At 39.2% G+C, this 72,089-nt stretch overlaps 1 pseudogene; it reads right to left on the bottom strand.

Annotated features, from left to right (window-relative positions):
- Positions 1-35,027: 35,027 nt before the first annotated feature.
- Positions 35,028-35,931, bottom strand: LOC108393819 (cyclin-G1 pseudogene; annotated as a pseudogene).
- Positions 35,932-72,089: the final 36,158 nt, after the last annotated feature.

Here is a 72,089-nt window from a genome sequence, read left to right as displayed (position 1 = left end):
AGGTTCATAATCCACCTCTGTCTCTGCCTTGACCCAAAGCACTGGGCAGAGCTCCTTATATAGTGACTCAGTCAATAGTAGCTTATTGCCTATGAGTGTGGAAGAATTAGCCTAACAGTAGGGCAATTACATCATCAAGTAGTTTAGGGTCAGGTGAGGATCCTGGCCATAATAACTTCAATTTTTCACATACTCCATTCCTTCAGGATTCTTACCTCAAAATCTATACACTCTCAACCTACCATGATGGTCTTTGTGCAAGAAAGCTGGTGCATTGTAACCAGATTCCACAGCAGCAACAGAAAATGACAACATGCAGATAATACTAAAAATTATGATACAATAAAAATTATGATATAGGAAACAAATATAATAATCCTCAAGCCTGAGGAAATTGCTTGCCACCCAGTTGTATTCAAACAAGTCCCAGTTCACAATTCACACTTTCTATGGGAATCCAGTAGTGGTACTGATAGGGAATTCCATGCATTCCCAGCAAGTAACATTTTTGCTAGGGTGTGTTCTCAATCCACAAAGACTATAGAGGAGATCAACCTTAAAGGTGATAAGACACATGTTTTAATGACACCAACATAGGCAAATATTGTCCATCAGGTAGGACGTATGCAAGACAGTGGTCCTGTGATAGGACCATGACATGAAGGTGGTCCTTTCCAGGTCTAGTATACCATACTCCTCTCCCTGTGGGGGTTACTGAGGGGTCTATATATTGTGCTACTGGAGTTGCATGCACTGGCCATAATGATAAAACAATACTCCCTGGTAAGATTCTCCTAACTTCTTGCCATTTAGGACATACTACCATTATCTTTGAGGCCACACTGCTGTTACTCCATGAATGCAGAGGAGGCCAGCTTCCAGGCATTGTTCCCAAGGTACTACCATCACCACTCCATGTTTTGAAATGTCCAAGGCCATATCCACTGAATGGAGTCTCCAGGGTTTTTGCAATTGGTGCTGGTAGCAAGATATTGTTCTGGTGGCCAAACCTCAGCTTCAATGATTCCTCCTTGGTTTTTACTTGCAGTTGTATAGGGAAAGGAGCAATGTGTGTTAGCATGCCTATAAGCCTCAGTGTCCCCTTCCAGGGCTTCTCATTTAAATGCCATAGAACTGTCCATACACAAATTGACCATCCCTGTAGATGGTTGGTTCTGACTTAAGGCCAGATTTTAACAAACCTTTGTACCTCTCTATCATCCCTGCCACAGTAAGATTATATGGTACTTGAAACTTCCATTTGATCCCTAATTGTTGCACCCATCTTTGTGGTGCATCTCCAGTAAAGTGGGTGCCTTGATCACTCTCAATTATCTGCAGTCAGCCATAGGCGGCAAACAGACACTCTAGGCCTCTTTCATTGTCTGCTGGCCTGAAAATTGCTCAGTAAAAGAAGTCAGGCAGCTACGTCTACACAAGTCATGGCATACTGGTACCCTTCTGACATAGGCAGAGACCCAGTATAGTCTGTCTGCCTGATGAGGGATATTGGCTTCTTAGCTATTGTTCCATATTGCTGTGAGACTTGGTGTAAGTACCTTTTAGAAGATACAGTGCACTCCTGCTGGGCTCTGCTAACTTCTTCAAAGGTCAAAGGAAGGCCCCACTGGTGGGCTGAGTCACTATATAAAGAGCTTGGCCCAGTGCTCTGGGTAGAGGCATAGACAGAGGTGGATTATGGACCTGCAGACTGCTGGATGCAGATGTGATTCTAGTTCTTGACCTACCACCATGAGAATAAAGCCGAGTATAAACACTTTTACCCCAAGAAAGTTCCACTGTCAAGACCTGCAGACTGTTGGATGCAGACATAATTCTAGTGCTTGGAGAACAAGCCAGATAACAAACCCTTCACCACAATGTTCCATTGTCATTTCTGGGTCTCAATGAATCCATAGTGAACTTGTCTTGGGCTGAAACCCATTGGTAGGACAGAGGGACACTCAAATGTCTCACCATCCATAGGGGAAGCCTGCTGAAGCACCTTTCCCATGAGAGCAGCCTGTTCCAATCTTCGGTCTACAGTGAATCCTGCCAACTATGTCAATTGACTTTCCTGAGGGTTTTTGGCCATGGGCAAGTTCACTATGGATTCCATGAGACCAAGAAATGACAATGGAACATTCTTGGGGTAAAAGAGTTTATACCTGTCTTTATTCTCCTGGCTATATGTTGAGCACTAGAATCACATCTGCAAAGGCCATAATCCACCTCTGTCTCTGCCTCCACCCAGGGCACTGGGCAGAGCTCTTTATTATAGTGATTTAATCAATAATAGCTTTTACATCAATTACATCATCAAGTATTTTATGGTCTGTTGAGGATACTGGCCATAGAACTTCCATTTCCCACACACTTCCCTTCCTCAATATTTTATATATATGCCTTCTTTTACAACTTTTTATTTAGTGATTCTCTTAACTAATTCTAAGATGTAATTGATTATACTACATTTGTCTTTTCAATCTTCATACTAGCTTTTAAGTGATTGATCTGCTACTTCTGGTATATGTTTACATTTACAGTAAAATTTCCACTTTCACATTCATCTCCCTTCTAGATACAATCTTTTCCTGAGGAATACTCTAACATTTCTTGTAAGGCTGGTTTAGTGGTGGTAAGTTCTTGTAACTTATATTCATCTGTGAAGATCTTTATCTCCCCTTCCATTCTGAATGATAACCTTCCTAGGTTATCTTTGGTTATACTTGGTTGTAGTCTTTTCCTCTTTCATTGCTTTGAATATAGCATGCCAGTCCCCTCTGGCCTATAGTGTTTCTCCTGAAAATTCAGATGATAGCCTCATCAGGTCTCCCTTGTAGGTAACTCATCGCTTTTCTCTTTTTGAGAACTTTTGAGATTCTATTTTTGTCTTTTTTCTTTAGTATTTTAATTATGTGTCTTGGTGTGGATCTCCTTGAGTTGATCTTGATAGGAGCTCTGCTTCCTGAGCCTAGATGTCTGTTTCCTTCCCATGGTTAGGAAAGTTTTCTGCTATTATTTCTTCATATAAATTTTATACTCCTTTATCTCTCTCTTCTCCTTCTAAGACTCATATAATGCAAATGTTTGGATGTTTGCTGTTATCCCAGATCTTCCTTAACCTATCTTCATTGTTTTAATTCCTTTTTCTTTCTGCTGTTGAGTTTGACTGCTTTGCATTACTCTGTCTTTCAAATCACTGACCCATTTTCTTCATCCTCTAATTTGTTGTTGCTAACTTCTAGTGCACCTTTCATTTCATTTACTGTATTTTTCATCTCTGATCTGTTTTATATTTTCTATATCTTTGTAGAGATTCTGACTGAGTTCCTTCACTCTTCTGTCAAGTTGGTTGGGAATCTTTATAATCATTAATTTGAACTCTTTGTCCAGTAGATGTCTTAACTCTGTTTCATTTCATTCTTTTTCTTAAGTTTTGTCATTTTCGTTTCAAGCATATTCCTCTGTCCCCTCATATTGTTTGACTTTCTGTGCTTGATTCTGTGAATTAGTAGAAAGGGCTTCTGCTTCCAGTCTTGAAGAATTTGCCTGTGTAGGGAAGGTCCCCTGGCTAGACGGTGTGCCTGGTGATTTTGGCTGGCTGGCTGGAGGTCTAATGTGTGTGATGTAGGGGTGTCTTGGTGTCAGGGCTGTCAGGGCATGGCTGGAAGGGGTACAGTCAAATGGGCCCAATCAGAGGGATTCTTAAATGAATGTTGATGGGATCTATACTGATGGGGTGGAGGCAGGCCAAGGCACATTCTCCAGGGTTAGGCAATGACTGGATCTGCACCCATGGTGTAGCACATGCTCAGGTAGAGCCTCCAGAAAAGACCCTCTTCTTCAGCTACTGGCTACATACCTGCTGTGCCTCAGTGGCTCAGGCAACTGACTCAACACCTACAGTGAATACCCAGGCCTAAGAATATGTGGGCCAGGAACATCCATGACCATTGGTTCCACATCCATGGTACACCAACAGCCCAGGCATATTCTTGAGAGGTTGGGAGTGTCTGGCTCCACATCTGCAGTGCAGTCCCAGGACCAGGCATGGACCCCAGAAAAACCTAGCTCCCATGGACACTGGCTTAACATCAGAGTCTGTGGTGCAGCAGTGGCTTGGGCACATAACAATGACTGACTCCATGGATGTCCCACCTCCACAGCTACTAGGTGTGCATCCACAATGCAGCCTTGGACAGGGTGCACTTTCCAGAGCCTAGGGAAAACTGGCTCTCTGCCCTCTATGCTTGAATGCACTCTCTGGATAATGCATCTGGGTGTGGGAAGAGGCTGGGAAGCTGCTAGACCAAATATGACATTGGTGTAGTTCACCAACTCTGCTTCCCACATCACTACCAATGTGAGGAAAGAGTACAAACAGTGGCAGTCACCAGACTTCCAATCTGGAGAGAGTTTTAGCTAGTCCTATGACAAGCAGCAGGTTCTTTAGTTCCCTAAATTAGGCATTTTTTTTTCAATTCTAGCCTAGATATACTTCAAAGCATGACTTTTCTTCTATGTCCCAGGGCAGGGAATCTGTGTCCAGGATCCTAAATGGTATCCCCCTCATCAGAAACTAGTTCTGTGCCCTTGGCGCAGCTACAATCCAAATGTGTTTCCAGGGTGAGGTGTCTGGGTTTGGATTGGGGCTGGGAAGCCACCTAGACCAAATCTGAAATTGGTGTGTGCCCCAACACTACCCATGTCACTCTCAATGTGGGGGAGGAATTCAAAAAATGGTCCTTTCCAGATCTTTTATCTGGAGAGTTCCCATCATTCCCCTAACAAATAGTGAGTAGTTTAATTCTATAAATTAGGTTTTTTAACTTATAAACTAGATGCATTTTAAATATGGCTCTTTTTCTATGCCCCAGGGCAGAGAATCTGTGCCCAGGCCCTCAGTGATATCCCTCCCTTCTGTGAATCATTGCACTGGGGGTGGGGTTCCATCATTACTGTGTCTCCATCTCTCCTGCTGTTTTTTATGTGATCTTTCTATCCCTTGTTCAAAAGCTTCTCAGTCCACACTTCTTCCTCAAGATGAATTTCTCTGTGTTGTAGGTGTGGATTCAGTGTGAAAGTGGGAGGAGATGGGTTTAAACTCTATTTATGCTGCCATCTTCCCATAAGTTCTCTGGTTATTTATTATGCATGTATTATTTTTATGTTTTGCAATTTCATTATGATGTATCTATGTATAGATTACTAAAATTTATCTGCTCAGGATTTGTTAGGCTGAATCATATGATAACCACATGTTTACTTTTGTAATAAACTGCAAGACTTTCTTCCAAACTTTATTTATTGCCCATGAGAGAGAGATACCTTCTGTCAGCCCTCCTAGAAATTTGAAGGTATCTCAGACCTACTATGGGTACACTTGATCCATCATTCTTTCTCTCTCTTGTGGCAGAATTTTTAAGCTTGAACATCTTCTCTCAAGCCTGAAAAAAAAAAGGTCCAGTGCTGACAGCCTTTATTTTGTTTTTCCAAAGGTGATACTAAGACATGTTTGTGGCATCTACCTGGACCACAGATATGAGCCAGCTTACTGTGCAAGCTCACTAGCATCTGCCAACATTTTCTCTCATTACTTCTGTCAGAGCCTGCCAATCATAGCATATGTGTGTGTGGAATATGGAGTGCTAGGTAAATATGCAGTTGGGATATACTCATTATATTGTGGGTAGGCTTCTTGATGGAAACCACAATGTAGTTACTAGGATCTGCATCGCTTTAATGCTCTCTGAGAGCTCGTTCTGCTATTATCCAGTGTCTTCTCATCCTCCAGTCACGTGGCTCAAAGTTCAGTACTCTGGATAATGCAAGAGATAAGTTATCCCCTTTAGCTACATCAAGCTCAGCTGGGGAAGCTTATTGCTCACTCACATGCTCTCCTATTACACCATGGGAGAAATAACAGACTGAGAAAACTCCTTGGCATTAAAATATGCCATCATGAGTGAAGAGTGATGAAAGTAAAATCAAGCTCTTCCTTTTACCCACATTAGTGCATCCAAACTCTCTCTTTTTTTCACTACAGTAGTGTGCTGAAACAATTCCCTTTGAAACCTAGACTTCCACAAAGACTATCTCATTCATGTTTTCTATGAAGTATTTTCCAGTGACTCATAGACCATGGCCAGGAGCTGCTGAAGCTGTTTCACAGGCCATGGCAGGATACACAGCCAGGTCTGTTGTCTGTGTGCCTATTACCCAATACATGGCTGGGCAAGACTCCTGTGTTTGAGATCCAATAGTTCCCACTAAAGTACTTCTGTCAATGGATGGATCTCAAATTTTTGTTATGGGGGTGAAAAATCATGGATCATTTTATATCACTATGATGTTGACATCACTACACCAAGTGGAATTTGAAATTTTAAAAAAATGTTAGCTTCCCAAATTGAAATACTTAGATAAAAATCTACAAAACACTACCAGATCAACGTGAGGACCAGTACAAAACTCTAATAAATGAAAGCAAAAAATAATATATTGAGAGAAATTTATGTTCATGTGCAAGAACGCTCAATATTGATGTCAGTTCTTCCCACCTTGACCTATAGATTCAATAAAATCCTATTTAAACTCTCAGCAAATTATTTTGTGGATCTCAACAAACTCATTCTATAATTTATATGGTGAGGCAAAAGACCCAGAATAACCAAAAAATATTGAAGAAGAACAAAATTGGAGGACTGACACCTAGTGTCAAGACTTATTTTAAAGCTATAGTAATCAGGAAAGTGGGGTATTGTAAAAAAATTAATAGATCACTGGAATGGAATAGAGAGCCCTGAGGTAGACTTAGATAAATATAGTCAACTGATGTTTGACAATATAATAGAACAAACACAATATGATGCAGCAAAGATAATCTTTTCCACAAATGACCCTGAAGCTGGATGCCCACATGTAAAAAAATGAATATACACACAGACTTTAGACCCTTCACCAAAATGAACTTATAATGGATTATAGACTAAAATGTAAAATGCAAAACTATACAACTCCTAGAAGATAGCATATGTAAAAAACTAGATGGCTTTGGGTATGGTGCTGTCTTTAGATACAACACCAAACACACTGAAAGAAATAATCATCTGGACTTCATTAAAATTAAAATCCTCTCTCTGTGAAATATAATATCAAGTGATAAGAAGAGAAGCCACAGACTGGGAGAAAATATTTGCAAAAGATGTGTAATAATGAACTGTTATCTAAAACATAAAAAAAACTCATAAAACTTAACAATAATGAACCAAACTACTTGATTAAGAAAAGGGTGAAAGACCCTGACAAGTACCTCACTCAATAAGATATATACATGACAAATAAGCATATAAAAAGATGCTCCATGTATGTCATCAGAGAAATGCAAACTAAAACAACGAGATACCACTATGCGCCTACTAGAATGGCCAATATCCAGAACACTGACAAAATTCTGGTCAGGATGTGATGCAGCAGAAATTCTCACACATTTATGGTGGTCATACAAAATGGTAGAGACACTTTGGAGGAGGGCTGGTCAGTGTCTTACAAAACTAAATATACGATAAGATCCAACAATCACACTTCTTGGTATTTTCTCAAAGGAATTAAAAACACGTCCATACAAAACCTGCACACAGATGTGCATAGCAGATTTGTTCATGATTGCAAAAATTTGGATGCAACCAAGATATCCTTCAGTAGGTGAATGGATAAACTGTGGTGCATCCAAACAATGGAATTCAATGTTGCAAATAAATGCATTATCAAGCCGTTGAGACCCAGAGAAACATTTAATTCATGCTTCTAAGTGAAAGAGGCTAATCTGAAAAGTATATACTATATGACTCTAACTATAGGACATTCTGATAAAGGCAAAACTGGAGACAATAAAAAATATCAATGTTTGGCATGGGTGGGAGAGTATGGATAAATGAATAGGTAGAGCACAGAGAATTTTTAGAGTAGTGAAAATACTCTGTATGTTATAAAAATGATGAATATATGGCATTACACATTTGTGAAATCATAGAATGTACAATTCCAAGAGTGAACACTAACGTAAACTATGGATTTTGAGTCATTATATGTCAATATTGGTTCATCCTTGGTAAAATATATGTAATTCTGGTGAGTGATATTGATAATGGTGGAAGATATTTATGTGTGAGGGCTGGGTGTATATAAGAAATTTCTGTACCTTCCTCTCAATTTTGTTGTAAACCTAAATCTGATCTAATAACAAAGTCTTTAAGAATAGTTTAAGTTTGGTGATTGACGTTCGGAGGTTGCTTGTTACTGCATCACAGTTTCACATATGCTGGTGCTCCTGTGTTGGGTGCATATATATTTAGAATGGTTATATCCTCTTGTTGGACTGAGCCCTTTATCACTATGTAATGTCCTTCTTTATCTCTTGTTACTTTCTTTGTTTTGAAGTCTATATTGTCTGATATTAGTACTGCAACCCCTGTTATCTTCTCTCTGTTGTTTGCCTGAAATATGTTTTTCTATCCCTTGACTTTTAGTCTGTGCATATCTTTGGGTTTGAGGTGAGTTTCTTGTAAGCAGCATATAGATGGGTCTTGCTTTTTTATCCATTCTATTACTCTGGGTCTTTTGATTGGTACATTCAGTCCATTTACATTTAGGGTGACTATTGAAAGATATGTACTTATTGCGATTGCAGGCTTTAGATTCGTGGTTACCAAAGGTTCAAGGTTCGCCTCTTTAGTATCTTACTGCCTAACTTAGCTCGCTTATTGAACTGTTATATACACTGTCTGGAGATTCTTTTCTTCTCTCCCTTCTTATTCCTCCTTCTCCATTCTTTATATGTTGGTTGTTTTATTCTGTGCTCTTTCATGTTTCCTTTAACTACTTTTAGTGTGTAGTCGATTTTATTTTTTGCCTTTAGTTTGTATTTGGTTGGTCTGCTTTCTTTGCTGTGATTTTGTTTTCTCTGGTGACATCTGTTTAGTCTTAGGAGTGCTCTTGTCTACAACAGTCCCTCTAAAATACCCTGTAGAGGTGGTTTGTGGGAAGCAAATTCCCTCAACTTTTGCTTGTCTGGGAATTCTTTAATCCCTCCTTCATTTTTAAATGATAAAGTGCTGGGTACAGTATCCTTGGTTCAAGGCCCTTCTGTTTCATTGCATTAAATATATCATGCCATTCTCTTCTTGCCTGTAAGGTTTCTGTTGAGAAGTCTGATGATAGCCTGATGGGTTTTTCTTTATAGGTGACCTTTTTCTTTCTAGCTGCCTTTAAAACTCTTTCCTTGTCCTTGATCTTTGCCATTTTAATTATTATGTGTCTTGGTGTTGTCCTCCTTGGGTCCTTTCTGTTGGGAGTTCTGTGTATTTCCGTGGTCTGTTCGATTATATCCTCCCCCAGTTTGGGGAAGTTTTCAGCAATTATTTCTTCAAAGACACTTTCTATCCCTTTATCTCTCTCTTCTTCTTCTGGTACCCCTATAACACGGATATTGTTCCTTTTGGATTGGTCACACAGTTCTCTTAATATTGTTTCATTCCTGGAGATCCTTTTGTCTCTCTCTGTGTCAGCTTCTATGCGTTCCTGTTCTCTGGTTTCTATTCCATCAATGGCCTCTTGCATCTTATCCATTCTGCTTATAAATCCTTCCAAAGTTTGTTTCACTTCTGTAATCTCCTTCTGGACATCTGTAATCTCCCTCTGGCCATCTGTAATCTCCCTCCGGACTTCATCCCTTAGCTCTTGTATATTTCTCTGCATCTCCATCAGCATGTTTATGATTTTATTTTTGTTTTGAATTCTTTTCCAGGAAGACTGGTTCGGTCTGTCTCCTTCTCAGGTGTTGTCTCTGTTATCTTGGTCTGCCTGAAATTTTGCCTTTTCATGGTGATAGAGATAGTTTGCAGAGCTGGCACGAGTGACAGCTGGAAGAACTTTCCTTCGTGTTGGTTTGTGGCCTTCCTCTCCTGGGAGAACAGAGACCTCTAGTGGCTTGTGCTGGGCAGCTTCACACAGACAGGGCTTCTGATTCCTGCCTGGCTTCTATGGAGTTTATCTCTGCTGTTGCTGTGGGTGTGGCCTGCCTCGGGCTGCTGCTCTGATATGGTGGAGCTGCGTTGGAGGGAGAGTGGCTGGGAGGCTATTTATCTCTGTGAGGGGCCTCCATGCTCCCTGCTGCCCAGGGAGTTAGAGTGCCCAGAGTTCCCCAGATTCCCTGCTGCTGGACTAAGTGTCCCGGGATGCTTCCATCTGGCCGTGTGGTCCCTGTCCCTTTAAGACTTCCAAAAAGCACTCACTTTTCTTTGTCCTCAGGGCGCCAGCCACAGGGACCCACTCACAGGTCTTACTGTCCTGTTTCCCTAGTATCCAGGACCCCACACATGCACTGTGTCTGTGCTCTGGTCCAGATGGCTAGGGCTGGGTGTTTAGCAGTCCTGGACTCCCTCTCCCTCCCCACTCCGACTCCTCTCCTCCCGCCTGGTGCTGGGGTGTGGGGCACTCAGGTCCCGCCAGGCTGGGGCTTGTATCTTACCCCTTTTGCAGGTATCTACCCACATCTCGCAGGTGTGGATGTCATCTGGCTGTTGCCCTGTGTCTTCTGGTCTCTCTTTTAGGGAGAGTTGTCTTTGTTGTATTTTCATAAATATATGTGGTTTTGGGAGGTAATTTCCGCTGCTCTACTCACGCCGCCATCTTGGCTCCACCCTCTCTGTGCATTGATTTTGTATCCTGTGCTTTTACTGAATTTATTTATTAATTCCAATAGTTTTTGGTGGAGTTGTTAAGCTTTTCTGTGCATTGTATCATGTCATCTGCCATTAGAGAAAATTTTACTTATTTCTTACCACTTTGGATGGCTTTAATTTCTTTTTAATGCCTCATTGCTGTGCCTGGGACTTTCAGAACTATGGTTAATAAAAATGGTGAGGGTGGGCATCTTTCTCTTGGATCTGATCTCAAAGGAAAAGCTTTCAGCATTTCACCATTGAGTAGTATGTTAGCTGTGGACTTTAACATATGATCTTTATTATGTTGAACTATGTTCCCTCTGTACCCAATTTTTTTAGAATTTTTATCATGAATGGGTGTTGACCTTTGTCAAATACTTTATGGTATCTATTGATATTATCATATGGTTTTGATCCTTCATTTTGTTAATGTGGTATATCATATTGATTGATTTGCAGTTATTGAACCAACCTTACTTCCTGGAATAACTACTTGATCATGGTGAATGATCCTTTTCATGTATCTTTTAAATATGATTTGCTAATATTTTATTGAGTATTTTTGCATGTATGATCATTAGGGGTATCATTTGCATATTCATTTTTTGGGTTTTCTTTGTCTGGTTTTTGTACCAGGGTGATGCTGGCCTTGTAGATTGAATTTGGAATCTTTGTTTCCTTTTAAATTATTTTTGGAATGGTTTGAGCAGAATAGGTACTAACTTTTCTTTAAATGTTTGGTACAATTAACCTGTGAAGCCTCTGGTCCTGGGTTTTGTCTGGATAGGGGTTTGTGGATTTTGTTTATCTTCTTCATGAACCAGCTCTTGGTATCACTGGTATTTTTCTATTGCTATCTTATTCTCTATTTTATTTATTTAGGCTCTGATCTTTATTATGTCCCACCTTCTACTAACTTTTGGTTTCATTTGTTCTGCTTTTTCTAATTGCTTTAGTTGTGAGCTTAGATTATTTTTTATTGTTCTTGTTTCCTGAGGTGGGCCTGTATTGCTGTGTACTTCCCTGTTAGAATCAATTTTGCAGCATCCCACAGATTTTTAACTGTTGTGTTTCTGTTTTTATTTGCCTCCATGTATTGTTTAATTTCCTCTTTGATTTGTTCATTAATCCATTGATTATTTAGAGGCATGTTGTTAAATATTCATGTGTTTGTATATTTTTTGGTTTTCTTCATGTAAATGATTTCTAGTTTCATATGATACAAGATGAGTGATATCATTTCAGTCTTTTTAAATTTATTGAGGCTTTCTTTGTGTCCTAACACGTAATCTATTCTGAAGAACATCCCATGTGCACTTAAGAAAGATATGCATCCTGATGGCTTTGGGTGGAATAGTCTGTATGTATATGTTAAATTCATGCTATCCGATGTGTCATTCAATACCTATGTTTCCTTATTTATTTGATGTCTGGATTACATGTCTATTGATTTGAGTGGGATTGTTGAGTTATGATTATGTTGCTGTCTATTTCTCCTTTGAGATCTGTTACTATTTGTTTTATAAATTTAGGTGCTGCTATGTTGGTTCCATAATTTTCAGTTGTTATATTCTCCTGTTGGACTGACCCCTTTATCAATATGTAATGTCCTTCTTTGTCTGTTTTTACTTTCTTTGTGTTAAAGTATTTTTTTGTCTATGTACTGCTAATTCTGCTTTTTCCCCCTTTTATTTGAATGAAATAATCTTTTCCCATCCCTTCACATTCAACTATTTATGTCTTTAGGTCTGACATGAGTTTCTTGTAAGCAGCATATAAATGGATCTTGTTTCTTGATCAATTCAGCCATGCTGTACCTTTTGATTGGTGAATTTAGTACATTTACATTTAAGGTAATTATTGATAGGCATATATTTATTGCCATTTTATTAATTATTTTCTCATTGTTTTTGTAGTTCCTCTCTGTTCTTTTCTTCTTCTCTTATATTCTTATTAGTTGATGGTTTTCCTTAGTATCATGATTCGATTCCTTTAAAAAAATTTTATGTGTCTATTATAGACTTTAGGATTGTGGTTACCATAAGATTCTTATTTAATTTCCTAAATATTTAACAGTCTTTATTAAGTTGATGATCATTCAATTTTGAACACTATCTAAAAGTACTGCTCTTTTCTTCTTCCTCCTCCACAATATGTATATCATAATCTACATCTTTTGTGTATCCCTTGAGTTATATTTTTATCGTTGATTTTACTACTTTGTTCTTTTAACTTCATACTTGTTTAGTAAGTAATTGTTCTACTACACCTACTGTAAACTTATTTTCACTGATGAATAATATTTCAACTTAAGAACACTTCCATTTACATAAGGTCCTTTAACATATATTGTAAGGCTGTTTTAGCGATTATGAATTCTTTTAATTTTCATTTACCTGGAAAACAATCTCTCCTTCAATTCTGAATGATAAACTTTCTTGGAAGAGATTTCTTGGTTATAGGTTCTTCCCTTTCATAACATTAAATACTTCATGCCACTCCCTTCTAGACTATAATGTGTCTGCTCAGACATCTGCTGAAAACTTTATAGAGTTTCCCTTATAAGTAACTGTCTGCCTCTGTCATGCTTGCCTTTAAAATTCTTTATCTTTAATCTTTGTCATTTTAATTATTAACTATATGTCTTGATGTTGTCTTCCTGGGGTTCCATTTTCTAAGAGTTCTCTGTGCTTTGAGGACCTGTATGTCTATTTCCTTTCCTGGATTGGGGAAATTTCAGCTATTATTTCTTCAGAGATGTTCTACTCCTTTGTCTCTCTTCTCTTGCTGGGATCCCTATTATGCAAATATTGTTTTGTTTGGATTTTTCACACAGCTCTCTTAACATATTATTTTTAGAAATTCTTTTTCTCTCTTTTCCTCAGCTTTGTTACTTTCAGTTCTTTATTTTCCACCACTTATTCTTTCCTCTACTTTCAGCAGTCTATTTATTCTATTTATTTTTCATTTCAGTTACTGTATTTTCAATGTCTGAGTGGCTCTTTTTCTAAATGTTCTAGTTTTTTGTTGAAATTCTTTCAATTTCTGAATTGTTTGCACAATGACCATTACTTTGAATTATTTGTCAAGATGACTGCTTATCTCTGTTTAATTTAGCATGTTTTCTGGTGTTTTATCTTGTTCTTTTGTTTGGAACATATTCCTCTGCCTCTTCATTTTGTCTAAAATCTGTGTTTCTTCCTTTGTATTTGATCAATCAGTTATGCCTCTTAGTCTTGAAAGTATTGGCTTTATGTAGTAGCCATTCTGTGGTACCCAGAGGCCCAAAACCCTTTGCTTACCAGAGCCTGGTTCTCTGTTGTGCCTCAACCACAATGGCTGTTGTTTGTCTTTGGGTAGGATCCAAGTTTCTGACTTTTTGCTAGAAATAGCAGATCACCACAACGAGGCTCTGTGTGCCCTTTTTGTGACATGAAGAACTTCTAGTTTGGTTCCTTGTGGGTGTGGCTTCTCTGCCTGTTTTTCACAAATGGTGGACTACCACCCAGAGGGGTGGTAATTCAGGGGGATGCCAGGGATGAGCAAGTGGGGCAAGTGGAGAGTTCCAGAGTTGGTTCCTCTAATCATCTGGATAGTTGGGCTTAGAAAGTGTTGAGAGTGTTCTCCTCCCCTTTCTCTTTCTCTTCCTGAGAGCACTCCTTCAGACCCCTACCCCTCTTATACATTCACCATACCTTGCAAATCTATCAAACTGCTGCCTCTGTGTTGGGTTGTGGTGAGACTAACAGAGCATGCTGGTACTCCACAATCAAAAGGAGTCTTGGCCCCCCACAACCCTCCAATTCTCCCTCATGTCCAGACCCATTAACCATCAAAGCCCAATGCAATGTTGACTCATCTTCCTAGAGAACATCTCCAGGGCCAGGTGTGCCAGATTGCTGAGCATTTGTCCCCTTCACACTCTATTCCTTTCCTTCCTGCCTGTGGGCTGTGATCGAGTAGGTCTTGTATCCTCACTGATCACAGCTCTGTCCATGTACTTTTCCTTAAGGTGGTCTTCTCTTCTTTTTCAGGTGTATATAATCTTTTCCATAATCTTCAGGTCATTTTCAGGTGTTTTTGTGTTTGATAGAGTTCCTTCCTTGATGTGTATGGGGAGGAACTTTTTGCGTGGCCTCCTATTCTGCCATATCGAGCCACCCAGAATGATCTGTCTCAACATATATTTCATTTTTCTTTCGACTTCTTCTTTGACTAAGTGGCTTTTCATTAGCATATTGTTTAGTTTCCACCTATTTGTGAATATTCCAAATTTTTGTAATTGTTTTAATCTATTGTGATTGGACAAGATGTTTATTATTATTTCAACCTTCTTAATTTTATTGGCTTGTTTTGTAGGCTAATATTTGATATGCAAATCCTGGAGAATGTTTCATGTGCACTAAGAAGAATGGGTATTCTGTTGCTTTTGGGTGCAATGACCTGTTAAGTCCACTGGTGCAATGGATGGTTTAAGACCAGTGTTTCCTATTGAATTTTTAACTGGCTGATATATCCATTGATGTAACTGGAGTATTAAAGTCCCCCACTATATAGTTCTGCCTATTTCTCCCTTTTTGTCTGTTATGTGTTTCATATATTTAGATGTGTCTTTGCTGGGTGCATATTTACAAATGTTATATCTGCTTTTTAGATTGACTTCTTTATCATTATGTAATGCCTTTGTCTCTTATTATAGTCTTTGTTTTTATGCCTATTTTACTTGACAGAAGTTTAGCTACCCCAGCTTTGTTTCAGTTTCCATGTACTTGCATTGTATTTTTCTGTCCCTTCACTTTTGGTCTGTATGCACCCTTATATCTGAAGTGAGTCTTTTTTATGTGATACATGGATGGGACATTTTATCCCCATTTATCCACACTATTTTTTTGAATGAAGAATTTAGTCCATTTACATTTAAAAGAATTATTTATATGTTTTAGTTATTGCCTTTTAACTACTTTATGATAGTGTGCTCCTTTCTTCTTTTGCTCTCTTTTTTGTGGTTTAATGAGTTTCTTTAGTGGAATATTTAGAATATTTTCTCTTTGTTTTCTGTATATTCTTTATGGAATTTTGCTTTTTCGTTACCATAAGGCTTACATATATTCACTTATATTCATAACAGTCTATTTTAAGTCTATAACAAGTTAAGTTTGAAGACATTCTAAAGTGCTACATTTTTATTGCCCCATATTTTAAGTTTTAGATGTCACATTTTACTAATTTTTATCTGTGTCTCCCTTTACTAATTATTGTAGTTATAGTTGTTTTCACACTTTTCTTTTAAAGTTCACACTAGATTTGATAGGTAATAGTAGGTTACCCATTAACTTTATATTTGCTTTTACAAATGATATTTTTAATTTTATGTATTTTCTTGTTACTAATTAGTACCCTTTATTTTCCACTTAAAGAAGACCCTTTAACATTTCATTTAAGGAAGGTTTAATGGTAATGAACTCTTAGATTTTGTTTGTCTGGAAAATTATTTATTGCTCCTTCAATTCTGAATGATAACTTTGTTAGGTAGAGTATTTGTGTTGGAATTTTTCTTTTCAGCTCTTTGAATATATTGTGTTATTCTCTTCTGGCATACAAGGTCTGCTCATAAATCTGCTGATAGTTTTATGGGGGGTTCCTTTGTGTATTGAAAGGTTTTTTTCTCTTGCTGCTGTTTAGATTTTCTTCTTGTCTTTAATTTTTGACATTTTAATTATAATACATTTTTGTGTTGATCTCTGTGTTCATCTTATTTAGCACTCTCTGTGCTTCCTGGATCTAGACATATTTCCTTCACCAAGTTAGGGAATCATTCATCTATTATTTTCAGATAAGTTTTCTGTCACTTTTTCTTTCTCTTCTCCTTCTTGAACACTTATAATGGAAATGTTGATCTGCTTGATGTCACATTAGTCCTTTAAGCTGTCTTCACTTGTTTTCATTATTTTTTATTTTTGATACTCTGATTTGATGAATTTCACTGTCCTTTCTCCAAATTCACGTGAACCTTCCTGGTGCTTAATTTAGTCTTTTGTTGAATCCCCCTGGTGTATTTTTTAGTTCAGTTGTTATATTGCAGCTCTGTGACCTCTTTCGTATTTTCTTATATTTTCTGTCTCTGTGGAAGTTCTCATTGTATTCATTCATTCTTCTCCTGAGTTCTGTGAACATCTTTATGACCTGTCTTGATGAATATCCATTCATTAATTTCTTAATTTATTCAACAGCTATTGAATGAGAAATTCTTCTGAACCAGGATTTGTGAAATAACCCCCCCAAAATTGCATCTAAATGTTCCCAAGGCATTTTGTACTCAAAATGTCTGTTAATGAAGTCATTCTTTTCCTTTTCCCTGCAAACATATTTTTCTTGTTGTATTAGCCATACTCTGCAGTTTTGCAAAGGCATAATTCACAGAAAGAATTAATGAAGGTGAGCTAAGGAGAAGTCTCACAATTGGTCATCAAGAAATGCCATGGCTCTTGTGTTTCCAATTTTGTCTAGAACCAGAACTGTCTCACTAGAATATGAAAACCAGGCCAGGATAAACCTGTCAAAGTAGCAATTATGTCATGCCAATTTTCTTATAATATCACAAATATAAACAGCCAATCTTTATTCAACACTTGCTTTATGTCAGGCAATTTTCTAAACATTTCATGTGTATTAACTAGGTGGATCTTCATATTAATCTTATAATGAGGATAATTTTCTTATCATCTTCATTTTAAAGATGAAGAAACTGAGGTATAGAGCATAAATAATATACCTGAGAACACACAGCTTACAACAGAAGAACTATGAGTCAAATCCAGGCAGCTTCATTTCAGAATCACATTTCAAAATCAGAAGACTGCTGGATAGACAAACAAGGTTTGGAACAAAGGAGTCTTTTCTTGTCCCTGATGCTATGGGAGAGCATCAGTAACAACTTAGCTTCCTGGTATGATAAAATGAAGATGGTAATCTGGACAACAGTGTGAGTCTAATATTCCATAAGGTAATATGTGTAGTAGAACTTTGTAAATTGAAAAATGTCCTATAGAAGCCAATTATCACTGTTATTATTGTTTCTATTATTTATGTAGGCCCAACTCTTTTCTAAACCCTTGCCTCTGTGACACTGATATGCTAAACGTGAGTAGATTTTCATCATGGAAAGGTAACTTTAAAGAGGAAAATTCTTCCAAAGCATTCCATAAACTGGACCTCTGTTTCTGTAATGGCATCTTGTCTTCTGCTCACTTCTTCAGTCATATTCTTCAGGCAGTGTATGGGACTTCAGAGGCTACATACTCAGTTTCATGAGTGGGTACTAGTAGGGGTCAGATGCAGTATATGCTCAAAGTAATTTTAGGACTAAAAGGCAGAAGACTTTCTTTCAGGCACCCTAATTCACCAACACCAAGTCCACAAAATCCACTGATTGATTATATAAATAAGTTCCTCATTCTACTACTGCCAATAAATTCTCACTGAATTCTTTCTGTGCATCTTTCATGCCATCTTTAATTCAATTCATCTGAAAAATATTTATGAATATCTACTAAGTTCAAGGAACTATTCTAGGTGACAAAGTTACATCAGTGAACAACATAGAAGAGATTTTGTTCCAGGCATACCTGGCTCATTATTCAATTCAATTTCTCTCAGGAGACAAGGCAAATTCTCCCAGAAAATGGGATATGGGGAATATAAATAGTGTTATTGAAAATTCTGATTTCTAAAAGCATTTTCAAAACACAAAAACCGAACCAACAGCTGAACTGTAATGTAAAATAATATCATAACTCAGTACAATTCAGCTTTAGTTTTTTAGCCACTTGCTTGGGTACTTTGTCACTTGGGCATTAGCCCTGGACTGGGGAGAAAGATAAGCTATACTTTACAGATGCCAACAGCACAATTTAGTGGGAAAAAATACATGCTTTGGAGTCAGAAAGACTCAAGATTGAATTCCACCCCTAACACTTATAGGATATCTGACAATGAGACTCCATTTTCTTTTATGTAGCCTCAGTTTTATGAGTTTCAGAAAGTGGAAAAATAATAGTGCTATGGGTTGTTTGCTCTCCTCGATTCTTGTCCCTGCTACAATAAAGAATTGAAAGGCATGTGGAAATGAGAGCCTCTTAAACAACTGGTATTGGCAAAACTGGACAGCTACATGCAAGAGAATGAAACTGGATTATTGTCTAACCCCATACACAAAAGTAAACTCAAAATGGATCAAAGACCTGAATGTAAGTCATGAAGCCATAAAACTCTTGGAAGAAAACATAGGTAAACATCTCTTGAATATAAACATGAGCAACTTTTTCCTGAACGCATCTCCTCAGGCAAAGGAAAGCAAATAAAAAATGAACAAATGGGTCTACATCATGCTAAAAAGCTTCTGTACAGCACACAACACCATAAGCAGAACAAAAAGGCATCCTACAGTATGGGAGAATATATTTATAAAAGGGGTTACCATCCAAAATATATAAAGAACTCACACACCTCAACACCCCACCCCCCAAAAAATAACTCGATTAACCAATTGGAGGAGGATATGAACAGACACTCTCCAAAGAAGAAATTCAGATGACCAACAGACACATGAAAAGATGCTCCACATCGCTAATTCTCAGGGAAATGCAAATTAAAACCACAATGACATATCACCTCATACCAGTTAGAATGGCCAACATAGAAAAGACTAGGAACAACAAATGATGGTGAGCATGCAGAGAAAGAGGAACTCTCCTACACTGCTGGTGGGAATGTAAATTAGTTCAACCATTGTGGAAAGTAGTATGGAGGTTCCTCATAAAACTCAAAATAGAAATACCATTTGACCCAGGAATTCCACTTCTAGGAATTTACCCTAAGAATGCAGGAGTCCAGTTTGAAAAAGACATGTGCACCCCTATGTTTATTGCAGCACTATTTACAATAGCCAAGAAATGGAAGCAACCTAAATGTCCATCAGTAAATGGATGGATAAAGAAGATGTGGTACATATACACAATGGAATATTATTCAGCCATAAGAAGAAAACAAATCCTACCATTTGCAACAAGACAAGTACCAAATGATTTCACTCATCTGTGGAACATAAGAACAAAGCAAAACTGAAGGAATAAAACAGCAGCAGACTCACAGAACCCAGAAATGGACTAACAGTTGCCAAAGGGAAAGGGACTGGGGAGGGTGGGTTGGAAGGGAGAGAGAAGGGTAATAAGGGCCATTACAAAGAGCACACATAATGTAGGGGGGTCACAGGGAAGGCAATATAGCACAGAGAAGACAAGTAGTGACTCTATAGCATCTTACTATGCTGATGTACAGTGACTGTAATGGGGTATGCAGCAGGGACTTTATAATGGGGGACTCTAGTAATCACAATGTTGCTCATGTGATTATATATTAATGATATCAAAAAAAAGAATTGAAAGGCAGAGAAACAATAGTGAAGCAGATCAAAAGTTTTATTTGAATATGCTCCAAGGGAAGAGTGAGCCAAAATCAAGGTAGACAAAGGTCTCAATCCATTAGGCAGGAGGCCTATATATTGTATTCTGGCTAGGAGGCACCCCTTTGATTGACAAGGTGGGGTTATCTGATTGATGGGTACATCTTATAGAGCCATCCCTCTCAGTGTGCATGCCCTTTCTTATGAGGTGCGTTTTAAGCAGTTCTTAGTTTTGTTCAATTGCACTCACACTGGGGTCAGTTTGGGGCCAGTTTGGCCTGGTCCCAATAGGCAAAGAAGTTATCTTCCTACAAAGCCTTTGTTGTCTTCACATGGGACTCCCTACCTGGGCAGAGTTAGAGAAGAATTTCCCTTGAACTTTATCTTTCCTTTCCACAGCTGTTCAAGTCTGTCTTTCTTCCCAATGTTCCCCCCTCAAGCATTTAGGACCTAATTCTATGAGTTTTTGGTTGATGACCACTCTGGCTGCTTCCTTCAGACAGAGGGGCTGTGTATATAGACTGGGTCCCAGCGCTTGCTCTCTGTCAGTTGGAATTTGGAGTTTATGACAGGCTGGTTAAGTCCTGTGGGGCCCAGGATCTGGGAAACTGTGCCGACATGAAGGATCTGGCCAATTCAGAGGTCCCATATAGATGGAGAGTAAGGATGTCTGAACTGGCTGACAGCCATCTTGAGTCATAATTTGTAGAACTAGGGCCTGGAGCTAGGAAGAGAGAAAATGAATGAATAGATTAAGTAAAGGGGGTCCAGTGTCAAGGGCTATGACTAGTAAAACTAGGGGAAATGCCAAGGGTAGAAGAAGGGACATTAGCTATGATTTCCAGCTTAAGGCTGCCATGCCCTAAATTTGAATCTTATCTAGGATCTGGCAGATCTAGAGTCTAGGATCTGGCAGATGTCTTCCTGTACTTAGCCTGACTGGTTGATGTAGAACAAGCATTCTTACCTTAAATATAGGCAGGTTCCTCCCTCACTTGCAGTGAGGAGGTTTAATGCTCTGCGGTTTTGAAAATCCATACCAGCAAGTGTGTCTAATTGGCTCTGAAACCCTACCAATGCAGCAGCCATTCACCAGAAATTCTCATCTATTTCTTAGGATAATTGTCATTGAATCCCTAAGGAGGAACTTCCAGTGGCTACCTTACAGTTCCCAGGGGAGCCAGAAGCCCCACTGATAGTGGGAAAAGGTATCCTTCCCATTTGGTCAGCTTTGATTGGTGATATAAGAGATAAGGAAAGGATGTATTGGTTATAGCCAAGGACATGTCTGTTACTATAAGTCCCAAAGATCAGCATACCATCCACCCATAAGGGAGCTTAAAGTTGGCTCTATGTCTACACACCCAGTATGATCCCAAAGAGGGAGACAGATGGGTAGTGAAAGAGGTAATGAGCAGGGGAGTTATAGTGCTGGCACATCCCTATCCATTTGGAAATTTCTACACTCAATGTCGTGTACTCTGGGCAGCTAAATTGACTGCTATGAATGGAGAAACAACTGACCGGTGGGGTATGGTTTGATTAGGTTGGCCCATGGGTATGGAAAAGCAGGTGCCTCAGGTTGGGTTCCAGAGTAGATGGTGGCCTGCTTGTGTGAAGAAGATGGAACAGTAAGTGGGTAACTGTTTTAAGAGTGGACTGACAAATGTGTGGGTGGTGGGCTGCCCTTGACAAATATCAGTTTGTTTGGTGGGAACTGGAAATAAGGGTTTGACAGGAGTTCCTTGCAAGCTGAGTAAGAAGTTGGTCACTGAAGTAGTTCAGCTATTCATTGAAGCAACTCCCATGGAGGTATTAAGGGAAGCATGGACCTGGATGTGGAAGGTGTAGTTACACTGTGAAGGGTGGAGAAACCCCACATTGGGCCGAGAGGAAAGGTTGCTAAGAATGCAAAAGGGGGAGGATCACGGAAAGATGGCGGCATGAGTAGTTCAGTGCAAATATCCTTCCAAAAACATATATATTTATGAAAATACAATAAATACAACTATTCCTAAAAGAAACACCAGTGGATACAGTACAACAACCAGGATACATCTACTCTGCGAGAACTCAACATCACATGAAGGAGGTAAGATACAAGCCACGGCCAGGCGGAACCCAAATGGACCCCCACCCCAGAACCCAGCGGGAAGAAAGGAGTCAGAATGGAGAGGGAGTGAAAGCCCAGGACTGCAAAACAACCAGCTCTAGAAATCCTCACATGGAGCACAGACACAAGGTGCACGGTGTGCTGGATATTAGAGAAACAGAAAAGCAAAACCTGTGGGCAAGTCCCCACAACCGGCACCACTGAGACAAAAGAAAAGCGAGTGCTTTTTGCAAGTCTTAAAGAGGCAGGGACCCCACAGCTGGAAGAAGTTGTCCCGGCACACTTAGCCAGCAGCTGGGAATCCCAGGGAACTTTAGGCGCACTAACCTCTGGGTGGCAGCATAACTCTGAAGCCCCTCACAGCACTAAGCAGCCTGCCAGTCATTCCCCCAATTGGCGCAGACCCCGACACACCGGCCCAGTAGTCGGAGAGTGGAAGCACGCGCCAGGGGCGGCGGCAACAAGGGGACCGGGACCAGCCCCCATGTGCCGGCGGCACCAGAGGGGACCGGGACCAGCTCATGCAAGCCCACTGCGGTGGCAACCGAGCAGCCCAGAGGCGGCCAGCGTGCGCTGGTGGCAGAGGCGCCAGAGGAGCCCAGGAGAGGATCGAGCGAGCATGCAGCAGTGGTGACCAAGTGGCCCGGGATCAGCCCACATGTGCCAGCAGCGGTGGTGCCAGAGGGGCAAGGGAGAGGCCCGCGCGCAACTGCAGCAGTGCCAGAGGGAGCAGCTATGCTCCCAGCAGCCGACCAAAATCCCAGCCCTACACAGGGCCGCCCGGGCCAGAACCAAAGGTCACTGCTGGCACACAGCAGCCCGGCAGGGGCGCTGCTATCATGGAGGAGCGCACCTAGCATGCCTGCCACTCCCCACAGGGCTCTGCACTGCTATGATGGAGACCCCACCCACAGCAGCTTAGGGGATTAACCTGCTAGCTGCTCCAGGAGTGCGGGTAATCAACACAGACAGAGGAGAAGGGCAAGGCATCCAGCAAGCAGGAAAGGACTTTCTTCTCCCAGCTGACAAACCCACAACGTGCCTACAGCCACTGCTATCAGCATGAAAAGGCAGAAAAATTTAGTTCAGTCCAAAATAGTTCAGACAACCCCTGAGAGAGGATCTGCAGAGACAGACCTAACCAGTCTACCTGAAAAAAAATTTCAAAATAAAAATAATAAACATGCTGACATAACTGCAGAGAAATATACAAGAGCTAAGGGATGACGTCCAGAGGGAGATTACAAAAATGAAACAAACTCTGCAGGATTTATGAGCAGAATGGACAAGATGAAAGAGACCATTCATGGAACAGAAACCAGAGAACAGGAATGCATAGAAGCTGACGCACAGAGAGATAAAAGGATCTCCAGGAATGAAACAATATTAAGAGAACTGTGTGACCATTCCAAAAGGAACAATATCTGCATTATAGGGGTACCAGAAGAAGAAGAGAGAGAAAAAGGGATAGAAAGTGTCTTTGAAGAAATAATTGCTGAGAACTTCCCAAACTGGGGAAGGAAATAGTTGCTCAGACTATGGAAGAACACAGAACTCCCGAGAGATGGGATCCAAAGAGGACAAAACCAAGACACATAATAATTAAAATGGCAAAGATCAAGGACAAGGACAGAGTATTAAACACAGCGAGAGAGAGAAAAAAAGTCACCTACAAAAGAAAACCCATCAGGCTATAATCAGACTTCTTAACAGAAACCTTACAGGCCAGAAGAGAATGGCATGATATATTGAATGCAATGAAACAGAAGGGCCTAGAACCAAGGACACTGCATCCAGCACGATTATCACTTAAATATGAAGGAGGGATTAAACAATTCCCAAACAAGCAAAAGTTGAGGGAATTTGCCTCCCAAAAACCACATCTACAGGGTATATTAGAGGGACTGCTCTAGATGGGAGTACTCCTAAAAAGAGCACAGAACAAAACACCCAACATATGAAGAATGGAGGAGGAGGAAAAAGAAGGGAAAGAAATAATCACCAGACTGTGTTTATAACAGCTCAATAAGCGAGTGAAGTCAGAGAGTAAGGTAGTAAAGAAGCTAACCTTGAACTTTTGGTAACCACAAATCTAAAGCCTGCAATGGCAATAAGTACATATCTTTCAATAATCACCCTAAATGTAAATGGACTGAATGAAACGATCAAAAGACACAGAATGGATAAAAAAGCAAGACCCATCTATATGCTGCTTACAAGAGACTCACCTCAAACCCAAAGACATGCACAGATTAAAAGTTAAGGGATGGAAAAAGATATTTCATGCAAACAACAAGGAGAAAAAGCAGGTGTTGCAATATTAGTATAAGATAAAATAGACTTCAAGACAAAGAAAGTAACAAGAGTTAAAGGAGGACATTGCATAATGATAAAGGGCTCAGCCCAACAAGAGGATATAACCATGATAAACATATAAGCACCCAACACAGGAGCACCAATATATGTGAAACAAATACTAACAGAATTAAAGGAGGAAATAGAATGCAATGCATTCATTTTGGGAGACGTCAGCACACCACTCACTCCAAAGGACAGATCCACCAGATAGAAAATAGGTTAGGACACAGAGGCACTGAACAGCACACTAGAACAGATGGACCTAATAGACATCTATAGAACTCTACATCCAACAGCAACAGGATACACATTCTTCTCAAGTGCATATGGAACATTCTCCAGAGTTGTCCACATACTAGGCCACAAAAAGAGCCTCAGTAAATTCCAAAAGATTGAAATCCTACCAACCAACTTTTCAGACCACAAAGGTATGAAACTAGAAATAAATTGTACAAAGGAAGCAAAAGGCTCACAAACACATGGAGGCTTAACAACAGGCTCCTAAATAATCAATGGATCAATGACCAAATTAAAATGGAGATCCAGGAATATATGGAAATAAATGAAAACAACAACACAAAGCCCCAACTTCTGTGGGATGCAGCAAAAGCAGTCTTAAGAGGAAAGTGTATAGCAATCCAGGCATATTTAAAGAAGGAAGAACAATCCCAATGAATAGTCTAATGTCACAATTATCAAAATTGGAAAAAGAAGAACAAATGAGGCCTAATGTTGGCAGAAGTAGGTACATAATAAAGATGAGAGAAGAAATAAATAAAATTGAGAAGAATGAAACAATAGAAAAAATCAAAGAAACCAAGAGCTGGTTCTTCGAGAAAATACACAAAATAGATAAGCCTCCAGCCAGACTTATTAAGAGAAAAAGAGAATCAACACACATAAACAGAATCAGAGACAAGAAAGGAAAAATCATGATGGACCCCACAGAAATACAAAGAATTATTAAAGAATACTATGAAAACCTATATGCTAACAAGCTGGAAAACCTAGGAGAAATGGACAACTTCCTAGAAAAATACAACCTTCCAAGACTTACCCAGAAGGAAACAGATAATCTAAATAGGCCAATTACCAGCAAAGAAATTGAAGCGGTAATCAAAAAACTACCCAAGAACAAAATCCCCGGGCCAGATGGATTTACCTCGGAATTTTATCAGACATGCAGAGAAGACATAATACCCATTCTCCTTAAAGTTTTCCAAAAAATAGAAGAGGTGGGAATACTCCCAAACTCATTCTACGAAGCCAACATCACCCTAATAACAAAACCAGGCAGACCCCACCAGAAAAAAAACTACAGACCAATATCCCTGATGAACGTAGATGCAAAAATACTGAACAAAATATAAGCAAACTGAATTCAAAAATACATCAAAAGGATCATACACTATGACCAAGTAAGATTCATCCCACGGATGCAAGGATGGTACAACATTCGAAATCCATCAACTTCATCCACCACATCAACAAAAGAAAGGACAAAAACCACATGATCATCTCCATAGATGCTGAAAAAGCATTTGACAAAATACAACATCCATTCATTATAAAAACTCTCAACAAAATGGGCATAGAGGGCACGTACCTCAACATAATAAAGGCCATATATGATAAACCCACAGCTAAAATCATAATGAACAGCAAGAGGCTGAAAGCTTTTCCTCTGAGATTGGGAATAAGGCAGGGATGCCCACTTTCCCCACTGTTATTCAACATAGTACTGGAGGTCCTAGCCACGCAATTAGAAAAAGCAAAGAAATACAAGGAATCCAGTTTGGTAAAGAAGAACTCAAACTGTCACTATTTGTGGATAACATGATATTGTACATAAAAATCCTAAAAACTCCACTGCAAAACTATTAGAACTAATATTGGAATTCAGCAAAGTTGCAGGATGCAAAATTAACCAACAGAAATCTGTGGCTTTCCTATACACTAACAATAAAGTAATAGAAAGAGAAATCAGGAAAACAATTCCACTCACAACTGCATCAACAAGAATGAAATACCTAGGAATAAACCTAACCAAAGAAGTGAAAGACCTATACCCTGAAAACTACAAGACACTCTTAAGAGAAATTAAAGAGGACACTAACAAATGGAAACTCATCCCATGCTCCTGGCTAGGAAGAATAAATATTGTCAAAATGGCTATCCTGCCCAAAGCAATATACAGATTTGATACAATCCCTATCAAATTACCAACAGCATTCTTCAATGAACTGGAACAAATAGTTCAAAAATTCATATGGAACCACCAAAGACCTCAAGTAGCCAAAGCAATCCTGAGAAGGAAGAATAAAGTGGGGGGATCTCACTCCCCAATTTCAAGCTCTACTACAAAGCCACAGTAATCAAGACAATTTGGTACTGACACAAGAACAGAGCCACAGACCAGTGGGACAGTATAAAGACTCCAAACATTAACCCAAACATATATGGTCAGTTAATATATGATAAAGGAGCCATGGACATACAATTGTGAAATGACAGTCTCTTCAACAGATGGTGCTGGCAAAACTGCACAGCTACATATAAGAGAATGAAACTGGATCACTGTCTAACCCCATACACAAAAGTAAATTCAAAATGGATCAAAGACCTGAATGTAAGTCATGAAACCATAAAACTCTTAGAAAAAAACATAGGCAAAAATCTTGTGGACATAAACATGAGTGACTTCTTCATGAACATATCTCCCTGGGCAAGGTAAACAAAAGCAAAAATGAACAGGTGGGACTATATCAAGCTGAAAAGCTTCTGTACAGCAAAGGACACCAGCAATAGAACAAAAAAGTATCCTACCGTATGGGAGAATATATGCATAAATGACAGATCCTATAAAGGGTTGACATCCAAAAAATATAAAGAGCTCACACACCTCAACAAACAAGAACAAATAATCCAATTAAAAAATGGGCAGAGGAGCTGAACAGACAGTTTTCTAAAGAAGAAATTCAGATGGCCAACAGACAGATGAAAAGATGTTCCACATTGCTTGTCATCAGAGAAATGCAAATTAAAACCACAATGAGATATCACCTCACACTAGTAAGTATTCCCACCATCCAAAAGACAAAAACAACAAATGTTGACGAGGTTTTGGAGAAAGGGGAAACCTCCTACACTGTTGGTGGGATTGTAAATTCAACCATTGTGGAAAGCAGTATGGAGATTCCTCAAAATGCTTAAAATAGAAATACCATTTTACCCAGGAATTCCTCTTCTAGGAATTTACCCTAAGATTGCAGCACTCCAGTTTGAAAAAGACAGATGCACCCCTATGTTTGTCGCAGCACTATTTACAATAGCCAAGAAATGGAAGCAACCTAAGTGTCCATCAGTAGATGAATGGATAAAGGAGATGTGGTACATATACACAATGGAATATTATTCAGCCATAAGAAGAAAACAAATCCTAGCATTTGCAACAACATGTATGGAGCTAGAGGGTATTATGCTCAGTGAAATAAGCCAGGTGGAGAAAGACAAGTACCAGATGATTTCACTCATATGTGGAGTATAAGAGCAAAGAAAAACTGAGGAAACGAAACAGCAGCAGAACTCACGAATGGACTAACAGTTACAAAAAGGGAAAGGAACTGGGGAGGATGGGTGGAAAGTTAGGGATAAGGGCTGGAAAAAGAAAGGGGGCATTACAATTAGTATGTATAATGTGGAATGGGTACTGGGCGGGCTCTACAACACAGAGAAGACAAGTAGTGATTTTACAATATCTTACTACGCTGATGTACAGTGACTGTGAATGGGTATGTGGGGTGACTTGGTGAAGGGGGGAGCCTAATATACATGTTCTTCATGTAATTGTAGACTTATGATACCAAAAAAAAAAGGAATACAAAAGGGGTAGACCACCCTCTGGCTATTTGTTAGATAGGAAAATAAGGGTCCTTCAGGAGTAGAAATGGAATCATTTCTAGCAAAGTGGGTGTTTCCAGAGATCTGATGAGGTAATCTTGGTTAACAGATTTTATGGCTAGGAATCCCCATTCCAGCCTTACTGGGTGAGTTTTCAGATCCAGCATGGCCAGAGTGATGGCCCAGATAACTGGTGGAGCTGGAGTGACAGAACTCATTCCTTCGTGATAATGCATAGCCAACAGGTTCTGGTGAGATTAAGGAATCTGACTGTGCAGTTTACTAGATCGAGGACTGAGTATCCTGTGAGGAAGCCTTAGGTGGGTGGTCAGTGGTGCTTAAAGACAGAACTAACAGAATCCCAGATAATAACATTACTTGTGTGAGACTTCTGGTGTGGTTCTTTTGAAAAGAATTCTTAGATCTCCTACTGGTTCATGAGGGAAAGCTGTTTGTCTTGTCTCAGGCCCAGGAGGGGACCAGGGCTTAACCCATGATTGGTGAATATAGCTAGTGATCCCAGGCACATGCTACATCCACTGGTGCCCTGGGCTCCATTCCAGTGACAGTGGTCTCCGGTGGTGGGACTGACTGGAGGGGACCGTGTCACTTCTGGTTGAGCAGTTGCAAACCTGGGGCTGCCTCATGTCCCTCATCCCTTTGGTTTAAGGGACAGTGGACAGCCCAGTGCCCTGCCTTTACACATTTTAGGTGGGCAGTGAAACGTGGCCTGACACTTTATGGACATAGTTTGACACAATGTCCTGCCTGGTGGTAAACATAGCATCTTGTGGAGCCATCCTTGGATGTGGTTGGGGCACCAATTGGCTGCCCTCAGCCCTATAGGGCTGCCATCATCTGGGCATGCCTTGCCTCTCTTTTCTGTTCTTCCTCCTGGTGCCTCACCTCCTTCTTTCTTTTCTTCTCCTGAGCCCTGTCCTCCACAACTTGCTCTTGTTTGTAAAACACCAAGGTTGCTGCCATAAGCACTCATCTATCATGGCCTCTGTGTCCTGAATTACCTTTTGGAGTTTTCTTCCAATGTGTAGTGCTGACTGGGTTAGAAATCTGTCTTTCAGGATGACCCTGCCCTCATGCCCTCATATGAGTCCAGGTTTAGATTGGTATGTTTAATGAGTGCCTCTTTAAGCCTTTCTAGAAAGGTAGCTGTGTTCTCAGCAGGTCATATGAGAGACTTTCACATAGTTGATGACCTTCTGTCTGCCAGATTTAAGCCCAGTCTTCATGCAAATCAAGTAATTGGCCAGACTTATTATAGTCCCATCCAGGATCCATGAAAGAGATAACTGTCTCCTATGGGATAATCAGTGTCTGTTAGCTGTAGGCTGTTTGCAAATTTCCTTGTCTCCCAGAAGTCATTCTTTCTAGTACTGTGTCCTTGAATTTGAGTAAGGATGACCCAGACAGCTCTCCATGTCAGATCATAGACAACTGTTACATGTTGGAAACTCTATATATAACCATCAGGATTGACAGTGTAGCTTTCCAGGTCTATTTTAAGTTGTTTAAGTTCAGTGAGAGAGAAGGGCTTCTGCACAATATGGAGCCAAATTCCCCTTCCACCTCCACAAGGGGGAAGACCTTCTATGGAGGTAATGGTTGCTGTCCCATAGTGGGGCAGCCCTCTGGATCAGGGGGTCATCCAGGGTCATCAGGGGAGCCTGGAATATGCAAAGATCTGGGAGTAGCAGGGTGTTTGGGGTCTGAAGACCCCAGGGGGTTCCAGTCTGGCAGAGAGGGCCCAGAGTATGGGGGCAAAGTATGATAGAAGAGAGGTTTCTCTGAGGGCTTGGCTTATTCAGACCCTTGCCCTCTGTAGAAGCCTTAGGTTCTGGAGTGTTGCCTCTTGTGTAGGGCATTGGCTGTTTTGCATCTACACCCTCCAGAGAAGGCTTAGGATCTGAAGTATTATCCCCTGTGGAGGGCATAGGCTTGTTTTCTCCTATACCGTCCAAAGAAGACAGGTTCTGGGGTGTCTCAGGGTAGGTCTGAGGGGATTGGAACCAACATTGTTGGTTTGAATTTGTGGAGTAAATCTCCACTCTCCTGGAGGAGAAAGAAGGCTTGGATGTAGGGAAACTCTGGCAATTTATTTATCCTGTCATTTTCAGAATAGGTCTGATAGCAGGATAGTGTTGTAATTTAGGATCCCTTATGGGGTCTAAGTTTCCCCACTGAGGAGTTTATATTGGGGCCAAACTGCTGTGAAGAAGAATTGGAGCCTTGATCTCTTCCGGGTCTGGGGGTTGAAGAATTCCCAGTGTCAGAGGATGCAATCCAAGGGGCTATCACAGTGAGTCTAGTGTTGGTTCCCCATCTAGAATAACAGGAAGAAGGACTAGTTAGTGGTAGAGCCCAGTGTCCTGAGGTCATCACTCAGTGGCCTATCATATGTCCAGCACCAAACAGTACTCTTGACAGACATCTCTATTTCAGTCATGACAGTCAGTGAACCTTTTCACAGCCATTGGTTCCCATGTATGTAGATCCAACATGGGAGGAAGCCCTAGCTTGGTGATCAAAGGTGGGGAGTCAAAGCAATACCTCTTGAACATCTTTGGTGGGGCGGGGGTGCAGCCATTAAAATAATCTGGCATACCCTTCTCCTTACAATCTACTGGAGGGATTGCATCCTCAAGAGGCAATGCTCCTGGCTCCAGGATTCCCTAGTAACCTTACACATTAAGCAGTAGCATTACATTGAGTGGATGGTATCTGAGATTGTTTGCCATTATTGGAAGGGACAGGGGTGGAGCTACTCCAATCATATGCAGGGGAAATGGGAGATTAGGATTCTGAAAGAGTAATATTCTAGAAAACTGGTCCCTATACCTGCTGGGTTTCTATTGGTCAAGGTTTTGGCAGTAGCTACTGGGGTCAGGGTAAAGTAAGAAGAGGAGAGAGGTAGCTCTTAGCTGAGCTCCCAGAGTGAGCAAAAGGCATAAAGAGAGGGTTCCATCCAGGCAAGCCTCACAGAGATCTGAAAGCTTCCTCAGGACCCAATAGGAAGGGGCCTGAGTCAAAGTCTAGACCTGGAGAGGCCACCAAATAGGTTAGGAAAGATCATCTCTGGTTGGCTAAAGGGCTAAGGCAGCCATGAGAAAAAAAAAGCTGTGATGGGGAATAGATTTTGGCCCTAGACTATGTTGCTCCCACAGATGCCTGCTAGGCAGGAGAGGTGGGCTCTTAATGGGAGGCCAGAGTTAAGTCAGACCTGAAGAACCCATTGAGAGTAAATGTCTCCATTCCCCTCTAAATGGAAAAGAGAGTATATTCCATAATAGAAAGAATGCTGAGCATGAAAGGGACAAAGGATTTTAGAATTAAGGTGACTCAGGAGGATCTTAGCTCCCATGGGGAGCCATTGGTGAATAAGAGATTGAAGGGAGAAATCTCAGACCACTCTTGACAGCATTCCTGAGGACCCACTTATGACCTACCTCCTAGGGAGGGGTTTTCCCACAAGGTGAGTAGAAGCACCACCTCCAGTTGGTCCTATGGACATGTCACGGCCAAGGGGATCATGAGATGAGGGTCTCTGTGGGACCACCCCAGGACAGGTCAGAGAGAAGACTTAAGATCAGCAGCTGTCCTATCAACTTTTTTTTGGTATCATTAATATACAATTACATGAGGAACATTGTGGTTACTAGACTCCCCCCATTATCAAGTCCCCACCACATACCCAATTACAGTCACTGTCCATCAGCATAGTAAGATGCTATAGAGTCACTACTTGTCTTCTCTGTGTTATACTGCCTTCCCCATGCCCTCCCTACATTATACGTGCTAATCATAATGCCCCTTTTTCCCCCTTATCCTTCCCTTCCCACCCATCCTCCCCAGTCCCTTTGGTAACTGTTAGTTAATTCTTCAGTTCTGTGAGTCTGCTGCTGTTTTGCTCCTTCAGTTTTTGCTTTGTTGTTATGTTCCACAGATGAGTGAAATAATTTGATACTTGACTTTCTCTGTGTGGCTTATTTCACTGAGCATAACACCCTCTAGCTCCATCCATGTTGTTGCAAATGGTAGGATTTGTTTTCTTATTATGGCTGAATAATATTGCATTGTGTATATGTACCACCTCTTCTTTATTCATTCATCTACTGATGGACACTTAGGTTGCTTCCATTTCCTGGCTATTGTAAATAGTGCTGTGATAAACATAGGGGTGCATATGTCTTTTTGAAACTGGGCTCCTGCATTGTTAAGGGTAAATTGTTAGGAGTGGAATTCCTGGGTCAAATGGTATTTCTATTTTTAGTTTTCTGAGGAACCTCCATACTACTTTATACAATGGTTGAACTAATTTACATTCCCACCAGCAGTGTAGGAGGGTTCCTCTTTCTCCATATCCTCACCAACATTTGTTGTTCTTTGTCTTTTGGATGGTGGCCATCCTAACTGGTGTGAGGTGATATCTCATTGTGGTTTTAATTTGCATTTCTTTGATGATTATCGATGTGGAGCATCTTTTCATGTGCCTGTTGGCAATCTAAATTTCTTCTTTGGAAAACTGTCTGTTCAGATCCTCTGCCCAATTTTTATCAGGTTAGTTGCTTTTTGTTTGTTGAGGTCCATGATTTCTTTATATATTTTGGATGTCAACCCTTTATTGGATTTTTCATTTATGAATATATTCTCCCATACTGTAGGATGCCTTTTTTTCCTACTGATGTGTCCTTTGTTATACAGAAGGTTTTTAGTTTAATATAATCCCCCTTTTCATTTTTGCTTTTGTTTCTATTGCCCAGGGAGATATGTTCATAAAGAAGTCGCTCATGTTTATGTCCAAGAGAGTTTTGCCCATGTTATTTTCTAAAAGTTTTATGGTTTCATCACTTACATTCAGGTTGCTGATCCATTTTGAGTTTACTTTTGTGTATGGAGTTAGGCAGTAATCCAGTTTCATTATCTTACATATGTCCAGTTTTGTCAACACCAACTGTTGAAGAGGCTGTCATTTCCCCATTGTATATCCATGACTCCTTTATCATATATGAATTGACCATATATAGTTCGGTTAATATCCGGACTCTCTGTTCTGTTCCACTGGTCTATGGGTCTGTTCTTGTGTCAGTTTCCAAATTGTCTTTACTATTGTGGCTTTGTCGTAGAGCTTGAAGTTGGGAAAGGAGATCCCCCTGCTTTATTTTTCTTCTCAGGATTGCTTTGGCTATTTGGGATCTTTTTAAATTCCATATGAATTTTTGTTTGCATTTCAATAACTTTATTGAAAGGTATATCCTTTCAGAACAAAACTTAATGATAGTTGGTTAGTTTACCTCTGCCAATTCAAAATGAACACTGATGTATTAAAAATGTTGAAATATATCAGCCTTTTGGGAAAACTGAAAAGTTATCCATAAAACACAGTTTACAAAAGTGTAAGATATACTGTGGTTCTTTGGTTTATTATCCAGTTATTTATTCATAACATGATGTCAAAATCGGGTACTGCCATCCTGAATGGACTTGGGCTGCACACTGCACTGAGTAATCATTCACAACACTTTTAACACTGTAGATCTCCTTACACTGACCGACTTAGAAAATCCTGAACACTACCATTGCAACCTCATAATTATGAAGATACCTATTTACTTTTCTTAAGATTTTCCTTTTGGCACAGTAGGGGCAAATAGTGGAAGTATATTCACTTCCTTTTAAAAAAAATTGGAATTTAGAAACAATGGTTGTTTTATACAAACTGTCCTTAGTGTAAAAAGTTCTGGAGTGTTAGTAAGTTTTTGGAGTGATGTGAATTTGATTTACTGACAAAAACAAATTTTCTGGATAGGACTAGATGAGGCAGATTTTGTATAAAAATTTGTCATGGATACAAACATCACTTGTTTTCTAGAAAAAAACATTGAAGATAATATGTCAAGATTACTAGGTCTGCAGTTTTTTGCTTTATATAAAATGCTCTCAAATTTAAATGTAATTCCTATGTAGCAATGAAGTCCACGTTTCTGGATAGTCAATTACTTGCTTTATGGGTGACAACAACCACTTTTACTGCTTAAAATAGTAACACTTGTTATACCTTGAAAGTGCATTTCTGAAATGTTGGTTTTGATATAAGCCTCATAAATTTAAAACTTAAAATTTATATTAAGTAGGTCACTATTTTTAATATCATCTAAATGCAATATACTGACCCAATATAGAAAGTTGGATCAATGTTAGAAATGAAGATTCACAGCTTATCTTGACAAGCTTGTCATTAGTGTCTCACATTTATGCTCTTACCCTTGATTTTATGCTTCACAGATGAATTCAAATTTTAGTGTAATTCCACTTCAGAATAATATGAAATTTTCCCAAACCTGAGATCATTAATGCTACTCTGGTAATGATGTTTTGAGATCTTATAGCCTAAATCCAAAATATTATTATGGAATCCATAGCTCAGGGTTGTGGAGAAGGGCTTCTGAGGAGTTTTCCATTGCCATAATAATCCAGTTAAGGGAACATTTCAGGAATTGTTGGAAGCTGGGTTATTTTGTAGTAAATATGCTTCAGTTTCCATGCAGTATGCCCAGAAATAATCCATTTCAACTTCTGAACATTTGGTTTGGAACACTTGTTTGATGAATATTCAGTTAAACACTTGGATATGAGTTCTTGCCAGAAGGTCAAATCTCTGCCATTTACCTTGGAATGTGTCTGAAGACATTCTACTCCTTCTGTTAACTCTACATACTTCTGTGCTTGGATCTCCAGTGCAGTGATAGACAATGCCAACACAGAAGGCTTTGCTTTAGAAAATATGATCCTGCAGTGGCATCCCTTAAGTTGAGCTTCTAGTCTTTCAAAATTAAGGCTATTTCTCTCTTCAAATGGCAAGTTCTCTTGAATGAGTGAGTAATAGAGTTGCAGAAATTGAAAGGCCATAGTAGCTTTAACTTTCCAACACACCTTCTCCAATACAATTTTTTCCATTCTCATCAGGTCTGAAACCATGAACCTATACTGACTTATTCGGATCAAGTCAGTTACCAATGGGATATTCCTTTCCTTTTCTATTGATATTACAGCTAAATAGAAGCAGCTCAGACCAACACACCCAAGGTGTTTGGGCTGTGCCTTCATTTTGGACAGGAATCTGTCCAGTAAGTTCACAGCTAGAGGAACGTTTCCATGTCAAAGCCAAAAAACTGAGTTAGAGTAAGAAGATCATTTACTTCAAAGTCCCTTAGCCTTGCCGTCATTCTGAGACTATTATCATGTGCTGATTCAATTAGTCTCAAGCCACAGACCTCTGGCTGACATCTCAACTCCTGTTCCAAAAGGGCATTCAGCTGGTGTACCAGTTTCTGAGAGTCAGCTGTTAGTACCTGTATCATCTTGCGACTATGGCTCCTCGGCGATAAGCATCCTCCTTGGGCCTGCTCTTACCTCACCCCACGATACTAGACCTGAGAGGCCTACAAAACTAGGGCACTCGCAGGGAAGAGGGAAGAGGCCCAGGGAGGGAGAACAATCCTGGGTGGAGGTCTCCATAGCACCACCCATACACACCGCCCATATCGGGGTCAGGTCAGAGCCCAAGGGGCTGATTCCATATGAATTTTAGAACTATTTGTTCCAGTTTGTTGAAGAATGCTGTCGGTATTTTGATAGGGATTGCACTGAATCTGTAGATTGCTTTAAGCAGGATGACCATTTTGACAATATTAATTTTTTCTACCCAAGAGCATAGGATGAATTTCCATTTGTTAGTGTCCTCTTTAATTTCTCTTAAGACTGTCTTGTAGTTTTCATGGTACAGGTCTTTCACTTCCTTGATTAGGTTTATTCCTAGGTATTTTATTCTTTGTGATGCAATTGTGAATGGAATTGCTTTCCTGATTTCTTTTTTTGCTAGTTCATTGTTAGTGTATAGGAATGCAACAGATTTCTTTGTATTAATTTTGTATCCTGAAACTTTGCTGAATTCAGATGTTAGTTCTAGTAGTTTTGGAGTCGGTTCTTTAAGGTTTTTTATGTGCAATATCATGTCATCTGCAAACAGTGACAGTTTGGCTTCTTCCTTACCAATCTGGATGACTTTTATTTCTTTGTGTTTTCTGATTGCTGTGGCTAGGACCTCCAGTACTGTGTTGAACAAAAGCAGGGAGAGTGGGCATCCCTGTCTTGTTCCTGATCTTAGGGGAAAAGCTTTCAGCTTTTCACTGTTAAATATGATGTTTGCTGTGGGTTTGTCATATATGGCCTTTATTATGTTGAGGTGCTTGCCCTCTATACCCATTTTGTTGAGAGTTTTTATCATCAATGGATGCCAGATTTTGTTGAATGCTTTTTCAGCATCTATGGAGATGATTATGAGGTTTTTGTCCTTTTTCTCTTGATGTGATGGATGATGTTGATGGATTTTTGAATGTTGTACCATCCTTGCATCCCTGTGATGAATCCCACATGATTATGGTTTATGATCCTCTTGACATATTTTTAAATTATATTTGCTAATATTTTGTTGAGTATTTTTGCATCTATGTTCATCAGGGATATTGGTCTGTAGTTTTCTTTTTTGTGGCATCTTTGCTTTGTTTTGGTATTAGAGTGATGCTGGATTCATAGAATGAGTTTGGAAGTATTCCCTCCTCTTCTATTTTTTGGAAAGCTTTAAGGAGAATGGGTATTATGTCATCTCTAAATGTCTGATATAATTCAGTGGTGAATCCATCTGGTCCAGCGGAGGATAGGGCTGTTTCCTGTTTCCCAGCTGCTATGCCTGCTTCCACTGCCAGAACCAGTGGGCCAACCACACCGGTATAAGCTTCTATGTTTTGCATTTATAGCTGCTGCCAGCAGGATTTCCCTCCGGCTGGCCTGATGCCAGGGCAGGGTTTGCTGATTTGCAAGCTAGGTGTGGGCTGGCCAGGAGGAAGGTGCAACAGGGTGTGTTGCATGGAGGAGGGCCTTGGAGCTGTGTAGCCAGTCAGGGGGCTGGAGCACCTGAAGACTGTGAAAGTTCCCAACCTTCTGGGCAGAGTGTACCTGGACAATTTTGTCTACCTGTCCTTTCTCCTGAGCAGTAAGCTCTGTGCTGTCCTTGTCCCTTTAGCACCCTCTTGCTGTTAGGTAGTCTCTCAGACTGCCCACCTTTCTTTTGTCCCAGAGCAGCCAGATATGGATCCCTGTTTTCCACAAGTAGCTGGAATCTCATTCTCTGAAGATATTCCACCTGTCTTAGCTTTCCAGCTCCCCTTATCACCAGAACACAATGCAATGTAGGTTTGTGCTCCCAGAGCAGATCTCCAGAGCTAGGTTTCCAGCAGTCCCAGGCCTCTACTCCCTCCCCACTCTGTTTCTCTTCCTCCTGATGGTGAGCTGCAGAGGGGGCATGGCTTGGTTCCCACTGGGCCATGGCTTTGGTATGTTACTCTGTTCTGTGAGGTCTATTCTTTTCTCCATGTGTAGTCTGGCACAGCCCTCTTTCCTTTTGCTCTTTCAGGATGAGTTGTAGTGATTATATTTTTGTGTTATATGTGGTTTTAGGAGGTGACCTCTGTCTCTCCTTTCATGCCACCATATTTAATCCATTCTCATCACTCAGCTAATCTTACCAGATGACACTTTACAGGAGGTAATACTTCCTCAGCTTGTGAAGGGAAGATACAACACTTGGGGATAGATTGGGAAAGGAGGATGACTGGACACAGCAGTGGTTTGGCAGCTCTATCCTAGCCCTCCTCAAAATCTTGGGGAACTGAGGCTGGAAAATAATGCAGGTTCTTACTAAGAATGTTACCTATTTTGGAATGAGCCCAGGTGTTTGTAGAGAGAATTAGTTTGAAAGGGTATAAAGCATGAAACTCTGTTTCCTGATTGGTTGCTACTTTCAGAGGCCTCATATGCTTTATATATTTGTGGATATGTCTGAGGTAATCATGTTCTCATTTAGAAAACTTATTTTTTATTCCTTTTCCAAAATCTATTCTTCCCCTTATTGCCAAGACATCTTATCTTCCTTCAATATTTTCCTATTTTGGGCTCAGTACTCTTGTTGAATGTAATCATCACAGAAAAAGGCGACAGAATGTAGTAAAAGAGTACTCAGTTGGGAGTCAGGGGACCTGTGTTTTTGCACCAGTTCTACTACCACCTTACCATGAGCGAGTTTTTTCCTTGCTTTGGGCTTCTGTTTCCTTATGTATAAAATAGGGGAATATAACCCCTGACTCATGATAAGCTTGGTCTTGAGATTTCCTTCATGTTCTTATTTCCTAAGCCCTACCTTGAAGTGCATAGAGCACATCCAGACTTCCTTAGAAGGTTTGTGCTAAAAGTTAAGCACACAGCCAAGGATCTTGGCTCTACTATGCAAATATATCTTGAACCTGACTTCTCCTTCCCATGACTACTGAAAAACTTCTCTGGCCTGAGCCACTAATCTCTCTCCCTGGGTGACTGTAGCAGTCTCCTGGCTACTTCTGTACCTAATGTAGTGTACTATCAACACAGAAACCAGTGATATTTTTTAAAATTACAGTGAAATGCACATAACAATATTTACCATCCTATTTTTAAGTGTATAATGAATTATTAAGTATATTCACATTGTACACTGATCTTTTGAAAATGTAAATCTTATCATATTCATCCTCTTGCTCAGAAACACCAATAACTATCTGTCTTGCTCAAATTAAAAGCCAAAGTATTCACAATGGCCTATAAGACCTCATATGATCTAGGTCCCCATCATCCTATGACCTCATTCATTTCCTATTAATCTCTTCATCATTCTGTCTGCTGCAGCCCCATGGTATCCGTATCATTCCTCAAATACACAGGCTTTTCCACTGGCTGTCTCTTTATTTCTGGAATGCCCGTATTCCAGATATCTCCAAAGCCCACTCCCTCATCTCTTTCAGATCTTTGCTCAATGATGACTTCTCAGTGAGGTCTTCCTGGCCAACTGAATGTTTGGATCCCTGCCACGTTCATATGTTCCTATTACCCCAAATGTTATGGTATTTGGAGGTGAGGCATTTGAGAGGTCATTTATTCATGAGGGTGGAGCCCTTATGATTGGGATTAGTGCCGTTATAAAAGAGATTCCAGAAGGCTCCCTTGTCCCTTCCACCATATGAAGAAATGGTGAGAAAATGGCTGTCTATGTGCCAGGAAGCAGGTTCTCACTAGACACCAAACCTGCTGGTGCTCTCATCTTGGACCTCACATCCTTCAGAATTGTAAGAATCAAATCTGTTGTTTATAAATCACCCAATTTATAATATTCTGTTATAACAGCCTGAATGGACTAAGATACCACCCTACTTAGAATTGAAGCACTGCACTCTTTACCCACTTACCCTGCATTATTTATTGCCATACCACATCTTCCATCATCTAACATTTTATGTATGTAACTTAACTTTTGTCTCTCTTCCTCTTTATTCCATAAGCTTCATGAGGACAGATATGACTTTGTCTCTCTTATTCAACATTCTATCCTTAGCATCTATAAGCAATACACAAAGTAGCTGCTCTACATGTGCTTGTTGAATGAATGAGTTCTTGTGACCTAAGTCATGAGGAACACCTACTCTGGATGGTGATATATTTAGAAGTGCTAGATTAATGCCTGTTTAAGTGTGTATATCATGTGGGAAGAGGAGGTGCATGGAAGGGGAAAGGAAGATCACACATACCTACCCTGAACCTGGTAAACCCAATCCTGGGAGACTGAGCTATGAGTCAGAAGATTAAGGCTGCACTGTTCAATAGAAACATGATGCAAGCCATATATTCAAGACATATGTGTAATATAAAAATTTCTTGTGGCCATATATTTAAAAGGGTAAAAGGAATATATGAAATTAATTTAAATAATATTTTAACATGGGATATACAATATATTATCATTTCAACCAACAACATATTAATGAATATAACCAACAACATATTAATAAAATCTTCTATATTCTTTTGGCCTTATTAAGTCTTGGAAATCCTGTGTGTGTTCTAAACTTACAGCACATCTCAATTTGCACTAATCAAGTTTTAAGTGTTCAATAGCCACATGTGGCTAATGACTACCATATTAGATGACAGCTTTAGGAACTCAGGCCAAAGCACTTTCGTTCATCTAAGAATGGAGCTAAAAGTATAAATGAATGCATTTTTGGTCCTGTTGTCTTCTGAAATTCCTTTTTTAGTTCCTGGATGCACTTCACTCTCTCCCTGAAAGAACATGGGGATAGTGTTGCTCTGTGCATTTTTCATGGGGGAGGACAAACAGAGGAATAGTTGTGGAACAAGGTGCTGATTACTTAGAATTCAGATTCTTAGGTCATGAGAGACCAGTGACATCAGCCCTCAACTTAGACTGAATCTCCTTTAACCTCAGTTCATGATGTATAGTTCTTCCTTGCCTTTGCCTATTAGCCCTCAGATCTCCCCTCATCCTTCCTTGAGCAAGGAAACCTGGAGAGTTCAAATCACAAGGATAAAAATAACTTTCAGTTCAGCAACCCCTTCTCTGTACTGTGAATGTCTCTTAGATTTTTCTCTGCATTCTGAAAAAGATCTTGGAAGGAGGTCACATGTACATACTTTCCTCCACAACTTTTCTTCTTCCCTCTAGATCTGTCTCTTGTTCAAAAGTCCCTAGGCATTGTAAACCCCTGGCTCACACCCTATTTTCTACTGGGAAATAATCTCTTAATCAACAAATAACTGGGACAATAGTGGCATAACAGGTCCCTATCAATGCAGAATGGGAGTGTCCTGTCCTCACCAGCCCCAGTCCAACTCTGCACTAGCTCTGGTCCAGCTCTGGTTCAGTCCAAGGATCCCTAAGATACAGAAAGGAAGGCAGATTCTTAGGGGTTGACCACATAATTTCACTCCCTTGCAGCTTTTTAATGCTAGAACAAGCCTAGATGGGGGTGAGGATGTTAACAAGAACTGTCATGGATGGTTTTTTCTGAGGACAGAAAGACAGCTTGGTTTAGGGCCCAAGTGTGGAACCAGTGACTTCAAGAACCATCAGATATGAAGGGCTGTCAAGACTGATAGATGTTTGTCCATTGTACTTTCATATAAAAACATTAAAGAAACTGAGGACTTGCCCAAGATGACATAAGGAGTCAGTGGTACAGCAGAGATTAAGACTCAAAGTTCATGACACCCAAAGTCAAAACCCTACATTTTAGAGTAATTGAATTCATATTGCTCTCCTTAAAGCCAGTGTGGAGTGCATGTGGTACCACAGGTCACTTTTTGGGGAAGAATTTGGAGAGTTTAAGAGGGCTGAACTCCATGTGCTGAGCTAGAACATCTGTGCTCTTCTGATTCATTTTTGTGTATATGTATGTGGAGGGGTATATATAAGATTCCAGTACATCTTGACTCTTAAGAGTATGGACTAGAGAGGATTAAAGATGGCGGCATGAGAGGTGAAACAGAGGCTTCCTCCTAAAACCACATATAATTTGAAAATAGAGTTGATGCAACAAATCCTGAGAGAGCAACAGGAAAGAGGAATACACCAGACTACATACACACAGAGAAAAGAGCAGACCTCTTGGAACAGGGTAACGTACCAAAGCTGTGGCCTGGCAGGACCCAACACCTTCCCTCACCCCAGATCACTGGTGAGAGGAAGAGAAATGGAGGGAGTGGATGGACTGCAACTGCTGAATACTTAGCTCCTGAGATCTGCTCTGGGAGCACAAACCTACATTCCATGGTGCTTTCAGGATACTCACATGATTTCGGGGTTGGAAAACTAAAACAGGCAGAATTCCTGGAGAGACTGAGATTCCATCCACTTGTGGAAAGCAGGGATCAATATTCGGCTGCACTGGGACAAAAGCTTATACCTGTGTGCTCAGCCCACTGGTCCAGGCAGTGGAGACAGGCATAGCAGCTGGGAAGCAGAAACAGCTCTTTCCCCCTGACCCAAGGCACCAATACTGCTCCCCTGCAACCCCAGACATTGCTTCATAGGCTGAGCAGCTCCAGAGAGCAGAGCTTCTGGACACTAGAGGGTACCATATACAAATATGAAATGCCAAAGGAACCTGGTCCAGAGTAAAATTAATATAACTCCAGAGAAAGATTTAAATGACATGGACCTTATGATTGTTCCTGAAAGGGAGTTCAAAATAAAAATCATCAACATGCTAACGGAGATACAGAAAGATAACCAAGAACCCAGGAATGAATTCTGCTCAGAGATCCAATTGTTGGAGAGCACAATGGAGGGTATTAAAAGCAGGTTGGGTATGGTGGAGGAGATGATAAATGAAATAGAAATGAGAGAAGAGGAATACAGAGAAGCTGAGGCACAGAAAGGAAAAAGGATCTCTAAGAATGAAAGAATATTGAGAGAACTGTGTGACCAATCCAAATGGAACAATATTCACGTTATAGGGATACCAGAACAAGAAGAGAGAGATAAAGGGATAGAAAGTGTCATTGAGTAGGTAATTGATGAAAACTTACCCAATCTGGGTAAGGAGATAGTCTCTCAGGCCATGGAGATCAACAGATCTCCCAACAAAAGGGACCCAAGGAAGACAACACCAAGACATATAGTAATAAAATTGGCAAAGATCAAGGATAAGGACAGACAGTTAAAAGCAGCCACACAGAAAAATAAGATCACATACAAAGGAAAGCCCATCAGGCTAACATCAGACTTCTCAGCAGAAACCTTACAGGCCAGAAGGGAGTGGCATGATGTATTAAATGCAATGAAGCAGAAGGGCCAGGAACAAAGATTACTTTACTCAGCAAGATTATCACTTAAATTTAAAGGAGGGATTAAACAATTTACAGATAAGCAAAAGCTGAAAGAATTTACCTCCCACAAAACAACTCTACAGTGTATTTTGGAGTGACTGCTATAGATGGAAGTGTTTCTAAGGTTTAATAGCTGTCACCAGAGGTAATAAAACCACAGTAAAGAAAGTAGAACAGCTAATTACTAAGGAAATGCAAAATTAAATGAACTATCCCTAAATTCAATCAAGGGATAGACAAAGAGTACAGAATATGATCCCTAATATATAAAGAATGGAGGAGAGGTGGGGGACCCAAGATGGTGACATGAGTAGGACAGTGGGAATCTCCTCCCAAAAACATATATATTTTTGAAAATACAACAAATACAACTAATCCTAAAAGAGAGACCAGAAGACACAGAACAACAGCCAGACTACATCCACACCTGCGAGAACCCAGCGCCTGGTGAAAGAGATAAGATACAAGCAGCAGCCCAGTGGGACCTGAGGCCCCTCACCCCAGCTCCTGGCATGAGGAGAGGAGTTGGAGCAGGGAGGGAGAGGGAGCACAGGACTACTAAACACCCAGTGCTAGCCATTCACACCAGAGCGCAGACACAGTGCATGTGTGGGGTGCTGGATAAGAGGGAAACAGGACAGTAATACCTTTGAGTGGATCCCAAAGAAGGCACCCCTGTGACAAAGAAAAGCTAGTGCTTTTTGAAAGTCTTAAAGGAACAGGAACCCCACTGCTGGATGGAAGCATCCCGAGTCACAGTCTAGCAGCTGGAAATTCCAGGGAACTCTGGGCACACTAAACCCCTGGGCAACAGGTCTAAGACCGCTCACGGAGGAAAACAGCCAAAGAGACCCTGTCCATTACCCCTCCGGGGCCCTGCCATAGCAGAGCAGAAGCCTGAGGCTGGCCACACCCACAGCAAGGACGCTTTCTCCATATCAGCAGGGCAAGATACAGAGACCCAGTCTACACACAATTGCCCAACACAAGCCACTAGGGGTGGCAGTTGTCCCAGTAAAGAAAGGCCAGGAGTAAGTGGAAAGTCTTGGCTCTCCCAGCTGACAGATGAGTCAATAGCTCACCATTGCATCTATCAACATGAAAAAGAAAAAAATTTGATCCAGACAAGACTAACCCAGACAGCTTCAACATCTTCTACATCTTCCCCTGAGAAGGAACAAGGGGAGATAGATTTAACCAGTCTTCCTGGAAAAGAATTCAAAACAAAAGTCATAACCATGCTGATGGACTTGCAGAGAAATATGCAAGAACTAACGAGGTAGAATACAGAAATAAAACAAGCTCTGGAAGGACTTCAAAAGAGAATGGATGAGATGAAAGAGACCATTAATGGACTAGAAAACAGAGAACATGCCACAGAGAAGCTGATGCAGAGAGAGATAAAAGGATCTCGAGAAATGAGAGAATTTTAAGAGAACTGTGTGAACAATCAAAATGGAACAAAATCTGCATTATAGGGGTACCAGAAGAAGAAGAAGAGAGAAAAAGGGACAGAAAGTGTCTTTGAAGAAATAATTGCTGAAAACTATCCCAAACTGGGGGACAAAATGGCCTCTCAGACCACAGAGGTACACAGAACTCCCATGACAAGGGATCCAAGGAGGGCAACACCAAGACACAATAATTAAAATGGCAAAGATCAAAGAAAAGGACAAAGTATTAAAGGCAGTCAGAGAGAAAAAAAAGGTTACCTACAAAGGAAAACCCATCAGGCTATCATCAGACTTCTCAACAGAAACCCTACAGGCCAGAAGAGAATGGCATGATACACTTAATGCAATGAAACAGAAGGGCCTCGAACCAAGAATACTGTATCCAGCACGATTATCATTTAAATATGAAGGAGGGATTAAACAATTCCCAGAGAAGCAAAAGTTGTGGGAATTTGCCTCCCACAAACCACCTCTACAGGGCATCTTACATGGACTGCTCTAGATGGGAGCACTGCTAAGAAGAGCACAGAAAAAAACACCCAACATATGAAGAAAGGAGGAGGAGGAATAAGAAGGGAGAGAAATAAGGAGTCATCAGACTGTGTTTATAATAGCTCAATAAGCGAGTTAAGTTAGACAGTAAGATAGTAAAGAAGCTAACCTTGAACCTTTGGTAACCACAAACTTAAAGCCTACAATGGCAATAAGTACATACCTTTCAATAATCACCCTAAATGTAAATGGACTGAATGCACCAATCAAAAGACACAGAGTAATAGAATGGATAAAAAAGCAAGACCGATCTGTATGCTGCTTACAAGAAACTCACCTCAAACCCAAAGACATGCAGAGACTTAAAGTCAAGGGATGGAAAAAGATATTTCAGGCAAACAACAAAGAGAAGAAAGCAGGTGTTGCAATTCTGGTATCAAACAAAGCAGACTTCAAAATAAAGAAAGTAACAAAGACAAAGAAGGACACTACATAATGATAAAGGGCTCAGTCCAACAAGAAGATATAACCATTCTAAATATATATGCACACAATACAGGAGCACCAACATACCTGAAACAAATATTAACAGAACTAAAGGAGGAAATAGAATGCAATGCATTCATTCTAGGAGATTTCAACACACCACTCACTCCAAAGGACAGATCCACCAGACAGAAAATAAGTAAGGACACAGAGGCATTGAACAACACTAGAACAGATGGACCTAATAGACATCTATAGAACTCTACATCCAAAAGCAACAGGATACACATTCTTCTCAAGTGCACATGGAACATTCTCCAGAATAGACCACATACTAGGCCACAAAAAGAGCCTCAGTAAATTCCAAAAGATTGAAATCCTACCAACCAACATTTCAGACCACAAAGGCATAAAACTAGAAATAAACTCTACAAAGAAAGCAAAAACGCTCACAAACACTTAACAACACGCTCCTAAATAGTCAAGGGATCAATGACCAAATCAAAATGGAGATCCAGCCATATCTGGAAACAAACGACAACAACAACACAAACCCCCAACTACTGTAGGATTCAGCAAAAGCAGTCTTAAAAGGAAAGTATATAGCAATCCAGGCATATGTAAAGAAGGAAGAACAATCCCAAATGAATGGTCTAATGTCACAATTATCAAAATTGGAAAAAGAAGAACAAATGAGGCCTAAAGTCAGCAGAAGGAGGGCCATAACAAAGTTCAGAGAAGAAATAAATAAAATTGAGAAGAATAAAACAATAGCAAAAATCAATGAAACCAAGAGCTGGTTCTTCGAGAAAATAAACAAAATAGATAGGCCTCTAGCCAGACATATTAAGAGGAAAAGAGAGTCAACAGAAATCAACAGAATCAGAAAAGAGAAAGGAAAAATCACGACGGACCGCACAGAAATACAAAGAATTATTAGAGAGTACCATGAAAACCTATATGCTAACAAGCTGGAAAACCTAGGAGAAATGGACAACTTCCTAGAAAAATACAACCTTCCAAGACTGACCAAGGAAGAAACACAAAATCTAAACAGAACAATTACCATCAACAAAATTGAAGTGGTAATCAAAAAACTACCAAAGAACAAAACCCCCGGGCTAGATGGATTCACCTCCGAATTTTATCAGACATACAGGTAAGACATAATACCCATTCTCCTTAAAGTTTTCCAAAAAATAGAAGAGGAGGGAATACTCCCAAACTCATTCTATGAAGCCAACATAACCCTAATACCAAAACCAGGCAAATTCCCGACAAAAAAGAAAACTACAGACCAGTATCCCTGATTGATGTAGATGCAAAAACACTCAACAAAATATTAGCAAACGAAATTCAAAAATACATCAAAAGGGTCGTACACCATGAACAAGTGGGATTCATCCCAGGGATGCAAGGCTGGTACAATATTCTAAAATCCATCAACATCATCCACCACATCAACAAAAAGAAAGACAAAAACCACGTGATCATCTCCATAGATGCTGAAAAAGCATTTGACAAAATTCAACATCCATTCATGATAAAAATTCTCAGCAAAATGGGAATAGAGGGCAAATACCTCAACATAATAAAGGCCATTTATGATAAACCCACAGCCAACATTATACTGAACAGCAAGAAGCTGAAAGCTTTTCCTCTGAGATCGGGAACTAGACAGGGATGCCCACTCTCCCCACTGTTATTTAACATAGTACTGGAGGTCCTAGCCACAGCAATCAGACAAAACAAAGAAATACAAGGAATCCAGATTGGTAAAGAAGAAGTTAAACTGTCACTATTTGCAGAAGACATGATATTGTACATAAAAAACCCTAAAGACTCCACCCCAAAATGACTAGAACTGATATCAGAATACAGCAAAGTTGCAGGATACAAAATTAACACACAGAAATCTGTGGCTTTCCTATACACTAACAATGAACCAATAGAAAGAGAAATCAGGAGAAACACTCCATTCACAATTGCATCAATAAGAATAAAATACCTAGGAATAAACCTAACGAAAGAAGTGAAAGACTTACACTCTGAAAACTACAAGTCACACTTAAGAGAAATTAAAGGGGACACTAACAAATGGAAACTCATCCCATACTCGTGGCTAGGAAAAATTAATATCGTCAAAATGGCCATCCTGCCCAAAGCAATATACAGATTTGATGCAATCCCTATCAAACTACCAGCAACATTCTTCAATGAACTGGAACAAAGAACTCAAAAATCCATATGGAAATACCAAAGACCCCAAATAGCCAAAGCAATACTGAGAAAGAAGAATAAAGGAGGGGGGATCTCACTCCCCAACTTCAAGCTCTACTATAAAGCCATAGTAATCAAGACAATTTGGTACTGGCACAAGAACAGAGCCTCAGACCAGTGGAACAGACTAGAGACTCCAGACATTAACCCAGACATATATGGTCAATTAATATTTGATAAAGGACCCATGGCATACATTGGGGAAATGACAGTCTCTTCAACAGATGGTGCTGGCAAAACTGGAAAGCTACATGTAGGAGAATGAAACTGTACTATTGTCTAACCCCATATATAAAAGTAAACTCAAAATGGATCAAAGACCTGAATGTAAGTCATGAAACCATTAAACTCTTGGAAAAAAACATAGGCAAAAACCTCTTAGACATAAACATGAGTGACCTCTTCATGAACATATCTCCCCGGGCAAGGAAAACAACAGCAAAAATGAACAAGTGGGACTATATCAAGCTGAAAAGCTTTCGTGCAGCGAAAGACACCATCAATAGAACAAAAAGGAACCATACAGTATGGGAGAATATATTTGTAAATGACAGATCTGATAAAGGATTGACATCCAAAATATATAAAGAGCTCACATGACATGCCTCAACAAACAAAAAACGAATAACCCAATTAAAAAATGGGCAGAGGAACTGAACAGACAGTTCTCCAAAAAAGAAATACAGATGGCCAACAGACACATGAAAAGATGCTCCACATCGCTAATTATCAGAGAAATGCAAATTAAAACTACCATGAGGTATCATTTCACACCAGTTAGGATGGCTTCCATCCAAAAGACAAACAACAACAAATGTTGGCGAGGCTGTGGAGAAAGGGGAACCCTCCTACACTGCTGGTGGGAATGTAAATTAGTTCAACCATTGTGGAAAGCAGTTTGGAGGTTCATCAAAATGCTCAAAACAGACCTACCTTTTGACCCAGGAATCCCACTCCTAGGAATTTACCCTAAGAGTGCAGCAATCAAGTTTGAGAAAGACAGATGCACCCCTATGTTTATCACAGCGCTATTTACAATAGCCAAGAATTGGAAGCAACCTAAATGTCCATCGATAGATGAATGGATAAAGAAGATGTGGTACATATACACAATGGAATACTACTCAGCCATAAGGGGCAAATCCTACCATTTGCAGCAACATGGGTGGAGCTGGAGGGTATTATGCTCAGTGAAATAAGCCAAGCGGAGAAAGTGAAATACCAAATGATTTCACTCATCTGTGGAGTATAAGAACAAAGGAAAAACTGAAGGAACAAAACAGCAGTGGAATCACAGAACCCATGAATGGACTAACAGGTACCAAAGGGAAAGGGACTGGGGAAGATGGGTGGGTAGAAAGGGATAAGGGGGGGCAAGAAGAAGGGGTGTATTAAGATTAGCATGCATAATGGGGGGGAGAAAGGGGAGGGCTGTACAACACAGAGAATACAAGTAGTGATTCTACAGCATTTTGCTATGCTGATGGACAGTGACTGTAAAGGGGTTTATAGGGGGGAGCTGGTATAGGGGAGAACCTAGTTGTAGTTTATCCCAGTGGTTATCTCTTGACTGGAGATAGAAAAATACCTGAAAGTTGAGGAGAATCGCAGGAGTATAAATAAAATCATAAGTGTGATTTCTAGTTGAAGCTATGGAAAAAGCTGCAATTACTGAAGGAGAGAGCTAATGGAGAAAAAGAGGGAGAATTGAGGCATGAACCTTCTTCTGCTTGGGGGAAGTATAAGCAAACTGACACCCAAAGGCTGAAGGGGCTGTAAGGCCAAAGAAAGTGTATGACAAGACCAGATGGAATTCATAGATGTTTACTGTGGGACAGAAGCTTGTTATGCATGGCCAGATGGTACATAAATCTCTGCATCACTTTAGCTTTAGGGAGACTAATTTATAGAGAAAAGGAAAAAGGGTATACTTATAGGATGACTACTTGTGTGTGTAGTGGAGTAAGGGCTGACATCTGAATATAATCACTGGAATTTAGAGCAAGGAGCCCTGCCACAACGAACAATGTTAACTCTTCTAAGCTGGGTGTTATCAAAGGAATATGCATGTCAAAAGAAATGGAGTCTTTTAATAATGTATATAACTGTCAAATCACTGTTATACACTTGAAACCAATATAATGTTATATATCAACTATACCTCAATAAAAATTACATCAAAACAAACAAACAAAGGAAATGGAGTACAAGGGTGATCCATCAGTGAATGTACTGGGTTTGACAAGATGGTGTTACTCTTGCTCACAAACAAACCTACTTTAGAGAACTAGAGAAACTGAAGATGACATGGGGGAAATTGTAAGCTGTCTTGTGCAATATGTTGTATTGAGGAAGTACTTGCAAGGACATCTTGAGATATGACAAAATACAGATTTATAAATAGCCTAATAAGAGATCCAGTTGAAGACGGAAAGCTGAGGTAGAATATATGGCAATCAGGATAATTTCCCAAGATCCACAACTGAATGTTCATTTTTTGTAAGCATTCTTTATTCTTAGACGGACATTTTTACTTACCCTATGGCATGTGCAAGTGACTATATAAATTTATTAATTGGGTCTGATGCCTTCTGTGGGAAGGCAAAGTGGGTGCAGCTTGAACACAAACATGGTCATTCAAATGAATTTTCATTCATAAAAGATGAGAGTAATTTGATTCTGGTGTATATGGGGGATATATACTCGAATGATTATTCCTGATTCACCAATATAATATGCCTAATCAATTAATCACTGTGAATATTAGCTCAAGCAGTTGTGATATCACCATTATGTGCAGAGAACCCATTTGGTTTTAAAACAGTTTATATGGAAAAGAAATTGAAATTTTAGATGACAGGTTTGTCAGAGGAGTCAGAAGCACAATGGCATAGATGAAGGTGTCAGAAGCACAATGATATGGATGAGAGATTTGACTTGTACCATGGAGCCCAATGGAGTAGAATCAATAGAATGGATTTCTCTTACAGACTTCTATGACTAGACTTGTGTTCTTTCCTGGACCTTGTGAAAAATCCTCTGGCCTGGGAGTCAGGAGACCTCGGTTCAAGTCCTAGCTGTGTCCCAGACTGTCATTTTCCTTCATTGAGAAGAATTATTCTTGTATAAAATGACAGAACTAGATATAATGATTTCCAGGCGTCATATGAAAATGATCGATTTATCTAGATTGCAATTCCACCGTCTGGTCTGATTTCTCATCCTTAAATATGAAAACCAGACATTTGTGCAGATCTACTATGACATGCCACTGATGATCACTGTGTTTACTGAAACCCAAAAGGTGGCTGTGCCATGCTGGGTCACTTCTCCTGATGTCAGTGTCAAGTTTCAGTTGGTAATTTGCATTATTAGCATCTCAGATAGAGGACTTGCTGCTATCTAGAATATGAAATATAAAGAAAGTAGGGGACCATGTGTTTGTCTTATTTCTAGTACTTGCTCCCGTTGTGTCATGTCTGCTTCTTTGGGGTAGCATGTAAAAGCAGACATACTATAATTTTGCCTTGGACCACAGTCACCCCAAGAGGGGTGCACAAAGTAGAGGGATGGATGCATAGTAAAGGAGATGGATGTTTAGATATCCTGTAAGGCCCATGTGGACTTTATGTAAATTATTTTCACTTCCACAGATCTGGGGCCAGAGTGCTTGTTTTTCTTAGAGAAAAAAGTGGTTTATGGTTTTCAGAGAAACATACAAGGAGTAGAGGAGAGAGAGGGGAAACCCATGCATCTAGCTTGATTAGTTGTCAGTCTTGGTGATTAATTGGATAACACATGTTCCTGGAAGATCACCTTCATATCCACCAATGCTTTCAGCCTCCACAGTTCATTACATCAAATTTTATTTTATTTTGGTAATTTTATTTAAGTATAGTTGGTATACAATATTATATTGATTTCAAGTATACAATATAGTGATTCAACAGTTATACACATTATTAAATGCTCATCCAAACTAATGTGTTTACTATCTGTCAACATAGGAAGATGTTGAAGAACTCTTGACTTTATTCTCTATACTGTACTTTCTAACTTTAAAATTGATTAATGTATATCACCTCCTTTGAGCTGCACATATAACTGTTTTGTAAAGTGGATAGAGCTGGCTTTGCTATTTACATTTTACATATGTGGGACCTTAGGCTTACAGAAAAGGAAGGACTTGCTTATGGTCTATATTTAATAATGGTCAGAATCAAAAGCAAAAATCAAGGGTCCCAATTCCCTATATGGTGTTTCAGCTATTATCCTTGTGGTCTCCTTCAGGTTAGAAGACTCTCTGCTTTTCTCCTGGCTACACTATTCCTCTGCTGCCAGGCTCTCACTTTGTTGTGAGGACAAAGCTGTGAATTTCCCATAGCAGCAGAAAAAGATCTTCTCACATTCTTTCCAGAGTGTCAGGATTTTCCCAGTGCCTTCTGTCAGTATAGCTGTGAAGACTCATAGGTGACTCACCCAGGAAATTGCTTGTAGCAGCAAATGATGGCTCGGGAAGGTGCCAAGCTCATAAATGGGAGTTTAAGTTCCAACAAGCTGCACATAATCTTGGAATCCATTAGCCACTCCCTGAAGTCCACACTGTCCTGACTGGTAAGCCCTCCTCTTTCCAGGCCTATCTGACTCTAAGGTTGTTAGGCCATTATATTCTCAGTAGAGCAGTCCACATGGCTATGCTGAAGTATTCCTTCCTCTGAGCCACTAGCTCCCACTTCTCCCTAGGACTTTCTATTAGCTTTTTCTATAAAGAAAAGGAAGATACCCTTTGCCTTTGGAACTTGCTACAGAAGGAGGCACTAGTGTGTGGTAATGGATGGAACAGGGATGGTGCACTCTGCTGTAGAGACTATGTACTTGGCTGGCCATTTAATCATTCATCTACCTATTGTGCAGGGATGGTGGCCTGGTCCACCCACCAGGACTCCTTTTCCCACTTCACAGGCTGGTCTTTGGTGAAGCTTGGAGCCAGTGTGTCTCTGACTTGTGCCAAAAGAAGGCACAAGGTGGGGAAGAGACTGACATGGCTAATTTCAAACATCATTTTCCTAAAATTAAACCCTACTAGAGAGAAAAAGATGGCAGCATGAGTACTATTGTGGAAATCTCCTCCCAAAACTACATATATTTTGAAAACACAGCGACTACAACTATTCCTAAAAGAGTGGCCAGAAGTAACAGTACACCAGCCAGTTTACATCTGGGAAAAGTTAATGTCTCATGGAAAAGGGTTAAGTAAAAAGCCACAACCTGGAGGGACCCAAGCACTCCCTTCATCCCAGTTCACTAGTGGGAGTAAAGGAATTAGAGCAGGGAGGGAGTGGAAGCACAGGACTGCTAAATACTCAGCCTTAGAAACCTACCCCAGGAGCACAGACCCACATTGCATGGTGCTCTGGAGATTAGAGGGGCTGAAAACAAAAGTCTGAGACTAAGACTGAAACAGCTTCCCACAACTGGCTCCTCTGGGACAAAAGTAAAGCTAGCACTTTAAGGTATCTTTCAATGGTTATAGGGCTGCTAAAGGGGCAAGGATTTAAGAGAAGGAACAGGTGGACAAAACTGTCCTGGCACACTCACCCCAGCAGGCTGGGAACTTTCAGGAGCTTCAAGAGCACTATGCCCCTGGTTGGGAATGCAGCCTGGAGGCCCCTCACTATGATAAGCGCCCTGCCACTCTTTCCTCTCTGCTGGCACCTACATGCAAACCAGCTGTCCCCGCTATTGATGCAGACCAGCCAGAGGGCAACCCTGCCTACAGCAACTACACAGCTTAACACAGAGGCTTCTCCCTTTGTGCAGATAACCTGCCCAGATCCAGAGGCTCCTCCCTGTGTACAGTTGACCAGCACAAACAGTGGAGTCAGGCACTGAGACCGGGAGCCATGAAGGGGCTTTGTTATCACAGCTTTGTTATCATGTTCACCTGCAAACCCTGCCATCGCCCTAGGCCATCCCAAGGGCCACCCCTCCCACAGCAGTTTAGGGGATTAACCCAGAGGCCACTCCCTGCACATGGTTAACTGGCACAGACAGCAGAGAGAGGCACAGTGACTGGCAAGCAGGAAGAGACACTGTCCTCCCAGCTGACACCTGCGCCACTCGCTGGCGACCATTCCGATTGCTCCAGGACTGTGAAAAGGCAGAGAACCTTGTTCAATACAAAATCCCTTAAACACCAGAAAGAAGTCTTGGTGAGACTGAAATCACCAGTCTTCCTGAAAAAGAATTCAGAACAAAAGTCATAAGCATGTTAATGGAGCTACAGAAAAATATTCAAGAGCTAAGGGATGAATTCAGCAGAAGGGAGATAACAGAAATGAAACGAACAATAGAGGGATTTAAAATCAGATTAGGTTAGGTAGAGGAGGCAGTGAATGGAATAGAAATTAGAGAACAGAGAAGCTGAGGCAGAGAGAGAAAAAAGGATCTCTAGGAATGAAAGAATATTAAGAGAACTGTGTGACCAATCCAAATTCAACAATATTTACATTATAGGGGTACCAGAAGAAGAAAAAAGAGAAAAGGGGATAGAAAGTGTCTTTGAAGAAGTAATTGCTGAAAACTTCCCCAATCTGGGAAAGGAAATAGTCTCTCAGGCCATGGAAGTTCACAGATCTCCCAAAACAAGGGACCCAAGGGAAAGAAACCAAGACACATAATAATTAAAATGACAAAGTTAAAGGGCAAGGACAGACTATTAAAAGCAGCCAGACAAAGAAAAAAGATCACATACAAAGGAAAACCCATCAGGCTATCATCAGACTTCTCAGCAGAAACCTTTCAGGCTAGAAGGTAATGGCATGATATATTCAATGCAATGAAACAGAAAGGCATAGATCCATGAATATTCTACCCAGCAAGATTATCATTTAAATTTGAAGGAGGGATTAAAAAATTCCCAGATAAGCAAAAGTTGAGGGAATTTATCTCCCACAAACCATCTCTACAGTGCATTTTAAAGGAACTGCTCTAGATGGACATGTGACTAAGGCTAACAGTTGTCATGAGGGTAAATAAAACCACAGCAAAGGAAGTAGATGAACTAAACACTAAACAAATACAAAATTCATTCAGTTACCCCTAAAGTAATTCAAGGGATGCACAAAGAGTACAGAATATGACACCTCACATATGAAGAATGGAGGAGGAAGAAAAAGAAGGGAAAGAAAAAAGAATCATCAGGCTGTGTTCACAATAGTGTAACAAGTGATTTAAAGTAGACTGCTAGATAGTACAGAAGCTGCCCTTGAACCTTTTGTAGCCATGAATCCAAAGCTTGCAATGGCAATAAGTACATATCTATCAATAATCACCCTAAATGTAAATGGTCTGAATGCACCAATCAAAAGACATGAATGAATGGATAAAAAACAAGACCTGTCTATATGCTGCCCAGAAGAGACTCAATTCAAGCACAAAAACACGCACAGACGAAAAGTGAAGGGATGGAAAGGGATATTTCATGCAAACAACAGGGAGAAAAAGGCAGGTGTTGCACTGCTTGTATCAGACAAAATAGATTTCAAAATAATGAAAGTATAAGAGACAAAGAAGGGCATTACATAATGATAAAGGGATCAGTCCAACAGTATAAATATGTATGCACCCAACACAGGAGCACCTACATATGTGTAACAAATAGTAACAGAACTGAAAGTGGAAATAGAATGCAATGCTTTCATTTTAGGAGACTTCAACACACCACTCACTTGAAAGGCCAGATCAACCAACACAAAATAAGTAAAGAGACAGAGGCACTGAACAATGCATTAGAACACATGGAACTAATGGACATCTACAGAACATTCCTCCCAAAAGCAGCAGGATATACATTCTTGTCAAGTACACATGGAATATTTTCCAGAATAGACCACAAAAAGAGCCTCTGTAAATTCAAAAAGATTGAAATTGTAACAACCAACTTCTCAGATCATAAAGGTATGAAACTAGAAATAAACTGTGCAAAGAAAGCAAAAAGGCTCACCAACACATGGAGGCTTAACAACATGCTCCTAAAATAATCAATGGATCAAGGAACAAATTAAAACAGAGATCAAGCAATATATGGTGACAAATGAAAACAACAACACAACACCCCAACTTCCCTGGGACACAGCGAAGGCAGTTCTAAGAGGAAAATATATAGCAATCCAGGTCTATTTAAAAAAGGAAGAAAAATCACTCACAAATGAACAGTATTAATTCACAATTACTGAAACTGAAAAATAAGAACAAATGAAGCCCAAAGTCAGTAGAAGGAGGAACATAATAAAGATCAGAGAAGAAATAAATAAAATTGAGAAAAACAAAACAATAGAAAAAATTAATGAAACCAAGACCTGGTTCTTTGAGAAAATAAACAAAATAGATAAACCCCTAGCCAGACGTATCAAGAAAAAAAGATAAGTTTACACACATAAACAGAATCAGAAATCACAAAGGAAAAATCACTATGGACACCACAGAGATACAAAGAATTATTAGAGAATTCTATGAAAAATTATCTGCTAACATACTAAATAATCTAGAAGAAATGGACAACTTTCTAGAAAAATACAAACTAGAAAACCATGCAAGGATGTTACCACATTAGAAAATCCATCAACATCATCCACCACATCAACAAAAAAGGAAAAAGACCACATGATCATCTCCATAGATGCTGAAAAAGCATTCAACAAAATTTGACATCCATTCATGATAAAAACTCTCAACAAAATGGGTATAGAGGGCAAGTACCTCAACATAATAAAGACCATATATGAAAATCCCACAGCCAACATCATACTTAACAGTGAGAAGATGAAAGCTCTTCCTTTAAGAGAGGGAACAGACAAGGATGCCCACTCTCCTCACTTTTATTCAACATAGTTCTGGAGATACTGGCCATGGCAATCAGACAACACAAATAAATAAAATCATCCAGATTCATAAGGAAGAAGTTACCGTCTCCCTGTTTGCAGATAACATGATATTGTACATAAAAAACCCTAAAGGATTGACTCCAAAACTGCTAGAGCTAATATTTGAATTCAGCAAAGTTGCAGGATACAAAATTAATACACAGAAATCTGTTGCATTCCTATAAATTAATGATGAACTAGCAGAAATCAGGAAAACAATTCCATTCACAACTGCATCAAAAAGAATAAAATACCTAACAATAAACCTAACCAAGGAAGTGAAAGGCCTATACCCTAAAACCTATAAAACACTCATGAGAGAAATTAAAGAGGACACTAATAAATGGAAATTACTCCCATGCTCTTGGGTAGGAAGAATTAATATTGCCAAAATGGCCATCCTGCCTAAAGCATTCTACAGATTCAATGCAATGCCTATCAAAATACCAACAGTAATCTTCAACAAAATGGAACAAATAGTTCTAAAATTCATATGGAACCACAGAAGACCCCGAATAGCCAATGCAATCCTAAGAAGGTAGAATAAAGCAGGGTATTATGCTTCCCAAAAACCATCTCTACTACAAAGCCACAGTAATCAAGACAATTTGATACTGGCACAAGAACAGATCCATGGACCAATGGAACAGACTGGAGAGTCCAGATAATAACCCAAGTATATATGGTCAATTCACATATGATAAAGGAGCCAGGGATATACAATGGGGAAATGACAGCTTCTACAACATCTGGTGTTGACAAAACTGGACAGCTACATGTAAGAGAATGAAACTGGATTACTGTCTAACTCCATATACTAAACTAAACTCAAAATGAATCAAAGACCTGAATGTAAGTCATGAAACCATAAAACTATTAGAAAAAAACATAGGCAAAACTCTCGAATATAAACATGAGGAACTTTTTCATGAACACATCTCCTCAGGCATGGGAAACAAAAACAAAAATGAACAAGTGGGACTATATCAAACTAAAAAGTTTCTGTACAGCAAAGGACACTATGAGTAGAACAAGGAGTCCTCATACTGCATGGGAGAATATATTCATAAATGACATATCCAATAAGGGGTTAACATCCAAATTATATAAAGAGCAAATGCACCTCAACAAACAAAAAGAAAATAAGCCAATTAAAAACTGGGCAGAGAAGCTGAACAGATACATCTCCAAAGAAGAAATTCAGATGGCCAACAGGCACATGAAAAGGTGCTCCACATCGCTAATCATCAGAGAAATGAAAATTAAAACCACAATGAGATATTACCTCACACCAGTTAGGATGGCCACCATCCAAAAGACAAACAACAACAAATGTTGGTGAGGATGTGGAGAAAGGGGAACACTTTTATGCTGCTGGTGGGAATGTAAATAGGTTCAACCATTGTGGAAAGCAGTACGGAGGTTCCTCAAAAAACTAAACATAAAAATAGCATTTGACACAATAATTCCACTCCTAGGAATTTACCCTAAGAATACAGGATCCCAGATTCAAAGAGACATATGCACCCCTATGTTTATCACAGCACTATTTAAAATAACCAAGAAATGGAAGCAACCTAAGTGTCCATCAGTAGATGAATGGATAAAGAAGTGGTGGTGCATATACACAATATAATATTATTCAACCATAAAAAGAAAACAAATCCTACCATTTGCAACAGTATGGATGGAGCTAGAGGGTGTTATGCTCAGTGAAATAAGCCAGGCAGAGAAAGACATGTACCAAATTATTTCACTCATCTGTGGAGTGTAACAACAAAGCAAAAACTGAAGCAACAGAACAGCAGCAGACTCACAGAACCGAAGAATGGACTACCAGTTACCCAAGGAAAAGGGATTGGGGAGGGTGGGTGGTAAGGGAGGGAAAAGGGGATCACGGGGCATTATGATTAGCACACGTAATGTATGGGGGTCACAGGGAAGGCAGTAGAGCACAGAGAAGATGAGTAGTGACTCTATAGCATCTTACTATGCTGTTGGACAGTGACTGTAATGGGATATGTGGTGGGGACTTGATAATTGGGGGAATCTAGTAACCACAATGTTGCTCCTGTGATTGTATATCTATGATACCTTAAAGAATTGATTAATTAATTAATTAAACCGCACTAGAAAACCAAATCACCTCCATAAAATGAGCTTATTTATAGGAGTAAAGGCATAGCCAGGATTTGCTTTTCTAAGTTTTTAGTTGCCTAAGATTTAATCAGAGTAGGCAACCTAATTATATCCAGAAATCTGCCCCTTCCATCAAAGATGATTCAGTGATACCAACACACAATACACCCCTTCCTTTCAAAACAAACCAACACTTTCCACAGTTCAAATTAACTTTTTTATGATCTCATTGTACTTTGAAAACGAAAATTCTCTTTAAACTTGCCCTTTAAAGAGCTATTGACTGAAGACCGTTGGACATCACTTTCAGCCTGAAGCTTGGCTAATATTATCTGAGTGGTGGATTACAGGGGTGCTCCTGAGGAAAGTATAGGAGAGTTTCTGTCACTTCAAAAGGCTCTTGAGTTGGTCTCTGCAATCAGGTCGGTTTCCCAAAGCTCACAAAAAGAGAGAGGTTCTTGACTAAGAATAAAGAACGCTGGTATGCAGATTAGATAATGACCCTTAGCCAGTTAGGAGACTAAATGTGGATTTTGCCTTGTAAAATGCAATAGGTCATACAGATGAAAAGCACTATATAATTATGGTCATTAGGACCGGAATTTGACTTCTTGGCTGTGTATTTCTTACTTGCTGCTCCACTGCACAAGACCCACATAGGTATTTGCTTTCCAGTTTTTGCCTTTTAAGTCTCATAACTGGATTTTTGTGATACTCAGCAGGTGGAGTGTGTGTATATTGGAAGAAGACTTTTCCTGAAGTGTACCTGCAGAAGAAATGAGCTTCAGTTAAAAGCAAGCTAACAATGTATTTATTTGAGGGGTTTAACCCAGTGGTAACAGTAACTAAAGCCAAATTAATGAGGGAGAAAAATAGAACTCATCTTGAGGTTAAATTCAATATAATTTTATTCAATCCAACACATTTACAAGTCTACTCTGTGCCAAGTACTACCCAGACATAACAATATCAGTTATCATTTATTGGGCTCTGTATTAGTTTGCTAGGGATGTCATAACAAATTACCACAAAGTGAATGACTTAAAACTATAGAACTGAATTTCCTGACAGGTCTGGAGTCCAGAAGTCTGAAATCAGAGTGTTAGCAGGGTCATGCTCCCTCTGAAGGCTCTAGGAGAGAATCCTTCCTTGTCTCTTTCAGCATATGGTGTCTCCATGGATTCTTTGGCTTGTGGCTACATAATGCTGATCTCTGCTTATTTTTACAGGGACTTCTCCCTTCTGTTTCTCTGATTGTCTTCTATTCTATGTCTTTTAAGGGACTTAGGGGCCCACCCTAATTTAGGATGATGCCATCTTAAGATCCTTAAATTAATTGTATCTACAAAGACACATTTTGCAAATAATGCCTCATTCAGTTTCCTACTAGATATATACTTTGGTGTTTGCTATTTAACCCACTACAGACCCTTAACAGTGCCATGCACTTTACTGATAGCTTTACTTACATGATCCCATTTAATATCCATAATCAATGTTCTTACGGTTCAGTTCCTGCCTAACAAGTGGTATGTTGTCAGAGTGTGTGTGTGTGTGTGTGTGTGTGTTGGAAGAAGACTTTGTGCTGTGTTTAATAATTTGTTTGTCTAAATAAATTATGTATTAGATAAATATATGTGTAGGAGAGAATGGGAGTACAGAGAAAGGAGTGACTAATTGCATGAGAAAGGCTTAACTGAGGAACTGAGCTGGTGACAAACTGGATCTCGATAAAGTAGAAGCACCTTTGGTGTAGAATTGGTAAAAGGACATATGAAAACATGAAGGAATAGCAGGATTATTGGTTGAATGACAGAAATCCACCCAAACCCTAACACACTAGAAAAAGCTTAGGTAAAATAGAAAATATATTTCAAGGGGAAGGGTATGGGTATGCTTCAGGGGCATGTGTTCACCAGCAGCTCCTCTCTTGAATTCCATAATACTCTTCTTTGGAATACCTACTTTTTTGTCACAAAGAGGGCAGTCCTGTATAGTGCATTAAATCTTCATTGCCAGTGAAGAGCTGAGAGGCATTCTCTCTCTGACCTTAAATTAGAAAATAATGCCAAGGAAGACCATTGACTTCTCTACATATAATTCAATGCCCACTTCTAGACCAATCACTGTGGCCAGAGAGGAAGGACCGGTATGAAAATGGCAATGCCCATACACACTACATAATTAAAATACATGTTTGTGGAGTAGGAAGAGGGATGTTAAGGCAGATTAATAGGAAGGAGTAAAGACAATAATAAGGGGAGGGCCCTATTTTGAGCACTCAAAACTTAGTGTTTAACATAGATGATGAAGATCTATTTTAGGATGGAGGAGAAGGGGAAGGGCAGAACAGAGAGGTTTTGGAGGTAGTATATAATAGCAGTGTTTCTCAACCTTGATACTATTGACATGTAGGGTCAGATAATCTTTGTTGTAGAGTGGGGGCTATCCTATACATTGTGAGGTGTTCAACAGCATTCCTGACATCTATCACTAGATGCTAATAGCAACTGCCCCCCAGTTGTGACAACCCAAAATGTTTCCAGATATTGCCAAATGTCCCTTAGAGAGTAAAATTCCTCCCCTGTTCACCCCCTCATAGAGAACCACTGATGTATAGGATTAATTAAGTGAATAATTGCTTCCTTAGGACTGTGGCTAAATTAGTTAGTCAAATGGAAGAAGAATGAAGGCATGCATTTCTGAATTTTAACTCTATAATCAGATTGTGGAATATTTTAGTATCTCATTGAAACCCTAAATTTCTGCATAAGCATGCAATAAACTCAAAGTTTTTGACTCTCCTCAGTAATTGAGCTAGGTTACTTTTTCAGCCATTTTTATAATTTCTCCCATATGTTTTTTCTGTTTTCCTTATTTCATGCTATCTTGTTTTCCATTGCCATGTTCTCTGAGGACTCTACTGTCTAGTAGTAAAGTGTGTTTATGATGAAGCTACTTAGACATAAGGGCTTCTCAAAGGGGCCCAATAAAGACTCTGATGGAAAACGATTTTTGAAAAATGATTTTAAATGTTTAAATTCAAGAGTTAATAATAAGTTTTAAAAAACATGGATCTATAAATAAATGTGGTATACTTTTAACTCTAAATTTTGTGTTATTAGCCAAAGAGTGATGATCTTGTGAGGTTAAGGATAAGAAGGCTCTGGGTAGATCCCTGTTGGGTAAGAATGAAAGAACCAAATGAGACATCAAAGACAGACAGAACTTCAGTATTGGAAGAGCCCTTGGAGTCTAATTTCCCACCTGATATTAAAATTCCTTTGTAGTATCCTGGACAGATAGTCATCCAGATCTTGTTTCAGTGCTTTCAGTGACAAAGGTCATCATATTCTGATTGAGCCAAAATATGAATCACTGTCATTTCTACTTATTGGTCCTTATTTTACCCTCTGAAGTTATACTCAAAAGGCTAGCTCTTCTCTCAAGTTCCCAGGTAAGTGTTCTTTAAATAATAGGGAAAGAGCTACCCGTCACACCCAACCAATCTACTTTCCATCCCCACCTACTACTTTCCATCCTCAAGTGTTCTCTTTTTTCAGGCCAAAAATGTCCTGTTTATTAAATTATTCCTTCTTTCACAAAGGTTCCAAAATCTTCATAGTTCTGATCATTCTTCTTTGACCATGCTTCAATTTGCAAAGATCCTTCTCAAAATATAGGATCCAACAGTGTATGTAAATTGATATATTCTTGCTGTGATGGACATTGGCAAAATATATTAAGAGACTGGATAATATAAGTACCCTTTGACTCAGTAATTATGCATATAAGAATCTTGTCCAGTGAATAAGCAAAGACTTAAACATAAAGAGATTCATTACTACATTATTTTAAAAAACAAAACCAAAATAATTATAAATATTTAACAATAGAATGGTTAAAGAAATAATAGAGAAATATTATTATTATACTGCTATTAAAAAATTTATGAAGAATTTTTAATGATATGGGAACATGCTAGTGATATGTTAAATAGGAAAACAGAGGACAAATTATATTTACAGTATAAGTACAGTCATGTACCAATGTAAGCATATAAAGAAAAAGAACTATAAGTAAATATGCTTCATTGTTCCCAGTGGCTATTTTGGGGTTTTAGATCATTATTATTTTTTTCTTTATTGTCACCAATACTTTTGAAAAATGTTCATGACTGGTATGTATTACTTTTTTAGTCACAAAAAAATTTAGTAATCCAGATATGTTTAGACACATATTAGCTGAGAGTAAGCACTGAGTGAGTGCTGTTTGCAACTGGATCCCAACTGCCCAACACAGTGCTTGACACAGAGTAGACACTATTAAACATCAAACATTTCACTGAATGAATGAAAATACCAGTTACACATAGAGTTCATGTAGGGCACCAAGTTCCCTAAAGTCTTTTTCATACGTCCTTATCTAAGGCAGAAGGGCCACCCATAGTGACAGAGTTTCAGTAAATATCAAGGTTCCTGATAAGCAGTTGTGGAACCTGGGATTTGACACTTCCTGAACACCTCCTTACATATCTTAAACAGAAGGCTTGATGAATCTTAGTGTAGGATTTTGACTTTAAACATCTCCGATAGATGAGACCTAAGCCTTGACATTCAATCTAATAACCAAGTATTCAGTTGGGCAAGGTATCCACTCTGAGCTGCATCTGTAAAATGAAAGTAACAATAATACCCACCTCATGAGGTTGTTGTGAGGATTAAATGATCTAATACAGTACCTGGCACATAGTAAGTGCTGTGTAAGTGTTTACTAATATAATTATTATTTATTGAGTATCCACTCTGTGCCCACAATTGTACTAATCTTTGAGAAGAGAGCAGAGCTTAAGCAACAGAGACCCAGTCTGAATAAAGGTTGGGTGGGAGATAGGACAGGTTGCTCCTCTCCTGTGGCTTCAGCACAGATGGCTTGGGCACGATACTGAGAACTGGGAAGAATTTCACATTTATGTCTTCTTATGCCCTGTTTTCCTTAACCAACAGTTATATCCTGCCACATTCACCTATGTAGGCCAAAACTGGGATCCCCAGAAAGGTATCAGTGTTACCCCACCCTCTTATCACATCTACAGCTCCAATGCATTGTCAAGGTTAATGGGAAGATACACAGGTTACTCTATCTCTTACAGCGCCTGGATATGTGATCTTATGCTTTTAGATTAGGAAATAGGATACTGCTGCTCTGGGGGATCCCTTATTTGTATAAACCTTATTCTAGCTATATTCTCTTCCATATTATTTAATATATTTAATATATCTGATTAGTGTTTCCAAATTTTTATTTTAAAAACTGATTGTATGTCAGCAGAAAAAGCCCAGATTAACCTCTGCTACTGTCTCAGTTGCATGAATGGTTGACCCATAAAATCAATGGCTTGGCAGTGTCTAGCAATAAACATTCAGCTTTTATAGGGTTATCTTTGCAAAACTATAAAATGATGGCACACATCATGTCAAATAATAGACAGATTGGAGGTTTATGTAACTGTTGCACTTGTACAGAAGTGAAGATGAGCCTCTAATTAAGGGAAGACCCCTTGCTCAGAGGATCCAGATGTGAGAGAACTAGCCACAGAATGACATGCCTTTAGATCAATAGGAGGAAACACTTCTCAATGGAGAGGCTATTAAACTGGGGGGCACATTTTCTTGAGCAGGATAGTAAAATCATTTTCACTGAAAAACCTCAAGAACTAGGAAGATAACCCTTGACACTATAACAAGCTTTTTGATACAGCTTACATAAAACCTTATATAGTAGTTTTTAACCACGGGAGCTTCTGGGATTTTTATATATTTTTAAGTTAATGTATAGTATTATATTGCTTTCAAGTGTACAATATAGTCATTTTACAGTTATATACATTATTAAATTCTCCCCAAACTGACTTTATTGTCAACATAGAAAGATGTTACAAAACTGTTGACTATATTCTCTATGCTGTACTTTTATCCCCCTCACTAATATGTTAGGATTGAGATTCCATTCATCTATTTCACCCACCTACCCCAACCACTCCCCCATGGTAACAACTAGTCACTTCTCAATATCTGTGAATCAGTTGCTGTTATGTTCATTTTGTTGTTTTGATTTTAGATTCCACATAGAAGTGAAATCATATGGCATTTGTCTTTCCCTGCCTGGCTTATTTCATTTAGCATAATATCTTCTAGGTCCATCCATGGTGTCACAAATGGCAAGATTTATTTCTCTTCTATGGCTGAATAATATTCCATTGTGTATTTGTACCAATTTTTCTTTACCCATTCATCTACTGATGGGCACTTCAGTTTGTTCCATATCATAGCTATTGTTGATAATGCAGCAATAAACATAGGGGTGTCTTGCCAATGGAATTCAGCCCCAGGCAAGTTCACTGTGGATTCAGTGAAACCAAGGAATGACAATGGAACGTTTTCAGGGTAAAAAGGTTTATTACCTGGCTTTGTTTGCCCATTGATAGGTCAGGCACTATAATTATATCTGCATCTCCTTCATCTCTGCCTCCACCCAGAGCACTGGGCCGAGTGCTTTATATGGTGAATCAGTCAATAATAGCTTCTGCCTATGGGTGTGGAAGCAGTAGCCTAGCAGTAGGCCACTTACATCAAGTAGTTTAGGTTCAAGTGAGGATCCTGGCCATAGGAATGTCAATTTTCCATACAGAGGTGCATATATCCTTCTAATTCAGAGATTAGAAGTGGAATATCTGGTTGTATGGTATTTCTATTTTTAGTTTTTTCAAGGACCTTCATAATGCTTTCTATGGTGGATATACCAATTTACATTCTCCCCAACAGTGTAGGAGGGTTCCCTTTTCTTCCCATCTTCAGCAACACTTGGATAGTGGCCATTCTAACTGGTGTGAAGTGATATTTGTGGTTTTGATTTGTATTTCCCTGATGATTAGCAATGTGGAGCATCTTTTCTTGTGCCTGTTAGCCATCTGTATTTCTTTGGAAAAATGACTATTCAGGTCCTCTGCCCATTTTTTAATCTGGTTATAGTGTGTTTGTGTGTGTGTGTGTGTGTGTGTGTGTGTGTGTTGCATTGTATGAGTTCTTAATATATTTCAGATGATAACCCCTTATAAGATATATCATTTATGAATATATTCTCCCATACTGTAGGTTGCTTTTTTTTGTATTGATGGTGTCCTTTGCTGTACAGATGCTTCTCCATTTGATGTAGTCCCACTTGTTTAGATTTGCTTTTGTTTCCCTTGTCTGGAGAGACATGTCCAGAAAGAAATTACCTATGCTATGTTTAAGACATGTTTGCCTATGTTTTCTTTTAATAATTGTATTGTTTCATATCTTATATTTAGGTATTTAATACATTTTGAGTTTACTTTTTGTGTATGGAGTTAGACAATAATCTAATTTCACTTTCTTATATGTACCTGTCCAGTTTTACTAACACCATTTATTAAGGAGACTGTCTTTTCCCCATGTATATTCATGACTCCTTATAATATATTAATGACATATATGCATACATTTATTTCTCGGCTCTCTATTCTGTTCCATTAATTGATAGGTCTGTTCTTGTCAGTACCATACTCTTTTGATTACCATAGCTCTGTAGTACAGCTTGAAGTTAAGGGGCATAATAACCCCAGATTTGTTCTTTCTCAAGATTTCTTTAACTATTCAGGGGTTTTGGTGGTTCCTTATTAATTTTAGGATTATTTGCTCTAGTTTATTGTAAAATGCCTTTGGTATTTTGATAGGCATTTCATCGAATCTGTAAATTGCTTTGGGAAAGATAGTCATTTTGACAGTAATACTTCCTCCTTTCCATGAGCATGGGATAGATTTCCATTTATTTGTGTCTTCTTTAATTTCCCTCATGAGTGTCTTATAGTTTTCAAAGTACAGGTCTTTCACCTCCTTGGTTAAGTTTATTCCTATATATTTTACTTATTTTTATGCAATTGTAAATGGAATTATTTTCTTGATTTCTGTCTACTAGTTCCCTGTTAGTATATAGGAATGTAACAGATTTCTGAATATTGATTTCATATATTGTAACTTTCCTGAATCCAGTTATTAGTTATAATAGTATTTTGTGAAGTCTTTAGGGTTTTCTACATACAGTATCATGCAAATTGCAAATAGTGACAATTTTATTTCTTCCTTACCTACTTGGATACCTTGTATTCCTTTTTCTTGTCTGATTGCTATGGCTAGAATTTCAAGTACTATGTTGATTAAAAGTAGTGAATGGCATCCTTGTCTTATTTCTGATCTTAGAGGAAAAGCTTTTAACTTTTCAACATTGAGTATGATGTTAGCTGTGGTTTGTCATATTATAGCCTTTATTATACTGTGGTATGTTCCCTCTATAAACACTTTGTTGAGAGTTTTTACCATAAATGGATGTCAAAGTTTGCCAGATGCTTTTTTAGTATCTATTTAGATTATTGTATAGTTTTTATCCTTCCATTTGTTAATGTGGTGGAACACATGAATTTGTGGATATTATGCCAACTTTACATTACTGGGATAAATCCCAGTTGGTCATGATGCATTTTTAAATTCAGTTTATTAATATTTTATTGAGGATTTTTGCATCTATGGTCAAGGATATTCATCTGTAATTTTCTTTTTATTGCCTTTCTCTGGTTTTGGCCTCATAGAATGAGTTTGAAATATCCCATCCTACATTTTTTGGAATATTTTAAGAAGAATAGGTATCAGCTCATTTTTAAATATTTGGTAGAGATCCTAGAGTTTTGTTTGTTGGGAGTTTTTTTAATTGCCAATTCAATTTGGTTACTATACAGTCTGTTCATATTTTCAATTTCTTCTGAGAGCAAAAATCTAAAATATACAAGAATTTATGTATCTCAACACCTAAAAACACTTGATTAAAAAATGGGCAGAGAACCTGATTAGACGTTTTTCCAAAGAAGACATTGTTGGCCAACAAGTACATGAAAAGATGCTCAACAACACTAATCATCAGAGAAATACAAGTCAAAACCACAATGAGCTATAGCCTCACACCATTGAGAGTGACTGTTATCCAAAGGATAAGAAATAACAAGTGTTTGTGAAGATGTGGAAAAAGGGAACCCTCCTACACTTTTGGTAAGAATGTAAATTGTTCCAGCCACTATGGAAAACAACATGAAGGTTCCTCGAAAATCTAAAATAGAAATACCATATGACCCAGCTATTACATTTCTGGAAAATTTCCCAAAGAAAACAAAATCACTTTGAAAAGATTTATGCACACCTATGTTTACTGCAGGAATTTTAACATAGCCAAGATATGGAAGTGACACAAGTGCCCTTCAATAGATGATTGGATAAAGAAGATGTGGTAAATATACACAAAAAATATTTCTCATTCATGAAAAAGAAAGAAATCTTGCCATTTGCAACAACATGGATGGACATAGAGGGTATCATGGTAAGGTAAATGAGTAAGACAAAGAGAAATACCATATGATTTTACTAATATGCGGAATTAAAAAAATAAATAGACCCATAAATATTGACAACAGACTTTTGGTTAATGAAGGGATGGGATGAGGGAGAAATAGGTGAAGGCAATAAAGAGATAGAAACCTAAAATTATAAAATATATTCATCTTAGGAATGGAAGTACAATATTGAGAATATAACCAATAATACTATAATATACTGATATGGCAACAGGGCATAACTACACTTACTGTAGTGAGTATTTAGTAATGTACATAATTACTGAGTCACTGTTATACATCTAAAACAAGTATAATATTTTATATAAAGTATATTACAATTTAAAAAATCTTTTAAAATAGAACAAATATTCCTGATTATACTCACAATACCCTCTGAGAATACGCACACTAATTACACCATCTAGCACTGGAGGTCAGAGAATCCAACCATCTCTTTCACATGACAATCATATGCCCCTTCATTTTTAAGTTCTGAATACATGGACCAAGAATGAACTCAAAGAAGAATAAAATGCTGAAATCTTGGATAATGGGGACAGTACATGTTGATCTTGGACTTCATTTACCAGAGGAAATCTGTTGGCTCTCCTAATTTTACTTGTTTCAAGCAAAGGAAAGGGAGTGGGACAAGGAAATTGTATGAAGGGGAGGTGGGATTTGTCTCCAGATAGAGCCAGGAAGTTCTAAGTAGGTATTGCTAAAGACAGCAATTCTAAGGACCACAAGTTCAAGAGCAGCATTGCTTCCAGGCAAAGACACATATTTAATATATTCTGTTCTTTACACAGAATGTGGGTGTTTTGGAGGCTGAGAGAACCAACTTTCTAGTCCTCCCACTCTAATCCAGAAATGCACATTGAATCTAGAGAATGTCTAAGCCATTTTAAAGTTTTATGTAAGAAGTTTCCTGTAAGAAGCAGAAAAGGAAAGATATTGCTAATCTTGGGCTACAAACTAAAGCTTATCAGGCCTTGGAGGGAGAAAGTACAAAGAAGGAATAGGAGAGAAAACCAAAGGCAGATGGCCAAGGAAGAAGCAGTGGGCAACAGTTTACGTTTACTAATCCCAGGAAAAAAAGCATCAGTAAAGGTTAAAATAAATGCCTTGGTCAGCCTATCTCCAAACCCATTACGTTGATTTTTTTTTTTTTTTTTTTTTTGCTGCAAACCACCTGGCAGTATAGTGAAGGACTGTCAATTTCCTTTTTGTGAAGGCCTGTCAGTTGTCTTAAATTTTCTCTGAAGTACAACTTAGAAACACCCAAACCACATCCCTATTTTTCCTAATGTTTCAGGATCTTCCAGCAGCAGTTAGAGGAAGCAATGTTTAAAAGCAGATTGGAACTCTGCTCTGTCTGACACATGATAAAAGGTTCTGACAAAACACATTCTTTCAAATATGTATTTATTGAATACCTGCTATGTGCCAGTCACTGGCTAGACTCTGGAGGTACAGTAAGGGAGAAACACTGATCAGACTTTCTTCTGTTACTGAGCTTATCTTCTTTTTTTTATTTTGGGATCATTAATATACATGTACATGAGCAACATTGTGGATACTATATTCCCCCAATTATCAAGTCCCCATCACACACCCCATTACAGTCACTGTCCATCAGCATAGTAAGATGCTATACAATCACTACTTGTCTTCTCTGTGCTATACTGCATTCATGCTGCCCTACCCCCTACATTATGTGTGCTAATTGTAATGCCCCTATATCCCCCTTATCTGTTCCTTCCCACCCATCCTCCCCAGTCCCTCTCCCTTTGGTAACTGTTAGCCCATTCTTGGGTTCTGTGAGTCTGCTGCTGTTTTGTTCCTTCGGTTTGTGTTTTGCTCTTACACTCCACAGATGAGTGAAATCATGTGATACCTGTCTTTCTCCACCTGGCTTATTTCACTGAGCATAACACACTCAACCACCCTCCCTGTTGTTGCAAATGGTAGGATTTGTTTTATTCCTATGGCTGAACAATATTTCATTGTGCATATGTACCACATCTTCTTTATCCATTCGTCTACTGATGGACACTTAGGTTGCTTCCATTTCTTGGCTATTGTAAATAGTGCTGCAATAAACATAGGGGTGCATATGTCTTTTTGAAACTGGGCTACTGCATTCTTAGGGTAAATTCCTAGTAGTGGAATTCCTGGATCAAATGGTATTTCTACTTTTAGTTTTCTGAGGAACTTCCATGCTGTTTTCTGCAATGGTTGAACTAATTTACACTCCTACCAGAGTATAGGAGGGCTCACCTTTCTCCACATCCTCGTCAACATTTGTTGTTGTTTGTCCTTTGAATGTTGGCCATCCTAACTGGTGTGCAGTGATATCTCATTGTGGTTTGAATTTGCATTTCTCTGATGATTAGCGATGTGAAGCATCTTTTCATGTGCCTGTTGGCCATCTTAATTTCTTCTTAGAAGAAGTGTCTTTTCAGATAAATTGCCCATTTTTTAATTGGGTTAGTTGCTTTTTGTTTGCTGAGCTGTATGAGCTCTTTAATTATTTTGGATGTCAACTCCTTATCAGATATGTCATTTATGAATGTATTCTCCCATACTGTAGGATGCCTTTTTTGTTCTATTGATGGTATCCTTTGCTGTACAGAAGCTTTTCAGCTTGATATAGTCCCACTTGTTCATTTTTGCTTTTGTTTACCTTGCCTGGGGAGATATGTTCATGAAGAAGTTCCTCATGTTTATGTTCAAGAGATTTTGCCTATGTTTTTTTCTTAGAGTTTTATGGTTTCATGACTTGCATTGGGGTGTTTGATCCATTTCGAGTTTACTTTTGTGTATGGAGTTAGACAATGATCCAGTTTCATTCTCTTACATGTAGCTGCCCAGCTTTGCCAACACCAGCTGTTGAAGAGGATGTAATTTCCCCATTGTATATCTGTGACTCCTTTATTGCATATTAATTGACCATATATGTTTGGGTTAATATCTGGAATCTCTATTCTGTTCCACTGCTCTGTGGTCTGTTCTTGTGCCAGTACCAAGTTGGCTTGATGACTGTGGCTTTGTAGTAGAGCTTGAAGTTGGGAAGTGAGATCCCCCCTGCTTTACTCTTCCTTCTCAGGATTGCATTGGCTATTCAGGGTCTTTTGTGGTTCCATATGAATTTTAGAACTATTTGTTTCAGTTCATTGAAGAGTGCTATCAGTATTTTGATTGAATCTGTACATTGCTGTAGGCAGGATGGCCATTTTGACAATATTACTTCTTCCTACCCAAGAGCACGGGATGAATTTCCATTTATTAGGATGAATGTCCTCTTTAATTTCTCTTAAGAGTGTCTTGTAGTTTTCAGGATATAGGTCTTTCACCTCCTTGGTTAGGTTTATTCCTAGGTATTTTATTCTTTTTGATGCAATTGTGAATGGAATTGTTTTCCTGATTTCTTTTTCTGCTAGTTCATCATTAGTATATAGGAATGCAACAGACTTCTGTGTATTAATTTTGAATCCTGCAACTTTGCTGAA

This window comes from Manis javanica, chromosome X (genome assembly GCF_040802235.1).
Source record: "Manis javanica isolate MJ-LG chromosome X, MJ_LKY, whole genome shotgun sequence".
NCBI classification, from domain to species: domain Eukaryota; kingdom Metazoa; phylum Chordata; class Mammalia; order Pholidota; family Manidae; genus Manis; species Manis javanica.
The sequence above is the reverse complement of the archived record's forward strand: the minus strand, read 5'-3'. Positions and strand labels throughout refer to the sequence as shown.